General features: G+C 32.6%; 2 protein-coding genes and 1 long non-coding RNA gene across 3 annotated transcripts; 1 reads left to right on the top strand and 2 right to left on the bottom strand.

Annotated features, from left to right (window-relative positions):
• Positions 1-12874: 12874 nt before the first annotated feature.
• Positions 12875-27589, bottom strand: LOC145307605 (uncharacterized). Its single transcript, XM_080150060.1, has 19 exons — positions 27531-27589; positions 26576-26643; positions 26285-26386; positions 26026-26091; positions 25414-25471; positions 24159-24255; positions 23759-23890; positions 21463-21500; positions 21368-21401; positions 21114-21153; positions 20840-20932; positions 18006-18104; positions 17360-17458; positions 17111-17209; positions 16906-17004; positions 16067-16165; positions 14346-14444; positions 14076-14174; positions 12875-12987 (listed from the first exon to the last, which is right to left on the bottom strand). Exons 2-19 carry the CDS (start codon positions 26604-26606, stop codon positions 12875-12877), a joined length of 1497 nt encoding a protein of 498 aa, XP_080006186.1. The 5' UTR covers positions 26607-26643; positions 27531-27589.
• Positions 27590-27642: 53 nt separating this feature from the next.
• Positions 27643-36153, bottom strand: LOC145306875 (uncharacterized). Its single transcript, XM_080149217.1, has 8 exons — positions 36135-36153; positions 31478-31528; positions 31333-31402; positions 30774-30866; positions 30614-30665; positions 29487-29625; positions 27810-27860; positions 27643-27710 (listed from the first exon to the last, which is right to left on the bottom strand). The coding sequence occupies exons 1-8, from the start codon at positions 36151-36153 to the stop codon at positions 27643-27645; spliced, it is 543 nt and encodes a 180-aa protein (XP_080005343.1).
• A 1357-nt stretch (positions 36154-37510) lies between these two features.
• LOC145306802 (uncharacterized) lies at positions 37511-38726 on the top strand. The gene is made up of 3 exons (XR_013875224.1): positions 37511-37606; positions 38179-38268; positions 38601-38726. It is a non-coding gene; the product is annotated as an uncharacterized LOC145306802 (long non-coding RNA).
• The last annotated feature ends 33363 nt before the right edge of the window (positions 38727-72089 follow it).

A 72089-nucleotide genomic window follows, 5' to 3' on the forward strand; every position in this document is an offset into this window, starting at 1 on the left:
AGATGGTTATTAAGCAATAAAATCTAATATGTCGTATCCTTTTATATAAAGTAGTAAGATTTTTTTGTCTGTAGTGAAGGATCTCTTCAAGGGGCGTAGCCGCTATTATCTTAAATAGCAGATGAGAAAATGACATTTCTGATAGATGTTGAAATTATTGAGTAGTTTGGATTGCTACAAACATTTTTATATAAAATTTATATTTTTGAGAAAAAAAATCTTCCAAACTTTTTGTAAAAAATCTTTGAAATATTTTTGGTATCTCAGAAAATTAAACATAGATGGTTGTTCTGTTATAAAATGTGTTGCTTTATAAAATACTTTCTTTTTGGTTTTCTAAACTTTTTTATACAGGTAAAATATAATAATTGGTGTATTTCCTCAAAAAGTTTATTCGAGCACTTAAACCCACAGTCAATTAGTAGTTTTTTAGAGAGAGAGGACTATGAGCTGTTAATAACACTAGTTCCCAAAGTTTGTCATAACATTTTCTTTTTCGTTGACTTAATAACTTTGGGGACTTGACTGAATTTTGATAGGTTGGTTTATTAAGTTGAGTGTTAAAATGTTTCAATGAATAATTGTAATCTACAGAGGGTGTAATTTTGTGTATTATAATTTGGGATGTACATCAATTTATCGGGCATTGCCTGATCCCTTTAGATACCTGGTAGTTTTTCATTTTATTATCATTAACTTTACAAAAAAAATAATTTTGGAAAATTCCGAATTATTTTTATGATTACGAATGGCTCATGTTGGGGATAGTTTGTCATTTATTTCTGTAGGTCAAGTTAGTTTGAGTTATATTGTGTACTTGGTAGCCTTGTTGGGTATAGGTTTCGTGATTTTTTTTGCTTCATCACTTAGTTGATAAAATATAAGCTGATTCTCAACAGTCATTTTAAAAATGTATGATATAATTGTAAGCATAATACAGTTTATCAAACCTAATCGTTCAAGGGAGGAGGGCCTTTTTTTAGAGTTACCTGGGTATTACAAAATATTTTATAAATCTTTGTACAGGAAGAATACCTATTTAATGATCTTATTTTTGTAGCCATAATATCTTCATAGGTTTGTCTGTCAGTCTGTTTTCTCCGTTGTTATTAGAGATATTACTTCTTAATTCTTTCACTTGCAAATGTCTGTCTTGCTTCTTATCTATCTGTCTGTGTGCCCGTATGTCTGTCTGTGTGCCTGTATGTCTGTCTGTCTGTGTGCCTTTATGTCTGTCTGTCTGTCTGTCTGTGTGCTCGTATGTCTGTCTGTCTGTCTGTCAGTCTGTGTGCCTGTATGTCTGTTTGTCTGTCTGTCTATCGTCTGTGTGCCTGTATGTCTGTCTGTCTGTCTGTCTATCTGTCTGTGTGCCTGTATGTCTGTCTGTCTGTGTGCCCGTATGTCTGTCTGTCTGTCTATCTGTCTGTGTGCCTGTATGTCTGTTTGTCTGTCTGTCTATCGTCTGTGTGCCCGTATGTCTGTCTGTCTGTCTGTCTATCTGTCTTTGTGCCTGTATGTCTGTCTGTATGTCTGTCTGTCTGTCTGTCTATCTGTCTGTGTGCTTGTATGTCTGTCTGTCTGTCTGTCTATCTGTCTGTGTGTCTGTCTATCTGCCTGTGTGCCTGTATGTCTGTCTGTATGTCTGTCTGTCTGTCTGTCTATCGTCTGTGTGCCCGTATGTCTGTCTGTCTGTCTGTCTGTGTGCCCGTATGTCTGTCTGTCTGTCTGTCTGTGTGCCCGTATGTCTGCATAATAAATCTATTGTCTGCATATCTGGAAACCACACATAATTTTTTATAATTCTATCTATATCATTATAACCGTGCATGTTATAGTCATAACTTCTCTATAACATAACCAGCAGCTTCGCCCCTAGTCTCTAAGGGCTTTTTCCCTAAGAGGTAATTAACTGGGTTTGATCTGTTTCTTTGAAGCACATTAAAATGCATTTTTAAAAAAAATTTTGAGGGCTGGGGGGATTTGGATTTCTCACCCTCCAAGAAAATAGTATATAAATATAGTAATTCACTTTTGGAGTTGCTACGCTCTCCAAATTGTACCTAACTGTTACAGAAATCATTATGTCAAGTTTGAAATTTATTTGACAATTCTAACATGCATATAATTAATGATAATAGACGAACTTAGACGAAAAGCTTCTCTTTAGAAAATCAAATTTTGTTTTCAAAAAAAATCTTCTAAAAATTTTGGTATCCTTCAAAAGTTTAAAATTATTATGTTGTTAATAGAATAATATTACTTCTATTATAAAATGTTTTCTTTATAGAATACTTTGTTATATCTTTCTTGTGGATACTATTGGATACTATCTACCTATGTTTTCTTAGAATGGTATATCTAAATCTTCATTAAGGTAAATTGATTCTTAAAAACCTGGGGGAGGTTTTTTTTATAATTGAAGCTGTTCAATAAAAAAATTTGTAAAAATTGTATTTGATATAATTTATGATAAAAAATCACACAACATTTATCAAAATAAAATATTTACATTAAAGCTAATCACAAACGGTTTATTAGGGACCCCTTAAAAATAAGGGTATCTTTAGCCTTACTTTAGTTTAGGGGAGATAGTCTATACTTAAATTTAGTAATGTCAAGCTTAGGTAAAGATTTTGATAGGAATACTTTAGCTTTACATAAACCTATCATATCAATATAAGGTACTCTAAGTTGTCTTCCTTTGCCAGCCCCCCCTCCACATCTACCCTTTTCAAATGGATGAAGGAAGATGTCCATCATAACTATTTTCGGTTCGATTCGCCCCATCTCTTTATGCATTCCCCTTTGAACTGGATTTTTCTGGATTATCTAATCCAAAACTTGATAGCGATAAGGTGTTTATACAAGTGCGCCAATGTTTTTTTTTATAAAATTGTTAAAAAATGACATCTGTTTGGTTTTCCTATGCAATTAAGCTTTTTTTTAGGTACAGGGAAGGTTTTTAACTATTTTGGGAGAGCGTATCTCTACCCTCCCAATATAAAATCACACCCTTAAATTTTTTTCTGAATATTTCTTATTAAAACTCAGTTAAAAAGTAAATAAAGAAATGTCCGCCTCAAAAAGTTGTTCAACATCAAAAAGATGCTTGAAGTCTCTAAAACGACTCCTTCCCCTCCTTTAAGGGGAAAAACTGAAAAAACGTGATTTTCAAAAGTATGCCCACTTCGGGGGTGTGGGGGGCACTGAACCCGTCACCTGAGGGTCACCAAATATAAAGTCTAGGCGGCCCACAATGCTGAATTTTCACCAAGTGAAAGTCTTGTGTCATTATCTCTTATGAGAAAAAAGTTATTAATTAATTAAAATTTCAAATTGTTATTTTTTGATGGATTTTTTTGATGAAATGACAGGCTGGTCAATTTTTAGGCCATTTTTTGCTGTTTTCGGCCCGCCACGCCCAAACGGTTTGAGATAATCTCACAGGACCTTTTGCCCGACCTAAGCCTGGTTATTTGTGAGGTCTAAGAAAAAACTGAAAAAACGTGATTTTCAAAAGTATGCCCACTTCGGGGGTGTGGGGGGCACTGAACCCGTCACCCCAGGGTCACCAAATATAAAGTCTAGGCGGCCCACAATGCTGAATTTTCACCAAGTGAAAGTCTTGTGTCATTATCTCTTATGAGAAAAAAGTTATTAATTAATTAAAATTTCAAATTGTGATTTTTTGATGGATTTCTTTGATGAAATGACAGGCTGGTCAATTTTTAGGCCATTTTTTGTGGTTTTTGAGCCGTCATGCCCAAACGGTTTGAGATAATCTCACTTACGCAAAAGATTATAATTATAATCTTTACACAGAAAAATGGCACAAGGTGAGGGTTTGAGGGGCCAAAATGAGCCGACCAGCGATTTTAGACGGCGCGCAGCGACGTCGTGCTTCATCCAATCCGGGATTTTTTTTTCTTAGACCTCACAAATAACCAGGCTTAGGTCGGGCAAAAGGTCCTGTGAGATTATCTCAAACCGTTTGGGCGTGGCGGGCCGAAAACAGCAAAAAATGGCCTAAAAATTGACCAGCCTGTCATTTCATCAAAAAAATCCATCAAAAAATAACAATTTGAAATTTTAATTAATTAATAACTTTTTTCTCATAAGAGATAATGACACAAGACTTTCACTTGGTGAAAATTCAGCATTGTGGGCCGCCTAGACTTTATATTTGGTGACCCTGGGGTGACAGGTTCAGTGCCCCCCACACCCCCGAAGTGGGCATACTTTTGAAAATCACGTTTTTTCAGTTTTTCCCCTTAAAGGAGGGGAAGGAGTCGTTTTAGAGACTTCAAGCATCTTTTTGATGTTGAACAACTTTTTGAGGCGGACATTTCTTTATTTATGTTTCATTCGCCTCCGGCTGACCGTTTAGCCGGTATTTGCCGCCGAAGGCGTGATTTTTGGCGATTTTTGCCGTTTCCGAGGTTTTAATGGACATTTAGGAGGAGAAAGAGTTGTCCAATCAAGTTGATGATGAAGTACATTTTTGTAGGCAATTGCATTAGCTAAATTTCACGTAAAGTAAAATTTTTTGTACCTCCAACCGGTTTTGCTCCAGCTGAATCGATTTACAGACAGATTTTCAACCCAACAAAATTTTTTTTTACTTTTTCTTATAAAATCTAAAATAAGATATTGGGTAATCAAATTTGACTCCCCCTCCTCAAGTGCCCCTAGAGGCCTCTAGGGGCATAGCCGCTAGTAAGAAATATAGGTATACAAGTCAATTTCAGGTTCCATGTATAATTCTGAAGGTCCTGATCCTCCAGGCATAGATGTCCAAAGAGGGGGTGAAGTGGGGATTAACCCCCTCAAACAATTGAGGAGGGATAAATACCCCCCCCCCCCCCAAAATAAAAAATCTCTAACAAAAAAATTTTTGGCGCGCTTCCAGTGCATTTTTAGTACTAAATATTTAATAAAATTTAAATTACCCCCCAAAAAATTTTACCCCAGGAGTAAATTTTTGGGAAGGGGGTAAACAAAATTTAGAGTGTGAGAATGTGAGAGGTCACCTCACCCCCAAAAAAATTCAAAAATAAAAGAAAAAAATTTAAAAATTGAAAATGGGAACCCAGTATTAGTGTCGGACTGATTATGACGTAACAAAAAAAATTTGCCAATGAGAGGCCACTATGAATTTTACCATTGGTCAATAATGTCCTCTCATTGGCTAATTTTTTTTGTTACGTCATAATCAGTCCGACACTATTACTGGGTTCGAAAATGGAAGTTAATTTTTTTTTAATTTAAGGGGGTTTGGGAGGGTACTCAACCCCCAAAAAATATAAAATAAAAGAAAAGTATTTTTTAAAAAATTTAAGGTGGTGTTGGAGATCACCCACCCATGAAATAAAAAAGTTGAAAAATTAACAAAGGGGTTTGTCTTATAGGAACCGCTTTATATGTATAACAGAATTTGATGCCAGATAGACCATCTAGATCTTAAATATCTATTCATTGGTTGTCAAAGGTGTTTTAAAACAAGTTAGAGAAGAAAGAAAAATTACCTGCTTTCTCATACCTTTAAGAATACCTTAATTTATTTAGGCGTCCCTAACTTTTAATGTTAGCCTACCTTAAAGTTTTACTAAAAACCTTACATAAGTTTCCTAAGTAACCTTTATTAACCCCCCCCCCCTTCCCCTCTCTTCTCTCCTCTACCTGCTTTCTTTCCAATTAAGTACCCTTTAGCTATACCTAACTCTTTATGTAAAGCTAGTCTAATCCCCTCCCCCTTTTCAATGCCCCTAACTCATATATCAACCCTTTTGATCCACTTCTCCAAGCCTTACTTATGAAAAATAAAGGTTACCTTAATTAATTTTAAAATAATAAGAATTAAAATTCTTTCATATGCAGACAATTTGATGTCGACTTTGTGTGGATTATTTTTAATTTTACTACAATAGAAAAAAATTATAAGGCAAGATCTTATAGAAATAAAAGCTACTCTTTGTAATAAACATATCAAATTTGATAATATGTGACTCTTTGTAGATTTTAATTTTAACATCTATATAGATGTTCATTCATTTTAACAAAAAAAAGTACATAGATTCAACACTTGCTTATTTCTAATATTCGATTATGTGTCATGTGTTTTACCTATATTTCACATGGTGCCTATACCAAGGTAAGAAATCACTATATAACAAGGATGACAACATCCATAAAAGCGAAGCTCTAAAATGGAAGGACAAACAAACTTTAACACTTGTAGATTGTCAGAACTTAATTAGCAGAATATTAATGCATCAGTACAAAGAATATTGTAAGTAAATTTGTTGCAAACTGCCTAAATGGATGATACTGTTTAAGGACATAATAACATTTTTGGGACTTGTTTATAGAGATGATTTACTTATAACAATATTCCTTGTTGCATAAGAAATCAGTTTTCAAAAAAATCTGAAGAATCGGATAATTTTAATATACAAAAATTTGTTGTCAAAAAAGTTAAAAATCGACATGTTTCAAATGGACGTACGGACATTCTGGTATTGATTATAGAGCTTCTAAATTGTACCTAACTACTACAGGAATCATCATGCAAAGTTTGGAATCGATAGGACAATTCTAACCTGTTTAAACTAACGAAAAGAGCTAACTCTCTGTGACGAACGTACGGACGGACCGACCCTAATTATAGAAAAGCTTCGAATTTAAAAAACGTTTTTTAATCTAACATCTTTAAATATTAGAGGGGTTGTAGCTATCATGTATAACAAAAACAGGATGTGTGTCTGTGTGTGTGGGACTTCTTAAAAACTAATGAAGGCTATAATACTTTTTTTTAATTTTTAAGCTAAAAGAACAATTAGCTGTTTTAGATAATAACCTTTAAAAAATATTCTACAGAGAAAGTACAAAAGTATAGTATAATGAACCAATAGATATAGTAGATCTAGATGGTAAATCGGGCCCAACTTAATAAGGAATTTCCAAAGAGTTATCTTTATCCCAAAAAAAGTTAACTATTTAAAGATGATTTCTTATATATGTTATGTTGTATGCTTTACATCATGTGAGGGAAGAAATTTTTTAACCATATGATTAACCTAAGCAAAGGCTTATCCTAAGAAAGACTATTTATAGCTGATTCATTTTGCGAATGATATGAAAGGATAATTGCTCTTTCTAACCAAATTCTGTTTACTTTCTAACCAATATATGGCAGATTGATCCTCCCCTGTATTCCTATTGGCTGAATTTGGGAGTATGTATTTATATTATACCTTTTAATAATTCTTACTCCATAATAATTTTTTTATTGGTGTTCCTTTATTTCTTCAAAACTTGAATGACAGCTTTAAATGACTTATTTTTGATTAAAGTATTTTTTGGCAATGCTTCGCCTATCTATTATTAAGTGTTGATTTAGGGAAAAGAACACTGAAAACTTTTTTTTACTATGCTAAGAAAATTGCTAATAAAACATCACATGTTTTATTTTAATAGAGAAAGAGGGGACAATGGGCTATTTATTAGTAGCTTATACCAATAACGAAATTAATTTTTTTTAAATCACAAACATGGTTTTCAGCTTTATTACATTTGTCCCCAACAATTCAAAATAACAATTTCTTATTTGTTGGAATAACAACATTTTGAAAATTTGATTGGTTGTTTCATTAAGTTGAGTGTTCAAACGTTTCAACACTCAATTTTAATTTACAGTAGGTGTATTTTTGTGTATCATCATTGGGGCTGTACATTAGTCTACTGGCCTTTGTCTTATCCCTGCTAACTTTATACCTGAGCTTGATCTTTAAATCATTTCAATGGTGCACGGGGTGGTTTAGCAGCACACCATTGAAATGATTTAAAGATCCAGCTCTGATTTATTTCATTTGTCCCCAACATTTTAAAATAATGTTTTCTTATTCGTTGGCTTAATAACTTTTGGGACTAGTAAAATTTGATTGGTTGTTTCATTAAGTTGATTGTTAAAACGTTTCAACCATAAATTTTAATTTACAGTAGGGGTATTTTTGTGTATCATCATTCGGGTTGCACATCAATTTATTGGATGCCTGTTTTTTTAACCTTTCTTTGTGAATCTAATAACTTTTAAGTTTGAGGGGTAGCTGCTATTTTAAATAACAAAAATAGGATGTTTGTCTGTGAGCTGGGACGTCCAAATGGGGGGGAGGGGATGTAAACCCCCCCTCCCCACCTTCCCCCCAATAAATTTAGGTGTTTTTAAATATGGCTACGGCATATAACTAGGAGTTGAAAAAAACCTTTTGAACTCTACTCTAAGGTTTTTTGAAAAGATTTTTTAATTCCAACCATAAACAAAAAAGTTAGCATTTTGGGAGTTTGTGACCCACCTCCCATTTTCTGTGGGGAGGGGGGGGTGGAAAATATTCCTCCCCAAAAGTTGTATTTTGTCCTAAAATTTAAAAAAAAAAAATTTTTAAGCTAAAAGAACAATTAATTTGCTGTTTTTAAAAATAACCAATTAAATTCTATTTGTTTGGCTTTAAGATTGCTTTTTTTATGTAAAGTTGTACTTGTCATGAAAACCGTACATTAATTTGTAAGTACTTCTTGTCAACCCCCCTTCCCCTCTCCTAACATTTCTTCTTTTTTAATTTTTACCTGCTTTCTCTCCATTTAAGAACACTTTAAGTATACCTATCTTTTTATGTAAGCCTCTCCTAGCGTTTCTTCATTTTGAATTTTTTTGGTTAAATAATGAAGTTAATTTAGAAAGTTTATGCTGAAGTTTTTTATGCATGGAAACTTTAGGCAGCTTTGAGAACCTGTTTTCCTTGAATTTTTGAAATTTTGAAAATTGTGTATTGCAGTTAAGAAATTTTGTTTTTGCTTATTTATAAAAACGTTTCCTAGTTTTATATGTATGGCTAAGCTTAACTAAAGTGTATGTAGCCTTTCTCAATGTAAAATTTAGGTAAGCCTTATAAAGTAAATTAAAATTAAAATAAAAATCATAAAATTAATGTTTTATGGACCAAAGATTTTTCAAGTTTACTAAAGTAAAAAAAAATTATTTAAGAAAGATCATGAATTAATAGTATTATACTCATTGTAATAAGTTTTTTTATATGTCTCTTTGTAAAATTTTATCTTAATAATCTTTTTTGTTGTTTATACATTTTAACCAAAAAGGTTTTTTAAATGTTTAGCATCTGCCCATTTGATTATAATTCATGATTCGGACCATGCTAAGCAAATTGCGAATAAAAAAAATTATCCTTTACAAAATATTTTGAAGCAATTCTTTTAAATCTACTATCTTTAGAGGGGTTTATGTATCTTTAAAGCCGAAAGATAGAATGTATGTCTGTGTGTGTCTGGACTAAGAACTGCGCATGAAAACAGTTTGTTTTATTTTAAAAAGTTTTTTTAAAGCAAGAATAACAGTTTCCTTTTTTTACAAATATAACAAATATAAGAAGCTTCCATGAAAAGAAACCGATTTATTCCAGAAGCTAGCGAGATATTTTAGACACCCTTTATTATATCTCTTTTTAATGGCCCTTGAATTTTTTACACTTTACTTTATTTTTAAATTTTGGCGTATATTAAGGAACATCTATGAACATATCTTTCATTTGTAAGTAGAGGAAATCAGGGATCTAAAGGGATAAGACAATAGTAGATAGATTGATATTCCGTCCAAATTGAATTTGGGGATGCCTAGGCAAAATTTTTGCATTTTAATTTTTACACCCTTCCCCCCCCCCCTCAACATAAAAAAGCTTGGACGTCATTGTTCTGTACAATTAGTTATTGAAACGGTTGGATATTAAGATTAATAAACATACCACTTAAAATTTTGAAAAAGTCCCAACAGTTATTAAGCTATTGAATAAGAAAACGTTATAATAAAACTTTGGGGACTAATGTAATATTTTAGAAAGCCCAATGACCCCTCCCTTCCTGGATTGAATGAGAATGTGTACTTGCTTTCTACCTGACTTAACTAGATAAGATACCTTTTATATTTTAAGTATACCTAAGTAATTTTATGTAACCCTAATTAAATAATTAAGAAATAAAATTTAAAAAAATATGAAAGACAAGTCTTAATTAGAGCAAAGTTTTTTTCGTCTACATAAATAGAATAAAATAAATATTATAGATAACTAAAAGTGTACTCATTGTAATAAATTTTGAATTATGCCTCTTTAAATGTAGAATGAAATGATCACATATATTTTGTTGTTCATTCGTTTTAACGAAAAAAATAATTTGCAAATGTTTAGGACACCTGCCCATTTCCAATATTTGAATATGGTTTGTGTTTTTTATATATATTGGGGGAGGTTAATTTACCATATTTTCTATTAAAAAAATCACCCTATAAAAATATTTTTAAGTAACCATTCTTTATAATTAGAAAAATCAAAAATATCTTTAAAGAGGCCTTAGATGGTTACTTGCTATTATTTATAACACAGATAGGATGTATGTGGCGGAATTTACAAGGAACCGTGCTCAAAAACTTTAAAAAGATAGGAATATTTTTCCAAAATTTTAGTTAGAAAAACAATTGGCTGTTTTAAGACATAACCCAAAAGGTACTCGTATATCATCAAACCTGCTTTTTCTTGACATAGCTTAATGTAACTAAGAACAAAATAGGAACCCCTAGTAAACTTTATAAGGTACCTTAAACCTTTCCTAAGTCTTACTTGACATTACTACATTTAGGAATACTTAACAATAACTAAGAAACTCCAAAGGTATACTTAACTAAAAGCTTACATAAGCCTGACATAAGAAAATACCATTAGGGACACTTATCTTCGTTTGTGATTCTCACTATTAGAGTTATTAAATGTTTGTCTGTCTATGGCCTTGTGGATGGTTGTACCCTCCTTAAAAAAAGTTATAAACCTCCGCTGGACCATAATGGTTCAGCAGTTAGTAAGCACTTTTGGTACACACAAACAGACAGACACACATTTAAAGACTCGGAGATATCCTGTTACTTTTAAAAAATATATTTTTTTGTGAATATATTTTTAATTATAGAAAAACAACTCTATAATGCAAAGAACTGTATTTTTAAAATATAAAAATATATACATAGAACAATTAATAATTCCTAAATTACATTATAATATCCATCAAAAAGTTATGAAAAAGAAAAAAAAATTTTCTCAAGAGCTTTTTAGAAACTTTGGCCTTAAAAGTCTCCGTTGATACATAATTTAAATTATTTTTTTTCTCTATCTGGTGTAAAATTGTACAGAGAACAAGAACATATGCTGCTTTTGATGATACATTAAGAAATAAAGGCTGCATAACCTAAAAGATGCTTTTTCCTAGGTCTTAATGTATAATTGATTAAAAGGTAAATCAACCAAATAAAAAAATGAATAAATTAATTGTTTAGATATTTCTCATTAAACAAATCATATAAACCAATTGCAATTAGACAACTAAAAAGATTAGGAAGTAAAAACTGGATGGATAAAATCTGTCAGATAGCTAAAAAAAACAGAAATATTAAGCTTAATAAATAAAACAATATTTCTTATTCAAAAAGCTTTTATTGTACTTTTCATCTATATAATCAATTATTCAAGATTTAAATATTTTCAGCTTGTTCAGCATATGTATATACAAATATAATTAGGTGTTCTAACTATACCTATTAATTATGTGTTCTAACCTTCAGATAATATTTTTGTTCAGCATTTTTTAATTCAGCTCTCTTCCACTCTTACCTTCTAAAAAATTTTAATGTTTTCAAAATCTAACTTGCATATGAGATATTATATGATCTTAATGTATAAAACAATCATGCCCAAGTTTTACCCCTCTCAAGATCAAAATAACTCATGGGCAAGTTTGTACCACTTAAAGGACGCCAAATTTTAAGCCTTCTGCTTCAATAACAAAAAAGTTCTATGCATTTCAAAATAGCATTTTATGTACAATGAAAATTTGTCAGAAACTTAGATTGCCGGTAACTGATTACATTTTTAAAAACACCACATTTCATAGTCAAAATCTATGAAAAAATTCGATTTAAATTGCATTTGTAAACAAAAATCATAGCGGAAACAAAGGGGGAAACTAATGCAAACTCAGCTGTGATTGGTTGCTTAGCTGATTCAGCCTTCTGATTGGCTACAGTACACTCAGTACAACGCAAGTTAAACTTAAAATTTTTTAATGATTTTGACTATAATAATGGGTATTTTTATTGTAATAATATAATTAGTTACAGTCAACCTAAATTTATGACAAAAATAAGCTTATAATTTGTTTCTAGGCCACGTAGTTTAATTTCAAAATTTTTAACATTAGCATTGAAATTCTTTCAAAATTTTCAGTGTACATAAAATGTCATTTTAAAGTGCCTAGAACTTTTTGTTATAGAAGCTGAAGGCTTCAAATTTGGAGTATTGGGTCTACTTGTGGCAGTCTTTCAGCAGTTAAAGCCTGGTATTTCTTGCAGGCTTCCTTTAATCCAAATTTAACAAAAGTAACCACAATTTTTAGGCTAGTTAATAAAAGATTTTGCTTAGGTATTTGTTATTAAACCCTCCACAAATATAGTTACTACATTTTGGTGCCGTATCTTGCAGAACCATCCTGAGCACTGATAATCCTTCCCCAATTTAAAAAAAATAACTTGAAAATAATGGGGTTAGTTTTATGTTTCTTTATTACTTTATGTCAGGTTAGGTTAGGTTATATTGAGTTATGCTGTAAAAATTATCATTACAGTATGCACAATATTTAAAACATATGGGGCCAACAGAATATTTTTAAGGCAAATCAAATTGGTTCTTTATTTTCTGAAATTTTAACAATTAGATAGACAGACACATAATACTATATAAGAATAATCAAAATATAAATTTATAGATTAATCAAGCTTACCATGTTCCTTAAGTATTTCTGCTACTTTAGCTTTTCCTCTTTTCCTTTCATCACTGGCAAATTGAGATTGCTTTAGAGCCTCATCTAGAGCTGTTCTTCCTTGAAATTTGATGAATTATTAGATATGTATATATACAAAAAAATATATGATTAGGGAAGGTTTTTAACTATTTTATGGGAAATTACCTCAACCCGCCCACCTTAAATGCCCTTTGAGGCTTCTAGTGGGATGTAGTTGCTAGTAAATTTATATAGAATGTTAGATAGTTAGCTTTATTGATAGATAGATAGATAGATAGATAGGTGATAGATAGATAGATAGATAGATAGATAGATAGATAGATAGATAGATAGATAGATAGATGGATAGATAGATAGATAGATAGATAGATAGATAGATAGATAGATAGATAGATAGATAGATAGATAGATAGATAGATAGATAGATAGATAGATAGATAGATAGATAGATAGATAGATAGATAGATAGATAGATAGATAGATAGATAGATAGATAGATAGATAGATAGATAGATAGATAGATAGATAGATAGATAGATAGATAGATAGATAGATAGATAGATAGATAGATAGATAGATAGATAGATAGATAGATAGATAGATAGATAGATAGATAGATAGATAGATAGATAGATAGATAGATAGATAGATAGATAGATAGATAGATAGATAGATAGATAGATAGATAGATAGATAGATAGATAGATAGATAGATAGATAGATAGATAGATAGATAGATAGATAGATAGATAGATAGATACATAGAAAGATAGATAGATAGATAGATAGATAGATAGATAGATAGATATATAGATAGATAGATATATAGATAGATAGTTAGATAGATAGATAGATAGATAGATAGATAGATAGATAGATAGATAGATAGATAGATAGATAGAATAGATAGATAGATAGATAGATAGATAGATAAATAGATAAATAGATAAATAGATAGATAGATAGATAGATAGTTAGATAGATAGATAGATAGATAAATTGTAACTGAAGATTGCTTAATGCATGAAACATGATGTTTTACAAATAAACTTTTGTTCATTCTATGTGGACTATATAGATAGATAGATAGAAAGATAGATAGATAAAGTTAGATAGATAAATATATTTGATTAAAAATATTATAATAACATGATTTAACTACTAACCATTATTAGTTTTATCATTGACAGCAGCTCTTTGTTCCAATAGGAGCATCACAACTTCAGTAAGTCCTTCACTTGCTGCAAACATAAGACTGGTATCTCCTTCATATAAATAGATATATTAGAATTATTATATATTGTGTAGTATTATGCTCTTCTGCATGCATATAATATATAATAAGAAAGATATATACATATAAATAGGTAGATAGTCAGATAGATAAATATGAATATGATGGAAATAAAGTATAATAATATTATTATGAAACTAACCAAAATTATTCTTGGCATTGATATCAGCTCCATGTTCTAATAAGAGCTTCACAACTTCAAACTTTCCATTCCATGCTGCCTTCATAAGACTGGTCATTCCTAGATATAAATAGATATACAGTATGACCCTCGAAAAAGTATTTTTTAGCATCTGCAGCCCATATTTCTCATAGAATTATTATAAAATGTTGATGTCCTTGTTCTCTATAGATTTCCACATAAGTAGATATAAAAATATTTTTTTACCTCCATTAACACCGGAGATTTTTAGAGCTAAAGTTTTGAAAAAGTGACTGAGGAAAAAGTAACTTTTAACATGAAACGACTTTGTTAGCAAAATTAAGGTAGAAATCCTTGTATTTTTGTTACTAGCAGAAACTTTATACAAAAATGAAATAAAAAATTTAGGTTTTGAGTAAAAAGCATTTTTGTACACATATTTTTGAGTCTTTTTGAATTAATGATATTTTGAAAAACTTACTTATTTGGCAAAATGGTTTTAGATTAGAAAACCAAATAAATCTTTATGAATATAGCAGGAAAATTGTTTTTGTTTCATAATCCTAACTTTAATAACCATAAAGTTATAAAGAAAATGAAATTACAACATAATGATTTTTTAGTCTAAAACAGTTAGGGAGTTGAATCCATTTTTATAGAAGCAGAAATATAATCTACGATTATGGTTTGGACCCTCTAAAACTGTAATCTACCTTTCCACTTTCCCCTCTCTTTGTGAAGATATCTTCAACGCCGATACGATTTTTGAAATGTAAGATTCTACTTTCCCCTCTCTTGGTGAAGATATCTTCAACGCCGATACGATTTTTGAAATGTAAGATTCCACTTTCCCCTCTCTTGGTGAAGATATCTTCAACGCCGATATGATTTTTGAAATTTAAGATTCCACTTTTGCCTCTCTTGGTGAAGATATCTTAACAAGAGAGACAAAAGTGGAATCTTATATTTCAAAAATCGTATCGGCGTTGAAGATATCTTCACCAAGAGAGGGGAAAGTGGAAGGGTAGATTACAGCTTTAGAGGGTCCAAACAATAATCATAGATTATATTTCTGCTTCTATAAAAATGGATTCAACTCCCTAACTGTAAAAAGCTTAAATAACCCCCTATTAAAAGATTGAGATGTCAGAAAAGGGGGCGGAGCAACTGTCATAATTAATCCTTTTCATAAATGAGGGTAAATAAATAACCTAAAACTTGCAAATAATCAATTCATTCAGTAGTATCTTTTGCCATTAAAAATTTATATTTTTTGGTGGAATAAAAAAGAAATGATTAGTTAACTTGTTTTTCTTTGTGTATCATTATTTAGTTGCCAGAAAGACATAATATAATCATCCAAAAATTATGAGAAAGAAAAAAAATTCTTTTTTCAGTCATTTTTTCAAAACTTTAGCTCTAAAAATCTCTGGTTTTAATGGAGGTAAAAAAAATATTTTTATATCTACTTATGTGGAAATCTATAGAGAACAAGGACATATACATTTTTTAATAATTCATTGAGAAATAAGGGCTGCAGATGCTAAAAAATACTTTTTCGAGGGTCAATCTGTAGATATATTAGATTTATTATATATTATGCAGTTTAGATTAGAATTACAGATACACAGAGAAATATATATATTTAGAAAAGTATAGTTTTGTACTATATGTACAGTAAAATAGATATAATATTATGATAACATTATTTAACTACTAACCATCATTATCCTTATAATTGACAGCAGCTCCATATTCTAATAAGAGTTTCACAACCTCAGTATATCCCTTCCTTGCTGCCCACATAAGACTGGTCCATCCTAGATATAAATATTTTAGATTTATTATATATTGTGTTGTTTAGAGTATAGATATAGATACACAGAGAGTTATATAATATAATATTGTGGATCAAGTCAAGCAGAGTGTGCCAATAGGGGCACTTGAGAGAAGAAGAGAGCTGAACATCTAATTAACAATTAAGTTAAAAAAAAAACTTTTAACAAAATCTGCCTGTTTTTTTAGGACAATTAGGCTTCATTGAAAGGTGAACCATAACAGTCCAGCAATTAGTGAGATCCTTTATTTTGAAATTTAATGGTTTTAGGCTATTTTTCGAGACTTTTCTACCACTCGCAACAGAGAGCCCCTAGATGCTAGGCACACAGTTGCTAGTTTATAAATTTTGAGTACATTAAGTACTAAATTTGTGGGTTGATATAGTTAACATCAAAAAGTAATAAAACCTTTACAATAAAGATAAGACTTAGATGAATATTCTTAAATCCTTAGTCATGATCAAATAAGTAGAGAAGCTACTTTATAGTTCACTTTTACGACCGTCAGTCTGTCATTTTAACCTTTTTTTCTAAAATATTGGCAACTATGCTTTACTTGATGAAATATTGGCATACTTTGCTTAACTTGACAAAATATTGGCACACTCTGCTTTACGTGATCCAATATTGTAATATATGTTTAGTAAGATATACAGATACAGATAGGATTGATTGACAGATATATGTGAAATATAATAACATATTAACATTATCTTACTTACCCCATACATTCTTGACATTGACAGCAGCTCCTTTTTCTACTAAGAGCTTCACAACTTTGGTATGTCCATTTTCTGCTGCCCTCAAAAGACTAGTCGACCCTAGATTTAAATAGATTAGAAATATAGATATCTGTACATATGTGTGCATAGATTGATAGATATATGGAATGGAATTATGGTATTATGATAATACTATGTAACTAACCCCTATCATTCTTTGCATTGATATCAGCTCCATGTTCTAATAAAAGCATCACAGCATCTGTATGTCCCTCCAATGCTGCATACATGAGACTGGTATCTCCTAGATATAAAATATATTGTGCAGCTTAGATTAGAGTTTTAAATATATATAATAAATATATTTAAAAGTATAATATTGTAATATAGGTAGGAGTTAGAAATAGAAAGATGTAAGTGATGGAAATATAGTATTATACTATATGTAACTAACCTACATTATCCTTTGCATTGATATCAGCTCCATGTTGTAATAAGAGCTGCACAACATCATAGTGTCCTCTCCATGCTGCCCAGATAAGACTGGTCATTCCTAGATATAAATATATTAGATTTAACATATATTTATTAGTTTATAATTGAACTACGCTTCAGAGGCCTCTAGAGGAGAGTCAAATTTGATAACCAAATGTTTTATTTTAGATTTTGAAAGAAAAAGTAAAAAAAAATAATTTTGTGGGGGGGTTCCGCCCTCATTTAAATTTTAGTTAAAAAAATTTCAAAATAAATTTTTTTGGGGAGGGTGGATTTCTCTTGGGAGGGTGGTAGTACCCTTCCCCAAAATAGGTATAAACCTTCATGTGATCTATGAGAAGCTACCCTGTTAAGGAGAACCATATCGGTTCAGAGATCATTTTGGTACAGACAAACAAAGAGACATCCTGTTACTTTATTATAAGAATAATAGATACACAAAGAGAAACATTTTAAAACCCTAATAGTAATGTATTGTGATATAACGAAATATGGATAGTTAGATAATAAGATAGATATATATTAGAAAAATAAAGAAAGACTTTTTAAACGGATATTGTTCATATTATCCAAATGTAATATATCAAAATAATATTACAACTTACCATCATAAACCTTATAATTGATGTCAGCTCCATGTTCTAATAAGAGCTTCACAACATCATAGTGTCCTGCCCATGCTGCCCAGATAAGACTGGTCATTCCTAGATATAAATATATTAGATTTTTTTATTAAAAAAACAAAGAAAGGCATAGTACAATAATAACAAAAGAAATACTTTAATTTTACATTGATAGTTATATAATATATTTATATATATAATATATATATATATTAAGGTGGGTTGATATTGGAATCAGTGAATTTATAAAATTGGCCAATGTAATATAGCCCTTTTTAACAGAGAAAATTGTATTTTAAATTTAAAATATGTTTTTATAAGCTTCGCAGATATAAAAACAAAAATCATTATTTTTGAAGATAGTGACATCATGTAAGGTTTCGTGATTTTTCAAAAAAATATTAAATATATGTATTTTTTTTCTGTTTAGCTACTAAACGGTTAAATCTACATAAAAAATTAACCCATTTTTGAATTAGTCAACCCTAAAAACCCCCATTTCGGTATATAATACTTATTACTTCACACATAGATTTACGGAAATATTAGAAATTGCCCTATAAACTGACTATTAAGAATAAGATACGACAATTAGTATATAATACGTAAGGGATTCAGCACTAATAAAATGTTTCTTTAAGCTGGTTAATATAACAATAATTTAAACCCCCAACCACCCCCTCTTTCCCTCCCCTCCTAATGTAGGAATGACCTGACCAATAAATTATATAAATATTAGCAACCTTAATTGACAAAAAACTTTCCCTTCTGATAAAATCCACGTATTCTATATCCATTAATTGTTTTCAGCGAAGCTACTCTATAATTTACTTTGTATGTCTGTCAGTCAGTCTGCCAAAAACTTCAAGTGCTATTATCGTATTTTAATTTACCAAATAATATTTATCCACAGAAAGGTAATTTTGTTTTTCAAATTTATTCAAAATAATTCTTAAGCTGAATCTATCATGATACACAATTGCATCCATGAAAATAAGTGGAATAGAATATTTATCAGTTCCCACTTCCCTAAAAATCATAGTGAGGGGGCAGGGGCGTCCAAGCTTTTTTTTTGGGGGGGGGTAAAATTTTTTTAAGGGGGGGGTAATTTGGTTTTGGGGGAGGTAAAATGGCGCGCAAAGCGCGCCGCAAATTTTTTTTACCCCCCCCAAATTTTTTACCCCGGGGGTAAAATTTTCTTGGGGGGGGTAATTACTCCCCCTGAAATCTTTGGCTGGGGTAAAATTTGTTTACCCCCCCCAAAATTTACTCCCGGGGTAAAATTTTTGGGGGGGTAAGTTAAATTTTATTAAAAATTCATAATTAAAAATGCGCGCGAAGCCCGCAAAAATTTTTTTGTTAGAGATTTTCTATTTTTGGGGGGGTATTTACCCCCCCAAAATTGTTTTGGGGGGTAAATACCCCCTACTAAATGGTTGGGGGTGCCTACGGCACCCCCAGGGTAGGGGTAAATTTTAAATGGGGGGGGTAAAATGAAAAAAATTTTGGGGGTGCCTACGGCACCTCCAAATTCTTTTGGGGGGGGGTAATCGCCCCATTATCCCCCCCCTTGGACGCCTATGTAAGGGGGGATGGAGGGGTGTTAAAACTTGATGCAAGACAAAAATAAAAGGAAAAAACATGACTTTATTATTATAATTAAATAAAATACAGCCATCTTTAAAAAAATGAAATATTATGTTATTTGATAAAAAAAATGTGTTGTATCTTTATAGATATCCTTTCCGGCTAGTTTATTTTCAGGTTATTGTTTTTGTGGTTAAATTTACGTGCATTTTGATAGGTTTACCATTATTGTGGCTTAAAAAATAAGAAAGTTAGGATTTTGAGCTTCTACACAAAAACAGCGAATTTTGGATTAGCTGCGCGAAAATTGTTATTTGAGTTAAAATGATTTTTTAAGTTTCAGGGCCTTTGAAATACATATTTACAGCTTGGCCAACTTGAAAAAATGTGAAAATCAAAAAAAAGGGTGAAATCAACCCGCCTTAATATATATATATAAAGATAGATATATAGATAAAGAAATAGATGGCTAGCTAGATAGATAGATGAAAATGAAAATTTAGAGATTTGGAGATTGATAAACATGGAGTGGATACAAACGGTGAATGCTACAAAACAGTGAAATCACAAAACGGTGAATGTTACATAACGCTGAAATTACAAAACAGTTAAGTTACAAAATGGCAAATTCACAAAATGGCAAATTCACAAAATGGCGACTGTTACAAAACGCCGAAAAAACTGTGAAACTTTCAGATAATAAATGTGGCAATCCTCTATTTCCACTAGCCATGTGGAACATTAGAGAGAAGATCTTGTCCAACATGCAGACCACTACCAATGGCATTGAGAGCTGGCAAAGCAGGTGGGCCAACAGCCTTGGCACAAACCACTCTATATACTCAGTGATCAGTGGGTTTATGAATGAGGATGCCCTGGCTCGCTCCAAGTTCAAGAAGTCGTCATAGGTCATGCCACCAATACTAACCCATTGAGGAAGGGCAGGAGGACAGATAGGCTGGATATGTTGAAGTTGTCCCTCCAGAGTTATAAGCCAGAATACATGAAGTCCCTATTTGGAAACCGTGACTCTGTTTAAAATTCACTTGTTTTTTGTTTTTGGATTCATATATTTAATGTATAATTCATTTGTTTTCTTTTGTTTGAATAATAAATTAAAGAAATATCTACATAATTATTTTTTGTAACAGTCACTGTGTTGTAATTTCGACATTTTGATAGTCGCTGTTTTGTATTCACTCCATAAACATTAAAATAAACAAACTTACCATCTTTTTTAACATCATTAAAATTTGTTCCATTGTTAATGAAATACGCTACAATCTTCAGTAGTCCTGCCTTTGATGCATCAATAATATTGCCTTTACAAAATATTTTCTATTGTTGCTATATTACAAAGAAATAACACAATAAAACACCCCTGGGTATTTTTACAATAAAATAATCTGAGAAGGTTTTATGTTTAGGGGATTCAATTTGATATTATAAAAAGTACATAATTCTTTAAAGAATATAAAAGATATGATTAAATTATGGAATTACCTGCATTCTTTATAACATTCTCATAATCCTCATATTTCTTCTGATAATGCAACAAATTAGATTATTTAGCATGCATGATTACTCTATAGTGGTTAAACTTTATTGAAAATAGCTTAGAAGATACTACTGATGGAAAAGTTTTACTCTTAAAGATAATTTGATTTATGACGAGAAAAATTTGAGAACAAGATTTTTAAATTTAATATGACATGACTTTTTAGGTTTATAATAATAAACAGAAATAATAATCTTACTTTTATCTCCTCAGTCAAAGGGCAGTTAAATGCTCTGTAATCAAGTAAATTTTTAAAGATAATAAATTATTATTAAAAAAATAATTTAAGATTACCTTGATATTTTTACAACATCAATGGTAGATAACCTGTCCTAAAATAAGTAATTTCAAAATTAAGATCTAGGACTACAAGTAGCAAGGAAATAACAAACTTATGATTATTATTCTTTTTAAATTATTCAAAAGTTGACTTTAAAACAGAAGTCATGGGACCACATTTATTAAAATTGTTTTTTCCTATAACAGCAAGAAGATTGTGCTTATATAATTGACATCTATTTAACCCATTAGTGCCGAGCGCCACTTTTATGGACCGATCGAGCTGAAAATCTCAGGGAAGCTTTATAATGGTAAAAACGGAATTCCAATTTTTTTTGTTTTGCTCTAGTGGCGTGCACAGGAAAGTTGCAATAAAACCCGGTTCGGCGCGAGTAAAAAAACCTTTCGGCATTAATAACCGTTTTTGGCGTTTTTTGGTGCTTTCCCCCGGCATTAAAGCCCGTTTGCGACCTAAATACCCGGTTTTTTGGCCCAAAAAGTTAAAAATGTAATTTTTGAACGCCTAAAGTGAGATGAACACTTTTTAGAACTTTGATACGATCCGTAATTGAAAACTACATAACCTCATGTAATTGATAGAGCTACAACTAACATACAAAACAATTTATATCACATTTAAGATTTTGGCTATAGGTGCCGCCGTTTTCGGTTAAAAAAGCCCATTTCGAGGAAGTTTTAAAACTTTTGCTAATATTTGTATTGATAATAATGGGAGGGATATTGATAATGTAATTTTTGAACGTCCAAAGTGAATTATAGAGTAGCAACTATTCTAGTAGTATCAGTAATTGACAAATATATAAAAAAATATAATTTTTATTGATAAAGGAAAGACTAGAAAAGACTTATTACATATCTTTGGCCTAAAGTATTTAAAAAATATCACAAACAAAAGAATAGAATAATACAGTAATATCAAGATAACAAAAATGGCCTAAAACCATCAAATTTGCATAGAATACTGGTTAGTTACGCCCCCATCCTGTGGGGAAATGTCAAGATAAGCAAAATGGCATGAAACCATCAAATTTACATAGAATACTGGTTAGTTACGCCCCCATCCTGAAGGCGATGACAAGATAATAAAAATGGCCTAAAACCATCATATTTACAAGTAATAATAATTGAATTTTCGTGTGTTATGCCCCATCCTGTAGGGCTATGACAAGATAATCAAAATTTAAAATAGTATTGTTTTTTTTTGAGAGAAAAAAACATATCCCCCCCCCCACCCCTTAAAAATATTTATGTAATAAAGTCTAAACCAAGATATATCTATCTATCTGTCCATCCATCCTTTTATTTATATATCTAACAATTGTTGATTATCATTGGGAATCTACATAAATTTATCGGCCATTGTCTTATCCCTATATATCAGTCTATCTATCTATCCATCCATCCTTTTATTTATCTATCTAACAATTGTTGATTATCATTGGGAATCTACATAAATTTATCGGCCATTGTCTTATCCCTATATATCAGTCTATCTATCTATCCATCCATCCTTTTATTTATCTATCTAACAATTGTTGATTATCATTGGGAATCTACATAAATTTATCGGCCATTGTCTTATCCCTATATATCAGTCTATCTATCTATCTATCTATCGATCCTTTTATTTATCTATCTATCAATTATATTTATCATTGGGAAATAAAGAAATTTTTACATTTGAAGAGAATAATAAATGATAATATAATAAAATATCTAATATATCTAATGGTTGAAAAGTTAAAACCGGGTATTTTAACTCATGCCGAGCCGGGCAATAAAACTTTCGGGTATTTTTACTCACGCCGAACCGGAGTTATATAGAACATAATTAAACGATAAAAAAATCATATAAAAAATAATAATTTGAATAAAACGATTTCACAAATGAATGTAGTTGCCAATAAACTTTAAATTTCACGAAAAAAATCACTAACTTTACTTCATAAACAAAAAAGTTAGAAGGGGTATTTTAAATCACCTTGTTTTTTTTAGTTCACCCATTTTCGATGAAAGATTGTGGCCGACCTAATAGATAGAAACGCTTCTCTCTGGGGGGAATTGAAAAACAGCGCAGTAAAGGGTAGGCTCATGCGAGCATGATTCAATCCTGAAACTGAAAACCAGTTTTTTTTGGCATTTTCTGGAACCGGGCGTTAAAAGCCGGTTCGTCACTAATGGGTTAAGTAAAAATTTAGTGTGACTCTCAGATTTGTAAATATTTTTGATTTGTGCTGATTACACATGATTGCTTAGGATGTATTTGTTAAGAGTTAAATTATTTACTTACTGGAAATTCTTTAAGCAATCCACTTTCATTGAAGTGTGTTCTAAAGGGCTCTTTTACTTTAATACACACATTGTCATCAAGGCACCCTTTTGTCTCAGTATAATGGGTAACTGAGAAGTAATCATACGGGGTCTAAAAAGATTTTACAATTTTATTTTACTTATAGAATATTGTTCATGAAAGATCTGTAAGTATAACACTTATTATAACCAGTATGATAATGCCTAAATCATTTTAACAAATATATGAAAACTATGAACAGTTTTTGTGCATCGTTCCTATGTTCCTAATAGAAATGGGTACCTCTAAAAGTAAGAATTATGAATTCATCTAGTTTCAAGTTAGACCTTAAAAACTTAAAACAATAAAAGTTATAACATAAAGTCTGATAAAAAACTACCTTGCCTATCTCTCCTTGAGTTTCATTTTTTACTGACATTGTTTCATTATTTATAACAAATTCATGTATTATTTCAATGAACTGATCACGGTCAGGTCTAAAAATAAATATTATTTGAAAACTTAAAATAAAATCAAGAACATTAAAACATTATGTTGATTGGAAGGTCTAAACCCTATCTTCCTTATTTTAAACTACTTTGAATAGACATCAAAATATTGCTAAAGTATGTATAACAATACCAAACTATCTACATTTCTGAATTTATATAATATATTAGTTATTTCCTTTATGGTTAAAAGCACCTTTATCCCTTTGCAATGAATTTAATTGAAATTTTGGACGTCACATATAAAATAAAAATCTTAAGAGTTTAAAATTTCTTGATCTATAGTTATTTCTAAATTTGTCCTGAAAAGAAGAAATTTGGAAAAATACTTTATTAAAATGTATCATTTATTACAAAAATATGAAAAATAGGAATATAAAGAAAATTAAGGATTCAAGGATTTTATAACTATCAAGGATGAATTCAGTCATAAGTATGAAAAAGGCAATTAAAGGGTGAGCAAAAAAAAATGCGTACCTTTTTAAAATTGAAATTGCGCGGCTTGTGTTAATAGTAGAAAAATGTTAGGCATATCGTTAGAATCGCTATGAAGTCTATTTTTAGGAAATATAAAAACGATTCCTGTGCTACGCATAGATTATGAGCTACGTGATAAAATGTTCCAACTGACTTAAAACTTGACTTGCGAGTAAATTTTGGGACATTTTACCATCTGGCTCCTAAACTATGCATAGCACAGGAGCCGTTCTTATATTTCCAGAAAATTCAGTTCATAGCAGTTCTAACGGTATGCGTAACATTTTTCTACTAATAACACAAGCTGCGCAATTTGAATTTTAAAAATGTAGGCATCTCTTTTTGCAAAATATCTTCTCTAATTTTTAGCTATATTTTAAAATTTACTTGCAAGTCAAGTTTTATATCAATTGGAACATTTTAACACGTAGCTCCCTAACTATAAGTAGCAGAGGAATCGTTCTTATATTTCCAAAAAATAGAGTTCATAGCGGTTCTAACGATATGCATAACATTTTTCTACCATTAACACAAGCCGTGCAGTTTGAAATTTAAAAAGGTACGCATTTTTTTTGCTCACCCTTTATGAGGTGGTCCAATTAGTTAACATTTTCTGCAACAACCCCACCTCTCCACTCATAAAGCTTATTTTTCTTTGCTTTCAATAACCTGTTATGTTCATTTACAAGACCAAATAGATATGCAATCTCATGAAGAACTGTTGTTCCTAATAATATATTTTGTCATTATTTGATATACTACTATTAATCTATTACAAGTTTTTAACAACTTTGTATGTTTACAAATATACCGAGTAAATAAAAGTTAAAATTGTTCTAAAGATTATAATTTTTAGGTTTTTAACAACATTCAAATTTCATAAATTACATATTTTTTTCAATTTTTATTTTTTTGAATAATTTTTATTAATACTTGTCACAAACCCTTATTACCAATAATAAGATCAAAATTTTGTTAGAAAATTTAGGTTTTGATAGATTAAAAGTTGTTATAGCATTTTGTAATTAAAATTAGTTTGAACAAATATCAGTACATTGAATAATAAGATATGATGTCTTAAAGAATTTTTAAAAGAAAAAGGGACTTGTTATTCAGGAACAAGCCAATAATATCTAAAATAATATTTCGGGGGCAGATGGAGAGGTCGTCTATTCTACTATGTGTTGCCCCCTAAAAATATGTATAGATTTTGTGATTTTCTTCCAAATTGATTTAATTGTTTGTATAGACTGCTTGTTATTAAACATTGAATTAAATTACCATTATTTTCAAAGCATTGTGCATCACCAAGATTTAATTTTGCTAAACCTCCTGTTGCTACCGATCCTAAAAAGTGCAAAAGTAAATTAATAAATTTGTTCTGAAGCCTCTTTAAAAATCTGGGATTTTAAAATTGACTATATCTATACACCTATATTTGATAAAATTTTGTCATATTTTGTTACAGTCAAAAGATTTGCTCTGTATCTATTATCTATTACAAAATAGTTAATTTTTCCAATAGCTACATTAGAGATACCTATAGTTGCCTTGCATGACCAATGCTGCCAGTTTGTAACTTCTAATTTTTGTTCTATATTCACTTCTGTATTTAGATCTAGGTCAATGAACCTGATGCATCCTAGTAATGTGTTTGAGGGATTAGTGTTGATAGTAATATTTGTAATTTGATAACTTAATTTTTTACAATTTGGCAATATGACAAATATGAATTAATTGCTATTTAAACTTATAGAGACATCAAATTGAACAATCACAGAAAAATGTCAATTAATTATTCTTTAAAAATATTAAAAATCAGTTTTAAAACCTTCTGGAAGTTGTGACTCCACTATTTCCATTTGCCTTCTAACTATTTCTTTATCTTCAGCAGTAAAACTGAAACACAAAAAATGTAATATAATATTAAAAGGTTTAGAGTCAAAAGTAAATCATGGATTTAAAATCATCTTATGTGCATTCATACTCTAACAAGAATCTATATTACATTGGACTGTAAATCACACTAGTTTCCAAGTTCCATAACCAAGTTTTCTTATTTGTTGGCTCAAAACCTTTCAGTAAAATTATCAAATTTTATTGTTTTAAGTATCCAATTTTTTTCACTAATGAACTTAATCTACAGAAGGAGTAATTTTGTTTACCATAATATAACAATGTATCATTCTGTGACATATCCCTTAAGATCCATGCAATGTTACCCATTTGTTTATTTACAACATATAACATATTGAATCTTTAAACAGTTGTATTTTTTTATTCTTATACAAAAAGAAAAATATTGCGGGATATGTTTATTTTTAAAGAATCCATGATGGCATTAGTGATCAAAAAAAGCTTCTTAACACTGCAGCCATAAAATATATGCCACCTGGATCTGGAGGATGACTTGAACAATTATATTGTTTTATTATGATATTTTTTTCAGTCATTTTAAAATCCTTGACTTAGATTACCCTGTAATTTTTACTTGTACATGTGCCCACTAGGATGCTGTTATTCATAAATTTATTTGTAATCACAATATTTGCAATTTAAATCAGTTAACTTATATAACCCATTATAAAAACAGAAAATTAAGTAGAAAATTGTGTGAGTAGCAAAATTAAACCAGAATAAAAAATAGGAAGACCTATTGTTACCAATATCTATTTGTTTGTAATTTTTTTTTAATTCAATTTAAATGTATATAGAGGAAAATCATATAATTTTTAAATTAATACAGAAAATATTAATTTGCTTTACATTTGATTTTATTTTGTTACCTATATCTATTTGGATGATTTTTAAATCTATATCCGATGATTCCACCTGTCCATTTATAACTGACATTTCTAAAAAATAATTCATAAAATGTATTTGATCATAATAGTCTTTTTAGATAAAGTTAACATTGCTGTACCTAATCATACTTTCTCCATTGTCATAATCTTCTATATCCATGTCTATAATAGTTTTAATTTCAAAGAAAAAATATTTTGATAATTAATTTAAAAAATACATATTTTAGAGAAAAAAATTAATCTAAATAAGATTTAAAATACCTTTGTTTTCAACATCAGAAGATTCAGTCAAAAAACTAAAAACTTCATTATCTAAAATATAATTGTTATGAATAAGAGAATAAAATACAATAATTTAATGCCATTAGACTTTTGAGATTCAAGTTTAATTTTAGATATATAATACAATAAATAAATTATAATAAAGTTTTAATAGTGATAATAAATTATTGTAATAATTATCAATGAACAACTTCTATTATTAAAAATATTTTGCATTAAACATTAACATTTATTAAGACATGGTCAATACCCTGTCCCGTTTTAGAAAAATTTTGTTAAAATTTTTGCCCCCAGCCATAATATGGTTGATTTATGCAAAATAATGACCCATGCAAAATATTTTTTCTGTAATGCAAAAATTGCGATGGTACAAGCACTGCAAATTTTTTAAAATTTGCAAAAAGACCTGTTTTTAAAGCTCTTGCACCATCTCAATTTTAAAGATTTTTAAAAAATTTCAATTCTAGTGTGTCAAAATAAACCTGAAATTTACCAAAAAAATGGGGGCAGTCTCAATTCTAACATATGAAGGACAAAGGTGTAGCAAGTAATCTTTCAAAGTAAAAATTACCAGATTTCATACACAAATAATAGGGTTAGGCCGGATTGGATGGATACAGATATCCGGCTGATCTATAATTCTGGATATCAAGTATTTAGGTTTATATTGACACACTAGAATTGAAATTTCATAAAAATCTTTAAAATCGAGATAAAACAAAAGCTTTAAAAACGGTCTTTTTGCAGATTTTAAAAAGTTTGTACCGTCTCAATTTTCAAGATTTTTACGAAATTTTAATTCTAGTGTGTCAATATAACCCTAAATACTTGATATCCAGAATTATGAATCAGCCGGATATCTGTATCTATCGATTCCAGCCCAACCCCATTATTTATGTATGAAATCTGGCAATTTTTACTTTGGAAAATTACTTGCTACACCTTCTTCCATTATATGTTAGAATTGAGACTGCCCCCATTTTTTTTGGTAAATTTCAGGTTTATATAGACACACTAGAATTGAAATTTTGTAAAAATCTTTAAAATTGAGATGGTACAAGAGCTTTCAAAACAGGTCTTTTTTGCAAATTTTAAAAACTTTGCAGTGCTTGTACCATCGCAATTTTTGCATTACAGAAAAAATATTTTACATGGGTCAATATTTTGCATAAATCAACTATATTGTGGCTGGGGGCAAAAATTTTAACAAAATTTTTCAAATCCGGGACAGGCTAATGGTCAATCAAAACATATATTTATTAAATTCCACATGACCTGCAGGAGATTGTACTAACTAGGGTTGGGCCAAATACCAGATATCCAGCTGATTTATAATGCCGGATATCTGGCATCCAGCTGGATATCTAGTCAACTCCCAATATCCGGCAAATTACCAAATATCTGGCATTATAATTCAGCTGGATATCTGATATCTGGATAGTTTCAATATCCAGTATCCGGCCAGATATTGAAAATGGCCAGATATCTGGCCCAACTCTAGTACTAACTACCTGCACAAAGTGCCCCTGGTCCCTGCAAGATATGGCCCGATATTGAAAATGGCCATATATCTGGACCAACCCTAGTAATAACTACCTGCACCAAGTGCCCCAAGTCCCAGCAAGATACTATATACAAAAATATTATGAAATATACCAGTTACTACTCCATTTCTAAAAACCACATAGAACTTTTCTCCTGAACTTTTGATTATTTGTCCAGAGCCATGAGGTTTACCATTCAGAATTTGTCCAGCATATACTAAGCCATCATCGAGTGTCAACCCAGGTGAAGTCTAAATGTATATGTCAAGCTTGGATTCAGAACCGATTAATATCTAGTGGATAAGAACTAGCTCCCAACCACACTGAAAAACCATGCATTGTATCATATCCAGTTTTCTATGAATATAAAAATGTACAATCACAATATTAAAACCATTGGCATCTGGAGCCTTACAAAACTGGTTTTAATTTTATAATTATACATTTTTATATCCTTGGAAAGCTGTTTATAATATGATGCAATAAATAAAAGCAACTATTCTATCCTTATTCTAAAGTTACAAGATGTCTGTTTGTCTATGTGTGTGTGTCTGATCCAGTTCTCCTTAACAGGGGCGCCGTGGCTCATTGGTAACACACTGAGCTACGGTGATGAGAGTTCGAGTTCAATTCTCCATGTGTTGACTTGAATTTCTCATTCGCAATAATGATCACGCAACTTCCCCTGGTTGTGTTAGAAGGGGATTATTGAGTAAGTTTGGATACTCAATAGTCAAGTACATTATATCAGTACTACCCTTATCCCAAGCTCCTCTGCGGAAAGCGTCATTCATTACGGTGACTTAATTTGGGACACCTGCCATACTCGGCGAGGGTGATGTAATAATGAGTAGCTCTCATGAGACAGCGGGTCAAGTCACAAAGTGCTTGAACGTGGAGCTTGATAGCCCTAGTGGCTAGACAAAAGTGTCTCAGCCTACTCCATGACTACTTAGGCCCAAACCCTAAGAAACTATGGCTAATCAATCAATCAATCAAACAGGGTAGCTTCTCATAGTTCCCGGGAAGGTTATAACTATTTTGGGGGAGGGTACCACCACCATCCCCAGAGAAATCGCCTCCAGAAGAAACCCCCCCCCCCCCAAAAAAAAAAAAAATATAGGGGCATATCAGCTAGTTATCTTTATAAAGCACATACTTTTTAAAAATTGATAAAAAATCGTAAAATTTTGAAATGATGTTATTACAAGTAAACAAGCAAAAATATATTGATTAAACCTGCTCAAGGACAGAGATCTGTATAAAATCAAAATTATCATCTTTCCAGCATCTAAAAAAAGATATTTTTAGATATTGGCTCTTCATCCCACCTTAAATGAAAAGTTTGTAAAAAATATGTTTATGAACTGTACTATAATTTTCTAACAAACAAAATGACCTCAATTCCAGGCCATCATCTTGAAGAGTGAATATGAACTGTATAATCATAAACTTTTCTGTCCCATCATCCTTCATTTCTGCTGAATATTTCCTAACAAAATTAATCAAATCAACAAGTTGTTTTAAGGTTTATTGTATCTGTGAGTCTGTCTGCTTGTATCATAGGATCTTGCTTATTTCTGAACTGATTATCTTTGGGGAGGATTCTACATACTACTTACTCCTAAGAGATATCAACCTTGTAAAAAAAAATTAAAGCCCACACTGAAGCAAATTTTTGGGTACAGTCCCTTTCGTGGCAATGCCTCTCAAAGGGCCTCCCGCAGTGCAAGAAATAGGAGGAAACCTACTATAAAAAAGTACAAAGAAACACCCCTTAAGAGACATTGCCATGAAAAGGAATATACCAAAAAATGTTTATGATATGTCTTTTTGACTTGACAGCCTGACATACCAAGAAATCATCATTACAAAAAAACTTTCCTATAGACAGACAAACTGACATTTAGAATAATTGATTAGTTTTGCACCTAATTAAAATATTTGTATGATATTACCTATCACCAAGAGTCCAGTAATGATTTGCATCAGTATCATCAACTTTACATTCAAATGTGTTGATTTCACCTAAACATGTAAATTCTCTAACTGAATGAACCACTGCACTGTGTTGACAAATTTAGATAAGGGAATAAATGATACCTGCTTTTACTGTAACTGTTCCAAAATGATACAGATACTCTTGACAGGAAACTAAATATTTTCATGAGGTCAAAATCTTTTCTATATGAAAAATGTAAACTACACATTGATCTATTTCCCTTTTTGTGTAAAAAAGACCTACAGATAAAGGTTGTTACAAAATAGGAATAGGGAAACAAAAAATAAGCTTAACCTTTCTACAGTCATAACTTCTATATAAAAAAAACTAGAAAATGCAAATAGGATATTTTCACCCCATCAACCCCTATTAACCCAACAATGGAAAAATTATTAACTATTATTTTCCTATTTAGCTTCAGTATAGAAATTGATTGTTGCTACTAAAACCTTTACAGTGTACACATCAAACAAAACAACAGTCATAAAGTAACTTTGCTACTCAAATGATACAACCTTGATGCAAGAGTAAGCATATTATGTTAACCCAAAGTGGGTCAAACAGTTTCATAGTGCAATTCTTCTGAAATATATCACAGGTATAGGAAATATATCACAGGTATAGGAAATTAACAGTAGAAATATCCAGGGATCTAAAGGGATAAGACAATAAACGATATTATGTACATCCTTAATAATAATACACAAAATTACCCCTTCTGTAGATTACAATCAGTGGTTGAAAATTCAATGAAAGTCCCAAAAGCCAACGAATAAGAAAACGTTATAATATGACTTTATGGACTAGTGTATTAATCCAAACATAAAAATATTATACATATTACATACTTTTATTTTTAGTCTATCTGTCCATGAGTAGCAATCTGATGAACAGATATGGTTTCCTTTACAATGCAGCCTCTCAAAGGTAATTAGGAGGTTTATGACTATTTTTGGGGAGGGTACCGCCACCCATAAAAGAGAAGTTGCCCCTAGAAAGCAATGCAACCTCCCCCCCCCTCCCCCCTACCCATCTCCAAAAAAGGCTTTCTACTTTACTTTATATTTATGAAATTTAAATTTAAATAATTTAGCTCAACTCACACCTCTCCCCCCTCCCTCACAATATTATGTGTGTAGTAGGGGTTTGAGGGGTTTCCCCCCCCCCCACCCTCCTACATTCATGTCTTGGAAAATAGACAGTAAAATTTGATATTGATTGCTTAAATTTTCTAAATTAACAAGCTTTATACTAGTTTTTCAAGAAAAAATGCATATTTTCACATTTAATATCAGAAAATTTATAACTCCATCTTTCATAAAATTGAATTCAGAGGCAAAAACATTAAGGGTGGGGGGTTTATTGTACAACACCCCTTTCCCTGAAATAGGGTTAAACAAGACTGTTAACAAAATCCCAGTTCTCAATAACTGAGACAAAAACACTAAAACATACGAGCAGAGCATCTTGTAATAGACAAAGACATATTAATTTAGAGACATTTTTTTGGAAACTTAACTAATATACACGGGAAGTTTTATAACTATTTTCCCTAATCCCCCCTAAAAATAAAAAATCCCCCCCCCAAAATTTTTTTTTTCTTTCTAAAACTAAAATCAAAATAGTGGGGTCGACTACCCCCCCCCCCCCGCCCCAAACAAAAATCCCCCCTTCAAAATTTTTTTTCACAAATCTTTCTTTTAAATCTATAATAATAAAAAATTGTTTGACCAAACCTCTTGGGGCAAAGCCCCTAGAGGCTAGGGGCGAAGCCACTAGTTTCTTAATAAAATATTAGTTAAAATTTTTAAAATCAACTATTCTAACAAATCTCTATTTAAAACATATGATTGAACAAAAAACTAGCTTAAAGACTAGTAGACACACACACACATTTTCCCTTAACATGGCAAGGTGAGTCTCAATCACCCCCCATTTTTTAAAAAATTGAAATATGGGAGGGTAGAGTTTATTATTTGTATATTTCTCTAGGTCTCTATTTAAACATATGATTAAAAAAAACTAGCCTTTCCCTTAACATTGCATGGTGAGCATCAAACAACCCCCATTTAAAAAAAATGAAATATGGGAGTGGGGTTGAGATTTTTATTGTTTATTTCTTTAGGTCACGTTAGGGTAAGGTAATTTGGGTACTGAGTAGCCCTGCAGGGTTGGGGCATTAAGGCACTGCAGCTGTAGGGGCTAGACATGGATAAAAAAATCTTACCCTCCCTCTAATATTGGATTTATTTTAAAATTAGGAGGGAGGTTTGGAGGGGGGGGGGGGGCGGTCTGTACAGACACTTTGTGGGAAAGCATCACTTTCTCTTAGAATCTTATAGATGTTACACACAATCTTTTTAAAAGCAAAGTGAGTCTATATGTGGTATGCGGCAACTCTGGGCCATGCAGAAACCAAGACATTATAGTGATGCTACGCACCCAGCTAAATCCTGTTATTCTACAATTGTAAAGCCACCTGCAAATATGTCAGATAACGGTATTGATTTCATCTCTCAGTTGTCCTGCAAGTGGAGGGAGGGGTGTTACCCCTCCCTCTCCCTTCTTAAGCACCGGAACCTTCCCCTTCAACCACCAAGTTATCAGCACCACCTCAGCCCTGAGGATAAAGGATCTAAGCCTTCCCTCACCTGATAGAATCACCCCCACACAGACTGTTGTTGTCACAGTAATCATCAAACCTTCCCTTTTAGTACCCAGACCTACCACTCAACCCCTCTATGCTTATCTACCTATTGTGCTGTTCCATGGGCTATCCTGCCTCCCCCAGACAGGGATAGCCATCTACCTAACCATTGCAACTATCTATGTTTTACTTGTATGATTTACCTTTAACTATCTTTATTCCTAATCCATATGTATTTATATTATGTTGTACAACTTTAGTAAACCTTAGACCCTGAATAAAGGAACAACTGAATAGACTCTGTTTATTATTTAGTGATTGCTAGAGAAGCGTAGCTTCTCTATAGTATAGGTGTCCACGTCTGTTTGCACTGCCGTAGTCATTTGAACTCTGGTGTCTGCCATTAAACCTAGGCGGATACCACAACTTTTGGTGACAGCTGTGTGAGATTATGGCAAACCACAAGTGTAGAGCAGATGCGCAGCTGAGGCTAAGGTACTCCCAGCAGTGAAACTGGCAAAACTGACACAAGCAACCTGAATTACCCACCCTGGATAGCAAGGTCTAACTCTGTATCCGGCAGTTGTGGAAGCGAAAGACCACTAAGTGTGGCGGAACCCGAGCTGCGGAGAGTAGCGAAATCGGACAAGAGACTGCGGAGAGCAGCGAAACTTGATGGAGAACCGTGAGAAGCGCCGACATCTAACGGAGGATTGAGCGCTCAAGGGCTGAAACAGGCCTGCGGACGGGCTGAAACAGGCCAAATAAGTGCAAACGGCTGAAAATAGGCCAACATTTACTGCAAGAGATAGCAGGATCCGAACCAGCGGCGCTGCAGGAAGGGACATTCCCTGCCGCCACCAGCCGGATTCGGATACACGGCGCTGCAGGATGGGACATTTCCTGCCGCCGACAGGCTGAAACAAGCCAAATAGCTGCGAGCTGTGAGCGAAAATACGAGTGTAGTGTACCAAGCAGAAGAAAAACTACATTAACTCCAAGTATCCTGAGAGGCTACAGCGCAGCCACCCATCTAGAAAAACAGATATTATATCACATTTTAGGGATTACCACCCTAGTGTGAAAGCTGAACAATAGATTTATGGGCAAGGCTTGGTAAACAAATTTGTTGTGTATTGTGATAAAGCCAAAAATAGAACAGGCTTGGTAAGCAAATTTGTTGTGTATTGTGATAAAGCCAAAAATAGAACCTAGATGTAATATAACAATGCATTGATAAACAATCTGACCCCCAAGCCTTCAGCACAACAAATACACCCCTTATCCCAACGGAAGGGGAGGGGCCCACCATCAATTGAAGTAAATACAATTGAGGTGACATAACAATAAGCTCAGGATTAAGGAAAAGGCACAATTACCTCACCACCTAGTTACTTCAAACCTGTAGCACCCCCCTCCCCATAGGGGGGAACGGACGGTTTTACCCCGTCCCCTCATGCGCTCCCCCTCCTACCCACACTTAAATAAGTCCGCCCACGGTGTGGAGATAGCGACCGGGAGAACAGAGCGCCATTTACGGGTCGCAGAGCTTGGGACGCAACAAAAAAAAATTCAACGGAAAAAGAGAGATCAAGCGGACCAATGAGAAAGCAGATTGAGGGATAGAAGCGCGTTTTACCTGTGTGCACACTCTGATGGCGCGTAGGCGCGTTGCAAGAAAAGGGGATTTCACACACACACACACACAGGAGAGGGGCCACTCTATAGCATACAACAGAGATATTTTTTTAGAAGAAAAACTTGCAAGCTCCTCCCTCCCTATCTACAGTGTGATAAGGAAAACTTAATCAGTTCCTTAGACCAGCTCAGACCCTCAACATCTTCCTAGCCCTGCCAACCCTACTTCAAAGCTGAGTGGCTAGTGAACAAAATATATGTATATATAAATACCTAAGTGTTAACAACTCAATACTAAGTTGTGCAGCAACCAAGTGATAAATAGTGTTGTTTTTTGTATCATGGTTGCAAGTAAGTGAATACTAACCTCACCATACAACACTGGAGACTGATATGGTAACTTAACGAAAGTACGCCCACCCTGTGGAAATAGCCTGACTTGATGCCCCACACTGGGCAGTGGTGGTGTGTACCTTGACCATAGACCCTCATAGTTGTGAACTATATACAGAGGAAGCGTGATTTTTTTGGAGCAAGGAGGAAAGCTAGCTAGCTCTGCGGATATTCCTATACACGTATATATATATGGGAGTGTAGCCATATATAGATAGCCTACATATCCATATATCTACTAGCGGATACGCTTCTAGAGACATCTATGGACACCTAACATAATCCCTTTTATCTCTAAGCTAAGATCCGCTGGTTATCACAGAAATCAAGAGCTATACTGGAAAGGAGAACAACTCAGGCTCAACAGTTAAACAAGACGCTGGCACCAACAGACCAACCCCCTGCTACTTATCATGGGGACACTCCAGCCACCGAAACTCTTGAGCCAGGAGGACAGAGCCTATGGCTACGTGGACTACCACCCTAATTACACAGCTATAGTATCTATAATAGGGGTGAGCCGGCTCGAGCCTCCTTGCGGCGCGGCTACTCTACTCTGCTCCTATATCTACAAGATGAGAAATTGTCAGCCCCTAGCCCGACGTGCGGCAATAGAAGACATTCCTGATTGGGCATTAACTGTGTGCCTAGGCATGCTGCTGGCACTGTGGTGGACAGAAGTCTTCATTTGGATCATAACCACCAACATCTGTACACCACCACTCTCTGCTTCTTCATACAAGGTGCTGCTTCTGTTATTACTTTGGCCTACTGTGTTGAGTACAGTGAACATAAAACACATGCCAGGTCACAGACCCCTGGTCCCTGAGATGCCCTTGTCTGGAAGGGTGACTGAATGTCCGCTGCACAGCTCCTGTACAGTTGGTGCTCAACGCACGAGAAATGGAGATACTGGACTGGGGATTGTTGAACCTGTATGTGTCCTCCTGGGAGTGTTGAACGATGCGACTGAGCCCAATGAGAAGGTGACAAGCTTTAGAGACTTAGTCGCCAGCCCCAAGATGGGCACTACCACCAGAACTGAGACTCCAAAGGGGCCCAGCCCTAGGGCCAGTTGTTTTGAGAGATTTTAAGGCAATGAGAAAAAATTGAAATTGAAAATATTTTTATTTTATTTTTTTTAATAATGGCAAAAAAATCGTAGCTCAATTTTATCCTAATCAAAGAGCAAAAATTTAACGTCCAAAAGTACCTTGTGTACATTCTATCTCACTTATTATTCCATGGCAAAAAGAACTATTTTTGTACATTTTTATTAAAAATGATATTTTATGTTTAAAATACTAAGAAAAACATAAGGAAATTCGTGGTAAATTATAGAAAAATAATGCAATAAATATATAAAAATCGTTGCTGTACACTGTTGTTTACAAACAAAGAACTGGTTTTGAGTATGTACAACGCCTATATAAGCCAAGGAATACAACAATAGAATTGTAGTCTGAACCAGTAGTCAAAGAGAGAGCTACTAAAGATTAAGTCCTTTCGAGTCCAAGAAGGCCAGCTACCAAGAACAAACCTATCCAGAGTGGTAAGTCCCATTCTAAATTGATTTATTATTTTTATTACTCAAATCCATAGAGTAATTAGATTGGATTAAACTAAAGTAAACTTATTGACCTATGCTTTAGTAATTAGATACTACACTTATTTTTTATCAGAATTACTAATTGATAGAAGATTTCCCTAGAGATTAAAAGTGTAAAAGTTTCTGAATGTATTGATTTATCATAGCTTCAAATAGTAGGATCAGTTGTCCCAATAGAAGTTATAATAAATTAATTTGTATATTTTTTAGTACACTAATCTTCATTACTTGATTTATTGATTGATTGTACATTGCTGTAAACCCCAGCAAATTGATTGGATTTATATAGTGCTGTAAACCCCAGCAAATTATTGGATTTATTACTGCTGTAAACCCAGCAATTGATTGATTGATTTATTTAACTATTCTAATCCTAAATTTCTTTACCCGACATTGGAATAATTAAATCTGGCCTTTTATACATATAATTTATTATTTATTGTATGTTTTTTAGGTTGGATATGTCAAATACTCTTTGACATATTCAATCTATGCTATTAATTCTAGCTGTTTAGGTTCATTTAGCTGATACATTTGATTATAATAGCCTAGCCTAACCTGGAATGAAAAACCTGCCTGCTTGAGCTTGGAAGACTCAATGTCCGGTAATGATTTATCTATTTATCTCTTCATAACTATTTGATCTATTCAAATCTTTCAAGATTTAAAATCATTTGATCCTAATGGAAATTAATTACCATTTGCTAGTTTAATTCTTAATTGTTACTTTTATTCCATGAAAGACCCTTTGTCTGGACTGGTAAATGTAATAATCTAGAATATTTGTTATTTATTTTATCAAACTGAAAGTCATTTGCTGAAAGAATGATTCAAATAAATACAATAAAAACTAGTAAATTTGTTAGTTTTATCCTATTTATTCAAATATCTGAGTTTCTTATTATTTAACATTTTATTGAATTTTCTAATATTTCAGTAAAACTTCTGTTATGCAACATGAGACTCGAGCTCCTAAATCCTGGTTATTCTTAAATATTTGTTAATGTGTGATTATTTTTATATTTGTAAATATGCACTTGTTGAAATACAAGCTTTAATGTAACCCCAATTGTTCTTTAATGCAAGGGAAAATTATAGAAATTTAAATGAATAAATTGTAACAAAAATCAATGAACAACCAAGCAAAACTCTCAAAACACCAGTACCACCTGTGTCTGGGGTGGAAAGGTCCTCCCTGGCGCTGGCCTCACCAACCTGGAGGATGGGGAGCTGTCCCAGGGGAATAGGCTCTTCACCCAGATGCCCGACGCGTACCTGGGGGTGGGGGAGCCGCCACCCAAGCCTCCCTGGGAGCCCCCAGGCATGTAACGACTGGGGACCGGCCTAAGGATGGAGAATGGTGACCTGCTGCAGTGGAAGGCTTTACCCAGCACGGAGGGAGCAGGGTTGACCAGCAGCAGTGAGGCTGTTCCCCCACACTCCAAGACCAGATGCCTCTACTCTGTTGAACCACTGCACATGACCCAGCCAAGTCCCCCCATGCTGCTGAAGATGGAGGCCCACCAGGATGCAGAGCTCCAACTAGGGAAGTCAATAAGAAGGCCACCCCCTGCCAAAACCAGAATCACCGCAGGGGCTCCCCACCAGCAGCTGACGGAGCCTGGCAGGGACGCAATACCAGCTGGCAACTCTGGCCTAACTCAGGTGGCTACCAACAGCCCGCTGGCAGTCCAGAACCCAGTTCAGGCTACCATCAGTATGGCATCTTCTGGGCCTTGCTGGTTCAACTGTGGGTCCCTGTCCACACACTGGCCACAGATACCCCCCAGAGATCATAGCCCCCCTTCCGACTGGCACCATCAACGGCCTTTGCTACCAACTACCTGGCGTAACTGGAGGCAGGATCCCTCATGTGGAGAAGCACCTGCAGAAGCCTCGCCACCCAGGAGAGGAGAGCCGCTGTTGGATGGAAGGGACCTGTGTGTATGGGGAGGAGGCTGAATGTAACCAAGGAGCCACCACAAGCAGCCCAGCACTGCCTGATCCCTAGTAGGGGAGACCCTGTTTGTCAGCTGGTGCCCCAACTGGAGGATGAGAGACCTGGCAGGTTGATACACCCTGGGGAAGCCGGACTGATGGGACCCAGCTGGACGAAGGAGCGCTGCTGCTTCAATGGCCACACAGCTGCCAAGTGTAGAACCGGTTGGGACCAGGCAATGAAGAAACACCAGGCAGCCCAACAACCTGCATACAACCAGTCTGACACCCAGGTCTACCTGGAGGGAGATGCCCAGCCGTCACCCCAACCAGCTGCCGCTGCTGGGGCCGCGGCTACCCAGGAGTCTGTGTCTCAGATTGGGACCATAGTGGCCAGGATCAACGTGCTGGGAGGAGCGGCTGAACCCAACCGGGTTGGCCTGGACTTCAGCCTCAACCACATGGGACCGGAGTTAAACCTAGGCGGATACCACATATACTCTATAATTCTAAATGTCTGTCTGTCTCTCTAAAACATTTTAGAACACATGTGATTTTATTTAGATGATTGATTTTTTAAATAAATAACTGTACTTTGGATGAGTATAAATAATTTATGGGGAATAAAATGTGTGTAAGACTGAGAAATAATATTTATTTTAATGACCTTACTACAGAATTATGTAATTTCTTGTGAATATTTCTCTAAACAAAAGACTCCTACTCTATAATTTACTTTGTCTGCACATATATCAAAAAACAATTCAATTGTGTTCTTTTTTTAAAGTGAAGCTTTTCTTTAATTAGGGTTGGTTTGTACGTCCAAAACGGATAGCTTTTTTGGTTAATTTAGGCATGAAAGAATTATCCTATCGATTTCAAACTTTGCTTGGTAATTCCTGTAGTAGTTAGGAACGATTTGGTAAGTGTAGCAACTCTATAATCGTTACCAGAATGTCTGTTCGTCCATGTTAATGTTAACTTTTTTAATGACAAAATTTTATGTGAATGAATTATCCGATTGATCTGATTTTTGGAATACTGATTACTAGGACAACAAAGTACAATATTAGAAGCAAAGCATCTCTAAAATCAAGTCCTCAAAATGTAAGTTTGTCCTTTAATAATATCCTGTATTTACATAGTTTTTCAACAAATTTACTTACAATTTTGATTTTACTTTTATACCAGGAATAAGGTATAACCAACAAGCAAAATAAATATAAAAAAATATTTTGGGGGCAAATGGAGAGATCGTCAATTTTATGATGTTACAACAACAGCTGAAAAACACATATAAGTTTCGTGGTTTTTTTCAAATTAATTTCATTGCTGCTTTTATACATTTATATTCTGATTTTTTATATTTATTCAAGTATTAATGTTCGTTTGTCTTACCGATTCAGAGCTTCGTTTTTATGGCTGTTGTCATCCTTGTTTTAAAATAAATTACTCTTACAAATCTCTATTTAAACATATGCTTGAAAAAAAACAAGCTTAATGATTTATAGACATAAATATATAAATAATATATAAAATAAATACCCTTTTAATGAAGTAACAGGATTTCTGTTTGTAACAAAGGATCTTGCTAACCGCTGAACCAACATGGTTCTCCTTTACAGGGTAAGTCCTGGTAAGGTTTATAATTTTTTTTCAGGATAGGGTACCTTCACCCTCCAATGAGAAATCACCACTAAAATTTTTTTTTTTTAAACTAATATTTAAAAACGAGGGGCGGGGGTTAGTCGCCCTCCCGTCCCCCCTCGTCAAGTGCCTAAAAAGGCCTCTAGCGGCGTAGCCACTAGTGAATAATAAACAACAAACTATTTGAAGTTTCCCCAAGCTTCTTGTCCTTTCATCTATAAAAACAAAGATACCTCAGAAGGACGGGAAATTTAATTTTGATAGTACTGTCCGCAACAATTTTAAAAATATTTTTTTTAATTTGGAGGGAATTTGCCTTTTTATGAAAGTTTTTGAATCTCGCTTGACAGCATGTGTACACAGGGAGGAAGGGAGGGGCAATGGGCTGTTTGTTACTTTGGTCCCCAAAGTTTTACAATATTGGCTCAACAACTTTGGGGACTTTTATTGAATTTTGATTGGTTGATTTATTAAGTTGTCCAAAATTTTCAACTACTAATTTTAATCTACAGAAAGGGTAATTTTGTGTATTACATTGGGGTTTCAATTTATCGGCCATTGTCTTACCCCTTTAGATCCCTCATGTGTTTAGCCTTTTAATTTTGTGACACATTATAGCACTTCAGGCGTTATCCTCTTAGATTTTATTTTTCAATTTTGAAAATTTGAGTCCCCCCCCCCCCATCCCCGACAACGACGAACAACTATTTTAGGTTAGGTTTTAGGCTAGTGAGCCGAGCACTGCGGGTGGGCAGGCACCGAACTTCTTGAAAAAACAAAATAATTAAGAACAGGGATGCAGAGATTCATAGGAATAAGACAAGTGTTCTACATCCCCAATGATGATACACAAAATGACCCCTTCTATATTAAAATTAGTGGTTGAAACGTTTGGACACTCAACTAAATAAACCATCCCTGAAAAATTCGATTAAAGTCCCCAAAGTTGTTAAGCCAACGAATAGGACTTTGGGGACATCCTAATGCTTCCTCACTCCCTGTGATTTGATATCTTAGAAGCAAAGTTAATCTATATTTTTGGGAAGTACATCTGTATGTCCACAGCTTATACCAACAACGAAATTAATTTGAAGAAAAAAATCAGGAAACCTATATATGATTTTCAGCTGTCGTTGGGGGGGGGGGGGGGGGGGAGACGTTGTAGATTTGACGACCTCTACATCTGCCCCCTAAAATATCATTTTATATTTAATTTGCTTGTTGGTTTTATCTTATTTCTGCGTATGGCCACTATGTTTCGCAGCAGCTCACCAGACTGTTTCATTATAAAGCAGCCTAGTAAATAAATAAATTAGAATTGAATTATTTAATAATAAATGTAAATTAATAACTGGGGAACTGGGAGATAGAGGCAACTAATCCTTTGATTGCACGATCTTTGTCTAAGGATAGTTAGGAGTTTCACCTGTTTTAGGCCAAGGCATTCCCCCCTACTCTAACTATTTATGTCACGCACCAGCCATAGCAGAAGTAAGAACAATTCTTAAGTCTTTAGTTATGAGGGGGTGTTAAGCCAAGATTCAAACCTATCACCAACTTGACGACGAGCAGATGCGCTACATGTTGAGCCAGGTCGAGGGTACAAATATTCAAAAATGCTGCTATACATATTAATATTGAAAACATTTGTTCTTTGAACTCTGCTTAAATAATTCTTTAACTATGGAAAATTACTAGATAAACAAGAAATGTGTAGCAAGAATAAAATATTTTTTTAAAGGCGAAGCTTTTCTATAATTAGGGTCAGTCCGTCCATATGTCCAGTTATCTTTTTTTGATAATTTAAACATGTTAGAATTATCATGTCAATTTCAAACCTGGCATTTTAGTAGTTTGTTACTATTTAGAAAGCGTAGCAACTCGAACTCTGTTCATTTAAAACATGTTGATTTTAAACTTTTTTGAAAGCATTTTTTTATTTCATTTATCTAATTTTTAAGTACTGATTTCTATAATAACAAAGATGACACCATCCATAAAAGCAAAACTCTATAATCAGATGGAGGTACAAATAAACAATAGCTCTGTAGAGTATCAGAACTTGATAGGCAGAACATTAATTTCTTAATGAAATTGTAAAAAGGTTATGCTTTACGTTTTTTGTTCTAAGAATCATTATAACAAAAATCAAGTGAATAGGATAATCATATCAACAAAAAAAAATTTGACAAAAAAATTCAAAATCAGCATTTTTAAATGGACGTAAAGACTTTCTGACAACAATTATAGAAATCATCGTGCAAAGTTTGAAAGCAATAGGGCAATTCTAAAATGCCTAAATTAACGAAAAGAGATAACCGTTTCAGACTTAAGACGGCCTGACCCTATTTATAGAAAAGCAATGCCTCTAACAAAGTACCTTATTATAAACAAAGCATCTCCATAATCAAGTCTTAAAGTTGTATGTATGTTCTTATGGCTGTAGGACTGTTTTTTTTTAAGGTTTTTGGCTATTTTTATATTTTGCACATTTTCCCCCATATCCTTGTTGTTTTTGGTCCAATATTCAAAAAATTTAGGCATGGGTATCAAATTTCCCGTCGTGTTGTGGGATTTACTCAAATTTTCAAAATTGAAAAAAAAATCCTTAAGAGGGTAATACCGATAAAATATATATAAATATTTATTTAGATAGTTGGTTAGCTTTACAATTATATCTTACATTGCTTATTAAACAGAAATCCAAATTTTATAAGGAATGAAATTATGTTTTTAAAAAAAAGTCAACCAAGCTCAACCATGAAAATTTTTTGTAACTCACAAAAAAATATTTTGTCTTGGTTTACAGAAACCTAAAGCTACACATAAACACAGTAGAGTTCTTATTTTTAATGCAGTTTACATTTTATTGTAACGTTGAGAGATTTTTGTTCATTGGCTTAGGGATGGTTTAGACGCATAGATATTAAGTTGGTTGGTTTAGTTTATGACGTGATTTTGATTAGTGTTCACATCTTTTAGTGATTTAAAACAATTAAACCAATAGAAATATAACACCAACAATTAGGTGTAGAGAATGATTTTAATATTTATGTGAGAACATGCTTTTGTTTTAAAGAAGCTTTGCCATAATTAAGACTAAGGATTTTACAGAAAAGTTTTTTTTTAATCTTTTATTATTTACATCTTTTTTTTATAATAGTTCTTGAGAAACCAAGATTTGCATTCTTATTTAACTGAATAAAAATTACATAAAAAGAGAGGGGACAATGGGCTGTTTATTAAACTGGTCCCCATAGTACTATATTGACGTTTTTTTATTCGTTGGCTCAGTTGACAAGGTGATTTAAAAGTTTTTATAAATATATATTTTGTATAATGACTGACAGACCAGTTATTAAATTAACTGGATGCTTAGCACAACGGGAAATTTAATTTTATACTATTGTCCACAGAATCATGAAAATCATACCAAAAACATCAAGGATATAGGGAAATATCGTTAAAAAAGCTTTTTGTAAACTGTCCTTTCATCTTTAATTACAAAGAAATCCCTTAGAACGATAGGAATAATAACTTCGATACTCTTATTTGCAAAATATTTAAACTAGGACCAAAAACATCAAAGATGTAAATGTAATAATTAAAGCCAAAACCTGCTGAGAACAGTCTGATGCCATGGACGTTTTATAGTTAGTTCAGCTATTTAATGATGAGAATGTTGACAAAAAGTTTCCGCCGTGTATGTTAAATAGGAGTCGAGAAAATCATGTTTCCCCCACTTTGTATCGGACAGATAGACTTACATTTCGAATTTTAGACTAGCTTTGCTATTAAAAATATTGTGAACAATTTAATTTTCTCCTCAGATTATCTATATAGCATTATAGACAGACAGACAAAGAAAGTTGCAAAATTTAAGCATTATAAACCATAAGGTTTAACATCATAAGCGAAGCATCTTTATAATCATTGAGTCAAGTATTTGAAAGTATCAAATGTACAGGGTGCGCCACATAAATCCGGACTTTTTTTAAACGGCCATAGCGCCAAAACTACTTGACCAATCAGGACGTTTGACCCCACTATAAAAAGCTTAGGTAAAGACCTTGTTGCCCATAAAAATCTTTGGACGATGGAGAACGTGTACGCCGAGCTGGCCGCGCATATGTTAAACAAGGCAGATTCGAATTGCGCAGATAAATTACCGTAGATTTATGCCTTGGGCCTACTAAATCTGATCTCAGCCCATCTGTAGGTGAGATGGACTATTGAAACTTGCTGGAAATACTATCAGATACCTAGTGAAAACACTAGAAAAGACTAGAGTTCTCTATCCCAGCTGACTTGGCTGTAGTACTCCTACAAAGTGAATCGTGGTAGATTTTAAGAGGTTAATAACGTCAAAAATCTTGAAAATTTCTCGGTCCTTGACTACAGGGGCCCATATGGAAACTTGAAACTCGTTTTAGACTATGTATTGCGCTGATAACCCTATCCTAATCTTCATGCCATTTTTAAAAAGGTATAAAACGTTGTTCTAGCTTAACTGTGGCCCAAATGAGAGCCGCCGTGTCAAAGGGTAGCTTTAAAGATTGGTTAATTTGGATCCTGCTGTGACTCACTCCTTGAGGAGATGTGGCCTCCCAGCAGCCCCGATCTTAATCCAATGGACTTTTGGGCCTGGAGCGCCATTAAAGCATGTACCAATAGACGCGCCCATACAAAAAAGACCTCTCCCATTGCTCCTATCATGGAGAACTTCGCCTGCTTGAACAGGGTGACCAGGGTCGGCGGGCGGTTAAGGGGGCGGGTAGAGGCGGTGATTGAGGCTGGCGGCGATTTTATTAAATAATCAAATAGTCATATACCTTGGTTGCTTCCCAGTTTTTAAAATTCAATAAAATCTTTAAAATTGACGATTTTATGTTTATTTGTTTAAAAATAAGCAAAAGTCCGGATTTATGTGGCGCACCCTGTATGTCTAAATTAAGCATCCTGTATTTAATATTTCTGTTTAAAATTCTTAATAATGTTGAATATGAAAAAGATATTTTTTTTTATTCTAATTTTTCTGAGTTGTGTTGATTTAATCCTTGTTTGTTTTTCAAAAGGACTCTGAGAAAGAAAAATACACTGTAGATCGTATACACTTCATAAAGCTTGGATCAAATCAACTGTAAAGATACCCACGACTGTACATGCGCATCCGCATAATAACTAAAAACATTAAAAATAGTACCTACACCAGCTATGTCAGTTGCATGACTTATATAGTTAGAGTATGGGGAATGTGTTATCCTAAAACAGGCATAACTAATTACAATGCACAATTAGGACTTTGATATAGGTCGGGCAATCAAAGGATTGGTTGTTTGAAGGACTTTTGATCATATAGCCATGCACAGCATTTAGCAAGGTTTGGTTCAGAGATACACTAAAACAAGGATGACAACATCCATAAAAAGGAAGCTCTAAAGCAAATCCCTTCTATAATCAAGTCATAAAATTTAAGTAAGCCATTAAAAAGCGTCTTTTATTTACACAGTTTTGCAACAAATATACTAAAAATTTGATTTAAACTTCTGACACTCTACAAGCATTAATGCTCATTTGTCAAACCATTTCAGAGCCTCGATTTTATGGATGTTGTCATCCTTGTTTCTCTATTTTGAATTTGATATGGTTTAGATCCATTGGAAATTAATCTGATTTAAGGCCATGCGGGATAAATTTATTTTTTTAATCAAGTTACAAACAAGTGTGAAATCATACATAAGAAGCAAGAACTACAATCAGTAAATTCACATATAAAATGTAATTGCAACTGTCCATCTTAAATAACAGCCAACAAAATCATATTTTTGGACGGACGGATAAATGAATCTTAAATTAGGTTCTCTTTACCTAAATTACATAATTTACCATGCCCTAACAATTTCATTAATTTTACAAAATAATACCATTTATCCATGACTATATCTCTGTCTATTTGAAAGTACAAATAACATTCTAAATCAGGCAATTAGTTTTCATTTAAAGATAAATGATAAAATATATTCAAATTAAAAAATTGTATATGTGCATAGATGGAATTATGAATATTTTCTTAAATAAAAGTAATGGGATGTCTATGTATCGCAAACGATTTCATTAACTGCTGAACGGACATACATAGTTTCCCTCCACAGTGAAGATTATCATAAGTCAATAGAAAATTTATGTCTATTTTTTTTTTTTGGGGGGGGGGAAATATCTTTATCCTTCCAAGAAAAATCGCCTCTAAAAATTTCCTTCTCCTCCCACAAAAAAAAATATTTTCCATTTTAGATGATTAGGCAAATCAAGTACCTATGTATGAAAAAAAATAAAAAAAAATTAGAAAGATAGATAGACAGACATACAGACAGTTAAATAGACATAAATTCATATATAATATATATAGTATATATAGCTCATTTTACACATAGACAGGGACAAGGGAAGGCTATTCTGGCAAACAATGCTTTAGAGCTGATTTCATAGATTTCCAGTTTAAACTAGATGATGAGATTAAGCAACTTTTGGCAGAATTTGACAAGAATCTAAAACATTATTTTGTCAGTTTTTGCTTAATTTACTATAAGCCATTAAAAAATGATTTTCAGAGATTAGTACTATGTTCATTTTTGAGATAAATGAACATAGAGTAAGCTTTTTACATTATTTAGATATTTTATCTAAATCATAGACTATTCGTAAATTATTGGTTAAATAGTAAATAAAATTTATTGAAAATCCAAACAGTGAATAGCTGTAATACTTTAAAACATATTTCAGATTGTTTAAACATTTATCCCATCTAAAAATTAAAAAGAAAAAAAGTTTTTGCGACACCTAGCAATAAAGTTTTGAACTATATAACTATGCTTTTCCAAATCAAACATTTTATAATTTTTGTTGTGGTTTAATTTTGTATTTCTCGACAACATCTTGCCCCTAATTGCGAAACAAGTTGGAAGGAAGTTTACAGAATTTAAAATATGGGTAGTTTCTCCCAAAGTGCCTAGTGGAGCACAGAATCCTTCTTTCCCTAGCATTAATTTTAAAACAAACTGTAAACGATCAAAGGGGCGGGAGTGCTTTAGGTATAGCATTAAGGAAACCAGCAGATATAATTTAAATATGGGGGGGGGGGGGGGGGAGAATCAGTGCTTCATAGGCAACTTTGTTGTAAGGCACCAATATATGTTTTTTTATGTTTATTTTAAATTAAGTTGAACGTCAAATAGATTTAGTATTGTATGATTTATGGTTATTATTTTTTAAAAGCAAAGCTTTTCCATGATTAGGGTCGGTCCGTGCGTCCATCTGTACGTCCATCCGTTACAGTTAGCTTTGTTTGATCATTTAAAAAGGTTAGAATTGTCCTATCGATTTCAAGTTTTACATGCTAATTCCCATAGCAGTTAGGTACGATTTAGAAAGAGCAGCAACTCTATAATCGTTACTAGAAAGTCCGTATGTTCATTTAAAACAAGCTGATTTTTTACTTTTTTTACAACAAATTTTTGTATGTTAAAATTATCCTAGTCTTCTAATTTTTTGAATTCTGATTCGTATTACAACAAAATACATAAGCAAAGCATCTCTAAAATCAAGTCCTAAAAATGTCAGTATGTTCTAAAACCGTAACATGTATTTAATCAGTTTTGCAACAAATTTACTTACAATTTTGTAAAGGCATTAATATTCAGTTTATTCAGTTCTGACACTGTTAATGTCCATTTGTCTTTCCATTTCAGAGCTTCGCTTTTATGAATGTTGTCATCCTTGTTTTAATAAGAAATGAACAATGAATTTTATTTTTAACTTTAAAGTAAGATGTTTTTAGTTATTAAATTAATTTGAAACTTATGCCTAAACTTGCTCTAAGGGGTTAATTGTGGTGTTTAAAAATGAGTCGAAGTAAAAATTTGTCAAAATATTTTGTTTTTTGTCTTTAAACAGTTACAAATTTTATGGATAAGAAAAAAATTTAAAGATTTTAATTTTGAGGAAATATTTAAAAATATTTTTTTAATCTCCCTACATCTGACTTGTTTAGTAAGATGTTTTTATGAATCCGTCTGCTATTTTATTATTTAATAGTGTACACTATTCTCATGAGGTTTAGTGAATTACCCTTATGAATACCCTTATGTATTATACTAAGAGCCCTTTTTTGTAATAGTTGCACCATTCATAACATTACATACTTGGTGAGGTTTCGTGATAAATTGGCATGAATTTAATAGAATTGTTTGTCAGACAGACATTCCCTTGTCCCTGCACATAGATAGATAGGTTAACAGAAAAATAGATGTCAAGAGAGGTGGATGTACTGTATAACCCTTCTTGTGGTTGCTTTTTAAGCAGAAATAAAAATTTATGTAAGGTGAGAAATTATGTGTTCAAAAAGGTTATTCAACCATCGCATTTTTCAGTAATTTCTCTAGTAGTGTTTCTATTAACTTCTATCTACACATAATTACAGTTCAGTTCTCATGTAGAGTAGAGATTAGATATTACTGTGTTTTTGCAAAAGTTTTTACTCATGACTCATGATATAGCCTCAGGCGCATAGGTCTCTTCACTCAGCTGGGAAAGATACATAGTAATTTAGTTTAGTTTAGTCTGTGACGTGTTTGTGATTTTGTGTTGTTATTTTCATACTTTTCATATAAACAGTGACCTGCAAAGCACTTTGTCTTGGGGGTAGGGGTATTTTGGACATTTTGAAATCTATACATACTCTTTTGACTTTAGGAGGTGTGAGTGGTTACTAAAAAAGCATCTTGTAAAAAAAATAGTGAACAGTAAGAAATATAACCCTTCTCCCATTTTTAACCTTTTTTAGTGGCGAAGCTACTCTATAATTCAAATTTGTCCGTCCGTAATTAATTAATTGGGTGAAACGTGATTTTCTCCTTAGTAGCGAAGCTACTCTATAATTCACAATGTCCGTTTGTCCGTCCGTCCGTAATTAATGAATTGGGGGAAACGTGATGTTCTCGGCTCCTATAAAAGATAGAGAGCTGAAATTTTTTGACAACATTCCCATCATTAAGGAGCAAAATTAACTATAAAACATCAATGGCGTTTGGACTGCTTTTTAGCAGGTTTTAGGCTATTATTATATTTTCCAAATTTTTCCCATATCTTTGGTGTTCATGGTCCGATTTTCAAAATTTTTTTTAGTTAAAGATATCAAAATTAAATTTTCCGTCATATGAAGAAAACAACAATGACAGTCAGACTGCCTTTTTGCAGGTTTTTGGCTATTTTTTTATTTTTTACAATTTTCCCTACATCTTTGGTGTTTATGGTCCAATTTTCGAAATTTTTTCAGTTAAAGATATCAAAATTTAATTTCCTGTCATTTGAAGAAAACAACAATGACGGTCAGACTGCTTTTTGCAGGTTTTTGGCTATTTTTATATTTTTCACATTTTTCCCCATATCTTTGGTGTTTAGGGTCCAATTTTTAAAAAAATTTCAGTAAAAGATATTAAAATTAAATTTAGGTAATGATTTTCCCTGCCTTAATGCATTCTAATCTTGTAAAAATTACTATTTGGAGTGTGGGATTTGGGGGTAAAGTGGGGCATTTTTTTCAATGTTGGGGGCCAAAAAAAAACAACATTTAAATTTTTGGGGAAGGGGCGGCAAATTTTATGTATAGGGATGGGGGTGGCAATTGGCCAAAATGACGACTTTGGTTCGCACGAAATTGCATATTAACTTGAATAACATTTAAATCAGGGGGGTTTTCGTTTTTTGTTTTTGTGTTAAACAAGAAAGATTATTTGAAAAACAAGGGGGTTTTTGGGAAAGCAACCAACATTTTATCAACTTTTATTATAAGGAACATAAAGCAACATTTTTGAACATTGAATCATCTATTACAGCCTTAAGCTCAAAAAAATTCTGTATGATTTCCTTTCATTAAAATACCTAAATCGGAAAAAAAGGAAGATAGAAGTGGTTCTTTACAACATTAAACTAAGGATTCCATTTTCCTCAATTTTTAAGGAAAAAATATAAACAAGTAATTAACCCTAAAAGTCGGGCCCCTTTTCCGGACTTAATCAGTCAGGGAAGGGTGGAGAGTTAATATTATAATATTATCTTAAATCCTATTGAGGGCATGTTCTTTTTTTAATAAAGAGTTTACTACTTTAAGTGAATCAAGGTCATTTTTTATTTTTTTTTAACAACAGCTGTAATTATTTTCATTTTTGAAGCTAAAAGAGTGATTTAAAAAAAAATGTTTATCTTTATGTAAATTTTACATTAGTAATCTCAAAATATAAATTTTGGCAATGGCAGCTGTACTTAGTAGCTACCAGCCACTGTAGTTAGCGATTTGAGGGTAAATGATGGCAGATTTTTATAAAGCCTTAATATGCCATTCTTCAAATTTTAACATTTAATTTTTAAAATTTGAATTCCTTAAGTAAAAAAATACAGCCATAGGAGTCATTTAAAGCTTTCAAGATTAAAAGTTTAAATTTTGTATCTTTCAGATGGATAATATGAAGGAATAGAATGAGATGAGTGTTGCTGGTATGAGTGCAGATGGAATGGAAGTGACAATGGAGTTAAATAAAACATTAGATCAGAAAGTATTACAGGTAAACTTGATAAAACTATTGGAAACCTTTGCATTCATTGTACATTTAAAATCTAAGATTGAAGTTATTTCACCCTTAACAGCCAATCCCTCTTCCAGACCTTAATCAGTTGGAGGGGAGGGGAAGAGAGGGTTCCCTTTAAACAATCATATTTTCCTAAATTCCACATTTGTGTTTGAGTCCTTTTTCCTATTAAAAAACTTAAAATTGCTGTTTTTCAGTTTTTAGGTTATAAAAACAAATTTAACATAAATTTTTTTAATTATTTTTCAAACATAAATTTTGATGGTGGGAAAACTCAAGCAGATTTTTTTTTAATTTGTCATGGTTATGATTAAGATAACCTTAATTTGAACACCTTTATGTCATATTTTTTCTGCTAATTTAGTATTTTTGCCTTGGGAGCATGGACCACCCCCTTCTCACCAATTGACAGACATTTTAGGGTTGACTTATTGATGTCATAAAAGGGAAAACTTTTCATAGCTTCTGTAGCGGCACTGTTTTACTTTCATTTTTTAAAATTTTGTCCTTTCAGTTCTAAAACTGTAAATTTCAAAGCAATTCAACATTATAAATTAAGTGAAAACAAAGGTTGTTAATATTTTTTTTTTCTTTAGGACATGTCCTCAGAGCAACCTGATGTTACTAATGAATCATCTAACCAGTTGGTGTTGTCAAACCAAGGAGAAGATTCACCTAATCAGTTGGTATTATCAATCCCAGGAGAAGACTCACTACATAAGTTGGTATTATCAATCCCAGGAGAAGACTCACCACATAAGTTAGTATTATCAATCACAGGAGAAGACTCACCACATAAGTTGGTATTATCAAACCAAGGAGAAAACTTACCACATCAGTTGGTATTATCAAACAAAGGAGAAGACTCACCACATCAGTTGGTATTAACAAACCAAGGAGAAGACTCACCACATAAGTTGGTATTATCAAACCAAGGTGAAGACTCACCATATAAGTTGGTATTATCAAACCAAGGTGAAGACTCACCAAATCAGGTGGTATTATCAAACCAAGGAGAAGACTCACCACATAAGTTGGTATTATCAAACCAAGGTGAAGACTCACCATATAAGTTGGTATTATCAAACCAAGGAGAAGACTCACCACACCAGTTAGTTTTATCAAACCAAGCAGAAAATCAAGTTGACTGTGTACAGGTAAACTTTCCATGTAATAATTTTTTTTATATTGCATTTTATTTCTAAAATATATTTTTTATAATTTAAAATCATTTTAGATAAAGGAAGGATACCTCACAAAAAGATATCCAAGGTAAACTTTCTTCAAAGGGCGAATATAGGTTAAATATGATATGGGCTTAAAATTTAGGTGCAATTCTATATTTTAAAAATCAAAAAAAAACCTTAAGTAGATATTGCAATTTTTGTGTTTACTTCAACATATAAAAAAATCAGATGACTGACAAAATTGGCTTTTTAATCCTTTATGAAACTTTTTTTTGAATTTTTTGCTTGAGTTTGATTACATTGGCACGCATCTTAAATGATAATCTAAATTTATTTTTTTTAGATTATATACTATTTTATTCATTTTTTAAAAAGCGTAAAAATAATATGCGTAATAGTGCGTCAGGAGTATTGACTAGGGTAGATAATACGTTTTAAAGTTTATTTTCTGTACAAAGATCATTGATTAATTCTGGATGATATAAATACCCTAAAGTACGCATTTTTCAACAAACACTCACACAAAGACACACGAATCAAATGCAAAATTTTCTCCAGAAAGAAAATAAGAAAAAAGAAATAATGTTCACCTATTATTTTTGTCCCCTTTAAATTAATTATAACAATTACCATATAATTTTGATACTTACATGAAATAAAATTTCTCCTGTAAAGGTTTTAAAAAAAATAAAATTCATATTCCTTATACTTTGTTAGGGAATAATTGTTAAGGAAGAAACCATCCAAGATACAAAAAATATACATTGATAACTGGTTTCCACATTATATGACTATCATTTAACGAAAGCTTTTTAATTCAACCTTCCTACGAAGCCTTGTGTGATGCTAGGGTGTTTGAGTTCTTAGGGAACCACACTAATAACATAATATTATCTAGAGATAGGCAGGTTTTAAGCTATAAAACAGACTTATACAATTGGATATGTCAATATCTTTAAGTTGTTTATGATCTATGGAATGGCATGGTTTTTTTGAGCCCATATCATATTCAACCTATATTCACCCTTTCAACAAAAAAAACCGTTAGGGTGTGATTTGTTTAATTTAAAACATATCTTATGCTTTAGTTCTTTTACAATTGAAACTGAAGTGTCTTTTTTTCAAATGTAATACACTCAAACCTTTGCTATGCCCTTGCAATACACATTCAAAAAAGACTTTTAATAATATTCTTTTTTGCATTTTACAAAATTTAGCACAATATCTCTGTTAAAAAAACAAAATATCTCTGTTAAAAAATTCTAAAACTTACCAATGTGATTTATTCATGAGAGTGTGCAGTGATGGCAATTGAGCAAACAGTGATAGTGCAAAGGCTTTCAGAACTTTCTCTCTTTGTTTTTCTTAGTTCCTTATTTTTCTTATTTACTTCCTCTTTGCTTTCTATCTCTACATTTTTCTTATCTTTCTTATTTTTCTCTGTATGTTCCTATCCTACACAATATAAAACTCATTCAAGGTAACATTGAAAATTTATGGAAAGTTTAAATGAACTAGGTATAGGTTTTCCTTACACATACTTATGGTTTACCTGGCTTAAATCATGAAAAACAAGGTTTTCTATACTTATGGTCAGTTTGTCCGCAATAGATAGCTCTTATTATAGATTTATTTACATTTTTGACTACACATCTGTCACTCTACAAGTGTTAATGTTTGTTTTTCATACATTTTCAGAGCTTTGCTTCTATGGATGTTGTCATCCTTGTTTACATTAAACTATGCAATTCTATTTATTATATTTTGCCGTTTCATTTAAATTGAACTGAAAAACATCTTCTTATTTATTTTTAGTTTGGTAAAACTATGGGAATTGTTAACTTTGGCGAATTTTGTGTTCTTGGTTCTTGATGTTTGTTTGCCTGCCTGGGATTTTACCAGTGACATATTTGTCACCACTAATTATTGGATTAATTCTAATTTTGATTGGGTAAGGTAATTTTCATTAACAAAATTTAGATATAAGGAAATAGAACATTTCAAAGATTTGTGTTAACATTATTGAATGTTTTCAGCTCTTAATATTTTTCAATGTTTTTGACCCGTGGAAAAAATATTTTAGCAATGGAAAACATGAGAAAAACTTTTTAAATATCTCAAAATATTGAAAAAAAACATTAAAAAATATTTTAAAGTGTCTTAATGTTATAATTTTTTAATATTTCAATATTTAGATATCATATTTTGTTTTTTTAGAATATATATACAGAGTATACACATCAAACAGGAAACAATCAAATCTATTTTATTTTTCCACTCAAATTTATTAGTTTTTAGTAAGGTTTTTTCAATAGATTTTAAGAAATCTTTAAATTAACAACAAAAACATATATAACACCATATAATACAACTCCTACAAAAAAAAAAGCTTTTTTAGCTCAGAATAAGGGGCATAATGGAATTAATTTTTGATCAATATTAACATTTCTTAGACTTTTTTACATATTGATAGATGGCGTATTGCATCAATTTATATGATTTGTTTTATTGACATGCAGAAGTTGCCAAGTACACATACAGTTATACAAAGTTTGGAAAAGAACAGGCAAATGCAGTTGGATTTATTGGCTCAGGTTCTCATTTAATTTGTCATTGCATTTTACAAAGATCATTTAACTTTATTCAAACTTTGCACTTTTTTTACTTTTCAGTTTTTATATCAGTCCTTCCAAGTATATCTCTGATACTGGATATGTTATTGAAGAAAAAAAGGAATTTGAAAAAAATCTTGTTGGCATTTTTTTATCAGCCTTTAATGGTGTACAAGGTATTCAAATCTGTATTGTTATCTAGCTAAAGTTAGTTATTCAACCAAACTAAATATTGAAGTAATCATTTGCCTGCACTTAAATTTTTGAAAAGCACTACAAGCAAAAAAGTATTTGACAATAAGTTTTGTAAGTTCATTGCTATAAAAGTTCAGGTGAATTGAATAAAATTTGCATTTTCCGGTTTTTTGATACAACAAATAATAATTAAGAAGAATTAAAAATATTTCTTGCACAAATAGAAATGAAATTTATCTCTCAAAATTTTACTACTTTTTAAATTGTAATATTTCAAATAATTGTTTTTAAAAAAATAAGTTTCTTTAAAGTCTAAAAACTTAAAATTGTCTGAAGACTTAATTTTACAGGATTCAAAAATATACACCAATTTATAAATATTAAGGGATTTCAATGCTTTATGAATCCTAATGATGATAAAAAGAAGAAAAAATATCAAAGAGAAAAGGTAACAATATTTAGGATGAAATTTTTTTTTATTATCTCTGGCATCAAGAGTACCAACTACCCCTCCCATCGTCAATTTAAAAACATAAAATTAGGAGAGTTTATCATTTAAATATTCCTGATACATAATAAAAGATAAATTGCTTAGATCTTTTATTTAAACAAAGATGTCAATATCTATAAGTAGTGAAGGTGATGAATGTAAAAGAAGAAAAGTACATAGATGAAAAATTGATCATAATGAGTTGCTGAGAAAATACCTAGTGGTCATACTAATAGGGAAAAAAATGTCAACTTTGTCAGAGAGTTAAATTTTAATTATAGCAGTAAAAAAGATATTTAGCTGTATATTTATATAATCCATAAAGCCATTAAAGTAACCCTGCAAGAAATACCCTGATTTAACTGCTGAAAGACTGCCACGAGTAGACCCAATACCCTAAAATTGAAGCCTCCAACTTCAATAACAAAAAAGTTACAGACATTTCAAAATGATTATTTTAGTACAATGAAAGTTTTGAAAGATTTTCATTGCTAATGATGGAAATTTCAATATTAGATTATGTCGTCTGGAAGCAAAATTAAAAGCTTATCTTTGTCAGAAACTTAGACTGCCAGTAACTGATAACATTTTTACAATAAAAACACCCCTTTTAATAGTCAAATGTCTTCAAAAAATTCGGTTTAAATTGCATTTGAAATTGGAAAAAAATAAACTAATGTAAGTAATACAGATAATCAGATGTGATTGGTTGTTTAGCGGACTTAGCGCAGACTCAGCCTTCTGATTGGCTGGAAATCCTAAAGCCTGGCATTCTCACGCTACAGTACTCTCAATACAACGCAAATTAAACTGAATCTTTTTTAATGATTTTGACTAAAAAGAAGAGAGTTTTTATTGTAAAAATGTTATCAGTTGCTAGCATACTATGTTTCTGCCAAAAATAAGCTTATAATTTTCTTTCTAGCCGATTTATTTTAATAATGAAAATTCTATTATTAGCAATGAAAAACTTTCAAAATTTTCATTGTACTAAAAATATGATTTTGAAATGTCTATAACTTTTTTGTTGTTGAAGCTGGAGGCTTCAAATTTTCGGTATTGGATTTACTTCTGGCAGTCTTTCTTGCATGCTTCCATTAAAAAAGAGACTGTTAAGTTTTAAATAATTGAAATTCATTATGATTTTTGTACTATATAACTCTTCTGTGGTATAAGCATTTCTTACACATTTCCTGACTCATAGAAAATTTGATCAACAATGTGACCACTGTATTAGAAAAGTTTAACATGCCATCAATTCTCCCCAGTCAAAAAAGTTATTGATTCTTGGATCTGTTTGTTGCCTAGAATAGAATGACAGCAAAAACAGAGAAAGGTGTGCAAAATGCCCTCCCACTCCAACCCACGATTGATTGAATAAATACTTTTTTATTGCAGATGTATGAGGTATGTGTTGAATCCACATTGCAACTTTTCCTTCAGTCCGGTATCATATTCTTCAAGATCTTCCTAACATCTCCAGGCACTTATGAATTCATGGATGACAGCAGTTATTATCTGGACATTATCAGTATAATGACATCCACATTAACAATAATCTGGGGGCTCAGTAGTTACAAAATAAATGTGACTCAGACAGAACAAAAGATTTGTGACAAATTTGTTCTGATGGTTAGGAGTTCTGTGGATATTATTGCAAGGTTAAAACTTTTAACTATAAATTCTAGGGGAAGGAAGGTTGGTTAGCAGGAAATACACTGTATAACTGCTGAAGAAAGACTAGGCTAAATTTGAAGCCTACAGCTTCATTTATATATGAAAAGTTATAAACATTTTAGGAAGTTGAAAAGTTTTTTTTAAAACCCATATAAGAAATTTAAATTTCACTTACTAAAAGCAAAAGTTTATTAGGTCATAAAGTTAGAATGCCAGTAACTTCATATATTTTTTAATTAATATATTCATATATAACAGAGAAAATTTCATTTTCTTTATCTTTTAATTGTATTGACAGGATTTTCTGTTTAGTTAAAAAATACAACAGAATTTTTTGAGAGATTTTGTTATCGGACAACTCCAACCCCCCTCCAAAAAAAAAACAAAAAAAAATTATTATAACATATTATAACAATGAATAAATTTTTTTGTTCTGTGAAACTTTTACAAGGATGACAACATCCATCAAAGCAAAGCTCTGAAATGGTAACCCAAACAAACATTTTCACTTGCAGAGTGTCAGAACTAAATAATCAGAAAATAAATGTATAATATAAATATAAAATTGTAAGCAATTTTGTTAAAAAGTTGCTTTAATAAATATAAGGTATAAGAACATACTTATATTTTTAAGACTTGATTATAGAGAGATGCTTCACTTATAACATTGCACTTTGCTATCCTAGGAATCAGTATTCCAAAAATCAACTACTACATAAATCACCATACAGAGTTTGAAATCAATAGGACAATTCTAACTTACCTAAAATATCAAAGAGAGCTATCCATTCCAGACAGTCTTACGGAAGGACAAACGGAAAGACCCTAATTATAGAAAAGCTTTGCTTTTAAAAAGAATAGGGTTTTCTTTTTAAAAAATTGTTGTGGGAGAAAAGAAAAGAGTTATGTTAGATTATGAGTTAAAGTTCTTTTTGTCAGCTTTAACTACTGGCTAACCAAATTCTAGGCTCAAAGTTGAAAACAATAGAAATATTAGTACAAATAATATTTTTTATTGATTTAGGTTGGCTACATTAGTGAGCATCATAGTTTTCAGCCTGAGCTGGAAATTTGGAGTATTCATCATAACTACTTGTATATGCATGATTGTATTCATCATTCCATCACTAGCCACATTTTACAATAGAAAAGGAGAATGTGATCACAACCTTGCTGACCGATCTTTTCTCTTTATACCTGTACCTTCATTTCACCAAAATGATTTTTGGGAAAAAATTGTGTAAAAAATTGTCAGAAGTCCAGAATTAAAAACAAAGTAATTGTGTGCATGCTGATTGTATTGGTTCTTGCACTGCAATATATGATTACAAAAGAAGTTATTCCATTTCTTTCACCAGACTTGTGGTAAGATTATAATTATAATTTTGACTGATAAACTCTTATCATATGTGGTCCATAAGTGTTATTTTAGTATTCTTTCTGTTTATAATTTATTTATAATTGACTTTAATAACTAACATAAAGGACAAAATTGTTATACCTGAAATAATGTTTGTTTGTTGTTAGTTTGGAATTAATAGTTTATATGATAGGTGGAACTGTGCAGTGAGAGCCAGAAAGTTACAGACTCTTCTAGAGATTCTGTGGATAATAATTATCATATGTCTTGTCATATCAAATATTGAATTTATTCAATATTTGATATTCAAGACATGTTGGGTCAATTTCTTGTTTCTTGAACAAAACAAGATTGCTTCAGAATCAGATAAAAACACTACAGGTTACTCAGAAATAGTTTTTTCTTTTCCTGGAAGGTCACATAAACTAACAAAGGACAGTGGTAGGGGGAAGGGTAGTAAGGGTCTGATAAATCAGGGTCAGCAGAATTTTTTTCAAAAAATATAAAAATATGTCTTTCAGGAATAAATTAAAAATTAATGAAACCTTTTTTAGATGGAAATATTGGTGAAAATTTTGGAAAGAAAAATTTGAAAAGGTACTAATTTGTTTTTAATAACTCTTTGAAAAATGAAAAAAAGAATTTAACAACAACTTCCTCACCAGACTAATTTTGGAAGCTTTTTTGAAGAAAACATTGCTAGTAGTTTACTGTTTACACTGTGTTTATTTAGCTTGCTGCTGACTAAAGTTCTTGAATTAACTTCACTTTCTAGAATTATATTTACTTTTCATTTAAGATTGCTTCTAAAGAGAAGAATTATTGATTTATCTGCAGGTAGATTTTTAATTATAAACAAAAAATATTTGGGTGGTGCTGAAAAAATATTTCATTGTATATTGTAATAGTAGTCTACAGTAAGACTATTTATTATATTTCAACATTTATAAAAGTTATAGGTTTAAATTTTGTGATTATTAACAAGTTATTGATATGTACTGCTGACAAAATAGATTGTAAGTCTGTCATCTATGTGTCTAATAATAAGCAATGCAACATAATACCCTGTTTAGGTTTTCTTCTTTTTGGTTTCTTTATCACAGCTTTTGTGCTGTCAATGTTGGAAACTTCCAAGAAAACAGGATTTGTTCAAGTCCAAGAAAACATGAATAGAACAGAAATTACCCAATTTATGGAAAATATTGAAAAATTGATTAAAAGGTATTTTTTGCTTAAATAAACTAGTATTTATAGGGTGGTCTTTTTTTCAAGAATTTCAGATATTAATAGTGGTTTCTATCTAATATAAAACATATAAACAATTTCTAAGGATATTTCAAAATTAAACAACACAAAAGTTATTAACATATAATTATAAAGTTACTTGATATATAATTATAAAAGAATATTTTGGCTATAGGATTTTTTGTCTATAATTAATTTGAACAATTAACTCACTACTCTATCAAATCAAATATTTAGAAATGAAAGCGCATGTGAACTTCTGGAAAAATCATCAGAATCACTAGGATAGTATATATAATTACAGACAAGTAATTAAATGAAATCTTAAAGTTTCATTTGGAAATTATTCCCCTATCATCTACCTAGTTAATCTCATAATACCACTTTTATTGTTTTAGCCAAAGTTAGATTAAAAGAGAGTAATTATCCAAAAAAAAATAAAAATTGCGGTTTTACTTTTGAAAAAATAATTTCACAACCTTTGCACTTATCAGTCTAAATTTGTTATAATTCAGGGGCAGAATGAAGCAATTTTTGATTCCCCTAAACATGCACCCCCCCCCCCCCCCCCCAACCCATCCAGCAAATTTTTATTGTATTTGTAGTCTAAACTTGATTATGTTAAAGCACCTTTATTGGGTTTTTTAATTTATATTTGTCAATTTATATTTATATAAAAATACTCATTTTATCAGTTGTGTCAGCACTCCATGAAATTATCAACAGTGCCATAAATTACAATTCTATAGGTTGAAATCATTTTTTTAAAGCAGAAATAAAATCTATGATTATAGTTTTGTCCCTCCAAAAATCTGATTCCATTTTCCATACTCTTCTTAATGTTATCATCATGTCTGATATTATTTTTGCAATGCACCATTCAACTTTCAATAGAGATGAAACTGGAATTGTACATTCATGTTAACATACCAGCGTATTCATAAACATTGATTTTCTACTTATATTATACCTACTAGTAATGGTATATACGAGTATCTTTTTAGTAGTGAAGCTACTCTACAATTCGAAAATGTCCGTCTGTCCATCTGTCTGTCTGTTAGAGACAAAGTGGGGTAAACGTGATTTTCTCATCTCCTATAAAAGATAGAAGGCTGAAACTTTTTGGCAACATTCCCATCACTAAGGAGGATAATTAATCATAACACATCCATGGCGGTCAGACTACTTTTTAGCAGGTTTAAGGCTATTTTTGTATTTTTTTACATTTTTCACCATAACTTTAGTGTTTATGGTCCGCTTTTCAAAATTTTTAGATATGAATATCTATATTAAATTTCCCGTCATTCAATGAAACATCCATTGAGATCGGACTGCCTTTTAGCAGGTTTTTGGCTATTTTTACATATTTCCCCATATCTCTTGTGTTTATGGTACAATATTCAAAATTCTTGAAGTTAAAAATATCAAAATTAAATTTCCAGTTGTTAAAAAAAACATCCATGGTGATCAGACCTTTAGCAGGTTTTGACAGTATGTAATTTACTTTAAATGTCGGTATGTCAGTCATCCTAAAAAAATAAAATAAAGTTTTGTATTTGTTTTCTCCAATAAATATATTCTTGATTTTAAAGCATCCTCTTTTATTCTAATTGTACGTATTCCCATCCACGATTTTTGGGCTTTGCTACTTATTGATGGTGTCATCCTTGTGGATTTCATTTTATATATTAAAATCAATTATTAAACAAACTCTTAATTGCTTATATTGAATGGTTGAAAGGTGCAAAAATCGAATCAGTCATCAGTTCAGTTCAGTCGCGTCTCTCTTTTGGACTGTGGAGTCCAGAGAATACGGCCACCCTGCTCCTCCATGAATTCCTTTTTGTGGCAAGTGCTTCAGCTTCTCCCCATGTTAATTTCAAATTAAAGAGGTCCTTTTCAGTGCTCCGCCTCCAGGTCATTTTTGGTTGTCCCCGTTTACGTTTACCAGTGGTGGGGTTCCATTTTAAGCACTTTTTTGGAAACCTATTTTGTTCCATTCTGAGCACATGTCCTAGCCATCTTAGTCTTTTAAATTTCACTTCTGCTTCAATACTATTGCACTTGGTCTTAGCATACAGCTCAATGTTTGATATTTTGTTTGGCCAGAATATTTTGCAAATTCTTCTTAGGCAGCTATTGTGAAATGCATTAAGTTGATTTGTTTCAGTTTTCACAGTTCTCCAGCATTCAGCTCCATAAAGAAGAACTGATTTTTGTCTGATTTTTGTTTTCAGAGCAAGTTTCTTTGAATTCCAAACGTTGTGTAGACTGTTGAAAGCAACCCTAGCCTTATCAATCCTGGTTTTAATATCAGCTTTTGAGCCATTTTCACTGCTGATAACACTCCCCAAATAGGTGAATTTGTTGCTTTGTTTCAATTGTTCACCATTTATTGTTATAGTTTGATCAGGGTTTGTAGGTATATTCATAATTTCAGTCTTCTTGACATTAACAAAGAGCCCGACTTGTCCTGCGTATTTGACTAGTCTATCTGTCTTAGCTTGTAGATGTTTAATTGTTTCTGAAATCAGTGCCAGATCATCAGCAAAGTCCAGATCTTCTAGGTGTCCTAGTATGCCCAGCTGGAGACCACGTTTTTTGTCCTCTGTGGTTTTCTTCATCACCCAGTCAATGACCAATATAAATAGAATAGGTGATAAAATGCATCCCTGTCTAACTCCAGTGCTTATTTTAAAGAAATCAGATGTCTTATTGTTTCCAACTGAAACACAGGCTTGGAAGTTGTCATAAAATTTAGTTATCATAATTATCATCTTTTCAGGTATACCATAACTTCTTAGTATTTTCCAGAGTGTTTGTCTGTGTAAGGAGTCAAAGGCCTTAGAGAAATCAACAAAATTTACATGGAGTGGCTTGTTAAATTCAACACATTGTTCAATAACTGTCCTAAGGGTGAAAATTTGGTCAACACAGCCTCTTCCAGCACGGAACCCAGCTTGTTCTTCTCTTAGTTTATTGTCAATTTTCTCATCAATTCTGTTTAAAATAACTTTACATAGGACCTTGCTTGGGATAGAAAGCAGCATAATTCCTCTCCAATTATCACAATTGTTCAAATCTCCCTTCTTAGGTAGTTTTATGATTATACCTTTAGACCAGTCAGTTGGTATCTTTTCTTGTCTCCAAATTTTATCAAAGAGATCAGTCAGAGTCCTAGCAGAAAGATCTATGTCTGCCTTAAGCATTTCAGCAGTTATCAAGTCAGGTCCAGGTGCTTTGTCGTTCTTTAGACTATGTATAGCAGCTTTAACTTCTTGAATAGTTGGTGGTCTTGTGTCTATGTCTATTTCATGTCCTGGTTCTGGTTCAGCAGTAATTTCAGGTTCAGGTCTGTTCAACACTTCTTCAAAATGCGATTTCCACCTTTCAGCAACTTCTTTTTCTGTAGTGAGTAATTTACCATCTTTAGCCTTGATAGTTGTATACTGTTTTCATGTTACCGAAGTCAGCTGCTCTCTGGGCCTTTTCAGCCAGATTGTCAATGTAATCTCTCTTGTCTTTCCTTGTGCGCTTTTTGACTTCTTTGTCTTTAGCAGTATATTCAGCTCTTAAATTGCCCATGTCAGCCAAATGTTGAGCATTATGAATTTTGTTTTTAAGATTCTTTCTCTCTTCTATTTTGTTCCATGTTTCTTCAGAGATCCAGTCCTTTTTCTCTGGTTTCTTGTGTCCTAGGATTTCCTTAGCAGTAGATTGAAAGTTTTCTTTAATTGAAGTCCAAGTGATCTCAGTCTCGTCATTTAGGTCCTCTAAGACTTGAAATCTATTTCTGAGTTTTAAGACAAATTCATTCTTTATCACTGGGTCCTTTAATCTTGAAGAATCATATTGTCTGCCAATCTCACTCTTTTTATCATGGCCAGTACGCTTCAGCTTTAATTTAATCTTACTGACAACTAGTTCATGGTCACTGAATATGTCGGCTCCTCTATAGCTCCTACAGTCTTGCATTGATTTGACCCATTTTCTATTGATCATAATATGGTCAATCATGTTTCTTGTTTGTCCATCAGGTGTTGTCCAGGTATATTTGTGAATGTTTTTGTGTTGGAATAATGTACCTCCTACAACCATATCATTATTTAAACAGAATTCAAGTAAAAGTTCTCCATTTTCATTTCTTGTACCTATGCCAAAGTGTCCCATTGCATTTTCCACTCCAGTCCTGTCAGTTCCTACTTTAGCATTCATATCTCCAAGAACTAGACACATGTCATGTTTGGGTACTGAGTTTCTGATTGATTGCAGTTGATCATAAAACTCTTGTTTTACTTCTTCACTTTTGTCATTTGTTGGGGCATAGCATTGGATAAGGGTCAACTTGCAGTGCCTTGATTGGAATCTAGCCTTAATTATTCTGTCTGATATAGGTTTCCAGTCTATTAGTGAATTGACATGTCGTTTTTGGATAATTATAGCAACCCCATACATATGTTGACTTTCATGACCAGAATAAAGTATTAGGTGGCCATCTTTGGTTGTGGTTTGTCCTTGTCCTGTCCATCTACATTCTGCAATTCCAAGTATTCCGATATTGTAACTTGTCATTTCTTTAACTACTTGGGCTGTTTTAGTTGACTCATACATTGTTCTAACATTCCAGGTTCCTATCTTACAGCTTTGCTTAGAACTTATTGGTCCTGTCATCAAGTTGATAGCTTCCTTTCGGGTTTCACCATCATCTTTCATATTCTCAGTAAACTGAGCATCAGTTCCAACAGTTCTTGTTTCATGCACACCTCTGGCTGTGTTAAAGCCATAAGTGTTTGAGGTTTTGTGGGTGGTTTCTGTAACTGTGATGATTTTTACAGGTAGGATAGTTAGTCCTACGCAAACCTTTCATATCCCTGGAAGGAAGGGTGACTGGTAAGGGGAGGGACGTCAATATCCCCCAGTACTTCAAGAAGTACCTCCTGCCCTAGTCATAATAATCAGTCATAATAATATCTTATTATCAAGAGATGATAAAATGAAATTGTTGATTACAAAAACAGATTAGCAAAAATTATATCATTATGAAGAGAGGGGAAATGGGATCATATTTAGCAATTTCTAGGGAAACCATAAATAAAGATTATATTTCTGCTTTTATAAAAATGGTTTAAGCTTTTAACTATTTATGAAGATACTCCAGTTTTACCACATAATCAAACATCCAACAGCTACACATTGGAACCTGTTAGCAAATATGAACTTGCAGATAGAATTATTTCCACCTGCAAACCTAAACATAAAATGTGGATGGTAACAAGGTAAGACAATATTTTTAGTATAAATTTAGCTTTTACAGTTTGTATATTAGATACAGTTGTAATCTTTAATCTTCTAAAAATGTTTAGGAATGATGTAATAATTTTTACAGCTTTTCATACAACAATAGATGCTTGTAATAAATTTCCAGATTGTACTGATAAATCTCTATCTAAACAAGGTAATAGTCAATTTCAATATATAAGTTAATACTTATTGTAGTGATATTTGCCTAATGTTCAGGTTTATCAGTGAAAATTATTTAAAATAATTTCTTTAAAACTATTTATGCATAAAAATAATGTCCACTTTAATCAATAGTTGTTTAAATACTATCGAAAAATTATCTTACAGGAAAATAACACATTTTTAAAAAAATCCATTAGCTCTGATTTTATAAGGAGGTATGACTGTTAAGGATTAAAAATAGAAAATAGATAAGAAAAGCTTACAGGTGGGAAGTTGTTAAATTCACTCCCCTCAATCAAATTTCAATGAAAAATTAACAAAAATTTCAATTAAAGAAGGATGACAACATCCATAAGTAGCAAAGCAACACTGATGATGAAGGGATATCGGGAAAATTTTTTATTTAGAGCAGTTATAGTAGGACCCCACCTAGTCCAGCTTATAGAGTAGCTTCGCTACACAGCTCTAACTCTATTGTTTGTTTAACCACTAGGGGGGGAGCCATTGCGTAGATATTAAACTGATTATTTTTGTACAGCTGTGTTACTAAAGATTATTTGATCAGTATTGTGTCCTGTCACATGGATTGTTGTATTTAACTGGCCCCATCCCTCAGGGATGGGGCCAGATTTGTGTAAAACTATTTTAATCATGTCTTATTGTAAATAGTTAGTAACTTGACCACTTTCCTACAATAAACATCCAACCTAAATCATGTATTGGTTTATGGTACTATATATCAGCATAGCTGATCTATAATTAATGAGGTGTACATCCGTCTGTCTACATAGCTTGTTGTTATGAACTCACAAAGCCGGTCAAAAAGGACACACTCCTACAAGTGGTGTCACAGCTGAGAAATAACAAGCAGACCCAAATGTAGAGCAGACGTGCAACAATATGGATAGCGGCCAAAGAACTCCCATCTTCAACTGTCAAAACTGATACAATAAGCCAACAGATAGTGATAGCGAATTAGGAACAGCTAGAGTTAGGCCGCAATGGAAAGCGAGGTTCCAAGAGGCAGAAAAGATATTGTGAACCGCCCTGGAGTAGCAGTGTCAGACCCAGGATCCCAGCAGGCGAAGGTGTGTGGCTGGAAAAGGAACCCCAACATACAAAAGTGTAGACAACAGCAGACAGCAGGCTGGAAACATGAACAGCAGGATGACAATTCCCTGCAAGAGTTGAATAAATGTGTTAAAAATGGGACAACCCAAAATTGAAAGAAAGTCATACAAATTTTAGTGAAAATTCAGCAAAAACGCAAGTGATTTAAGGCTATAGCGCACCCTCAAGTGAGTAAAAGGCAGAACACCTGCAAATTTATTGTGATATTATTGTAGAAAGCAATACTAAATGACCAAACAGATTAAAAATTTGATAGGGAGGTCAAATATTTCCAATAGAAGATAACATTATATTGTCAAATACCTACACAAAAAAAGCCATAATCCATTAATGGCTTAACTATCTGCTGCCCCTCCCTCGCATGGCTGGGTCATTTACCCTAAAATCATTGTATCAACAATAGAAGCAACATTTGTAAACAATTCCCCCCAAACTCTACACTCACCAAGTTACCCCAATGTCTCCTGCCCCAAGTGATCCACTAACCCCATCACAGAGTTGAGTTTTTAAATAGCTTAAAATGAGAATACACGGCCTCCCCCAAAAAAGAGTATGCCCCCCCCCCATACTCTTTTTCACTCCCCACTCCCCCACCTCTCTTTTAAAGGCAGACGATAGGGAAATCGAAGAGGGAGGTGTGAGCAAGGAGCAAGGGATATGAATAGGGAGAAAAGGGGTAAGCATTCAACAGTTGCCAACTAGAAATTACATTTTTCTAATAATGTAAAAGGATGTGGTATTAAAATATTACTCCTAAGATATAATAGTAAAAGAAAGCTAGAAGGATTATAAAAAATATTAGAAATCTTATTTTCATTTTTAGTTGGCAACCATTACTAGTATTAAGGGCACCTTCCCCTTTTCTCCCTGTGTATATCGCTTGCTCCTTGCATTCATCTCCCTTCTCTCTTTCCCAATCAACATATAATGTGTCCCAGCACGCCTGCCTGCCTGTGGCAAGAAACTGGCCCAACACCCCTGCCTGCCTGTGGCAAGAAACTGGCCCAACACGCCTGCCTGCTTGGCAAGAATATGAGATGGCACGTTTGACTATCCCTTTTCTCGCTGTTCAAATCCCTTGCTCCTTGTCTCCACCTCCCTTCTAAAAAGAGATGGGGGGTTGAGGGGAGTAAAAAAGAGTATGGGGGGCCCCCAAACTCTTTTTTTTTGCGGGGCCGTGTATTCTCATTTTAAGCTATTTAAAAACTCCTCTCAGGTGACGAATATTGCTGACCCCCAGTTTTCCACTTCCCTTCGGTCCTTCCCCCACACCCCGTTCATAGTGCGGTGTTAGGGGAGTGGTTTATTGAGCGTGGATACACGGATCTAACCGTCAGGGAGCGGACTTGTGAAGTTGAGGCATCAGCCAATCAGAGTGTTGCTCCGTCCCAGGCCATCCAATCAGTGCTTCCAGAGCCACCATGAACCAATCAGATTTGCCAAAGAGACTAAGGTGCAAGAAATCATCCCATTAGCTAACACGAGTTTGGGCCAGTCTAAGTACCCAGGTGTGGAAGTATAAGCACTCAGAGTGTTAGCTACTCTATAGTTTCCTATACCTAGGGTTAACATATTATTACACCAAGAAAGGGTTGAGAACCAGAAAATATCACTTAGTTTTTAGTTTAGTGGACATTTTTGTGGACCCTCTAGCCATAGTGATAATTAAACACAACTAAAGATAAATAATGGTTGAGTGGTGACCCGGAGTGGGGCCCTAGTGATCTGTATATTGGAGGATAGCCTCCCAATAGTGTACTTGTATAAATTTGTGTGTTCCCTAGCACCATGTGATATAAATCTCTTGTTGTGAAAAGAAAAATTGGTAGGAAAGACTAGGACATTTTTGTTGCGTGCATAGCGCCCCCTAGACCCGTTGAACCGCAAGCTTATGTTGACAAATCTGCCAAACTTTGTCGGACAGCCTAAGCAGAATTGGAATGCCCACATTAGGAAACTTGAAACGGTGTGGGCGGCCTACTGGGTGTCAGAACATGACACCATCAACTGGCACTATGTGCTGCTGCTGTCTCTGTCAGGGCAGGTGGCTGAGCAGGCCTCTCATGTCATTGGAGCGGGTGAAGCACATCTAACCAGCCACCATTGACCCAGGAATTGGCCCATTGGATAGTGTGACTGGCCCAAGGATCCCAGCTGACTACCAGGTTTATTCTGACAATAATGTCTATGAGTCACACATTGACTATCTTTATTCTGAGTTCTGTAAACGCTACAAAAATAGTTTGCCTGTGCCTCCTACACCTATTTTTAATGAACATGAAACAAATGACTTGTCTGTGCCTCCTGCACCAAAGTCTAATGCAAATAAAAATAAAACAGATAAATTGCTTGTGTCTCCTGCACCTAGTGTTAACGAAATTGATATTGAGCTGACAGGGCTTAGTTTACTCAAGAAACCCCTTGTCCCTGCAGGTGCAACCCATACCTGGAATAGCGATTGTGCCGTTATTGCACATTCCGTGTCTTTGGCAGCCCCCGTGCATCTGCTGGTTGACTGTCAGACATCCATAGGGGATGGTGTCTGGGAACCTTAGGTTTCAAATGTTAACATTCAGTGGGAAAGGATCGCCAGTCAGGAACCCCCTATTGTTTCTTTTATACAGCTGTGTTACTAAAGATTATTTGATCTTTGGCTAGAAATCAACCTTATTCGACATTCACTCAAAGCCCCAAAAATAATGGACTTAAAAGTGTATTAAACTGTATATAATACATTTGCGAATATATTGGTACCATTAATTTGCCTCTGAGATAAAAAAAAGTATGTTTTTTTGATATTTTTCTCTTGCAACAAATCAAATTTCAAATTTGAGTCACCAAAAATGCTAAACTAATTTTTGCTCTAGAAGAATCAATTTTTGGAGTAAGAAAGTGCTTAATACCTCATTTTAATTGCCTGGCATTGCTTTATAATATACAGGTAATGACTTGGTTTTTTATAGAACAGCTGAATAAAAAATCGAGGTTTTGTGATAAACCCACTTTTGTTGTTGCTCCATAAATGATATTTTTTTTCCCAATTTTTTTGACTGTAAAGAAGCTTTATATATTCATATAACATCCACCTAAATTTGACTTTTGGTATTTTATTTATAACATCACCAGAGGAAATTGAATTTTGGAAAAAAATATCAATTTATATTTTATACTGCTATGCATTGTTCTTGCTTCTAAAAAAAATTTATATTATGAAAAAGAGAATTATTTAACGCTTCTATAGGTATGTTTATCATTTTTCTATGCTAAATATAACTATAATTACACCATTTTAAAGTTAGACATCTTAACATATTAACACAATTATTGAATCGGTCTGTATTATTAAGCTGGCAACCCTTAAAACAGCTGCATTTCATTATCCTATTATATATATAGTAATTATTATATGTATAAACACACTTAATTTTTTAACTTTTTATTGATGGAATACATATGTTTCTCTATAGAGATAGATCATCAGTTCCAATTAAGATGTATAAAATAAGAGTTAAAAAAAAATATATATATGTCAATGCATTTTGAATCCTTTTAAAAGACTAAATAAGAAAGAAGTGTTAGAAAATTGTGCCACCTGCGGGGTTTTTACTGCTTATATCCTCTTGGGGTTAGGGGGGAATTAGCATCTTTATATAAAAAGGGGGAGGTGTTTAAAGAGAATTTTTAAAGAGAAAAAAATAGGTCATATTTTATCATTTGCAGTTTTACAAATTAATACATGTTATATAAAGCTTTTTTGTCTGTAGCTTAAGATTTCGGTAAAGTATAAGGCTATTTTACTAATTTCCTTACTCCTTTAATTACAGAGCTCCTAGATGTTTGGAGCGCAGCTGCTAGTAAACAAACAAAGTAAAACGATTCCTGAATAATTGATTTACAATTTTAAAAAGCAAAACATTTTTACAATTAGGATGTGTATATCCACACCATGCACAGTGCCTTCTAAGGTGCTTTGACTTTAGTGTCAGAACCTAAATTGGGACATAGTGCATTTCATTACCCTAGGTTAGGTAACTTTATTTCACTTTTCAATAAAATCTAAAATGCAGCGGTTTTTGAGAAAATTAAATTTGAAAATTTCAAGTTCAATTTTCACCCACTAGGAGTTACCGTATAATCATAACAAGAAAAGCAAAGATTATTTATTTTTAATTTTGAACAAGTTTGCTCTAATAAATTTCTTCATAAAACCACTCCTGAAGTGATGTAATTAATGGCTATTTTTATCAATTGCTTTGCTAAGGTCACATAAATTCAGCCTTAAATAAATCATATATAGGGAGGTTTTATGACTGACTTTATAATAGCAAAGTTGTTCAAAATATTAAATAATTAATCTTTGATTTTCTTGTCATGATTATGCGGTAACTCCTAGTGGGTGAAAATTTAACTAGAAATTTTTAAATCTAATTTTCTCAAAAACCGCTGCATTTTAGATTTTTTTGAAAAGTGAAATGAAGTTACCTAACCTAGGGTAATGAAATGCACTATGTCCCAATTTAGGTTCTGACACTTAAGTCAAAGCACCTTCGAAGGCACTGTGCATGGTTAGCTCTTATTGTTAATTCAGGCGTTTTAGAATTAATCTTAAATGTTGGAAGATGATTTTTTTAGCAGTAAGGTACTTAGCAACTTTATAATCATTACTTTATGTAAAGGGATGTCCCGGTGGGGGGGGGGGGATTAGGGGGTTAAGGGTTATTAATTAATTTGGGGCAACCCCATAATTTTTAAATTTTTAATTTTTAATCTTCCCCTCTCCCCCCCCCCCAAAAAAAAAAAATATAAAAAGCTTTGACGTCCTTGCCTTTTTTATATAAAGA

The sequence above is a fragment of the Acartia tonsa genome, chromosome 15 (genome assembly GCF_053477335.1).
Source record: "Acartia tonsa isolate MP-2025a chromosome 15, ASM5347733v1, whole genome shotgun sequence".
Taxonomy (NCBI): domain Eukaryota; kingdom Metazoa; phylum Arthropoda; class Copepoda; order Calanoida; family Acartiidae; genus Acartia; species Acartia tonsa.

What these genes read in the sequence shown, in the direction of transcription:
- LOC145306875 (XM_080149217.1), bottom strand. An exon ending in AGATCTCTGTCCTTGAGCAG is followed by an intron (nt 29,626 to 30,613) that starts GTTTAATCAATA and finishes ATATACATTTAG; the next exon opens with ACTTCACCTGGGTTGACACT. An exon ending in TTCTGATGTTGAAAACAAAG is followed by an intron (nt 27,711 to 27,809) that starts GTATTTTAAATC and finishes AAACTATTATAG; the next exon opens with ACATGGATATAGAAGATTAT.
- LOC145307605 (XM_080150060.1), bottom strand. Translation starts at nt 26,606, where the DNA reads ATGGAAATAGTGGAGTCACAACTTCCAGAAG. An exon ending in ACAATGCTTTGAAAATAATG is followed by an intron (nt 25,472 to 26,025) that starts GTAATTTAATTC and finishes ATATATTATTAG; the next exon opens with GAACAACAGTTCTTCATGAG. An exon ending in CAATGATAAAACTAATAATG is followed by an intron (nt 12,988 to 14,075) that starts GTTAGTAGTTAA and finishes TCAAATTTCAAG; the next exon opens with GAAGAACAGCTCTAGATGAG.